The sequence below is a fragment of the Mauremys mutica genome, chromosome 2 (genome assembly GCF_020497125.1).
Source record: "Mauremys mutica isolate MM-2020 ecotype Southern chromosome 2, ASM2049712v1, whole genome shotgun sequence".
Lineage (NCBI taxonomy): Eukaryota > Metazoa > Chordata > Testudines > Geoemydidae > Mauremys > Mauremys mutica.
Window position 1 is genome coordinate 124,083,194 of NC_059073.1, and position 52,658 is coordinate 124,135,851.

Genomic DNA, 52,658 nt, shown 5'->3' on the forward strand with positions numbered 1-52,658 from the left:
AGGAGTTTCCTTAAATCAAAACTAATAGTGCACTAGCTGATAGACATGGGATTCTATGGCAAGAGTCTGGCAATCGTAATTTAAAATTAGTATAGATTCAAATAATTTAAAAATCAGCTGTGAAACCCTTATGTTTTTACTAAGTTCTCATGTGGATGCAAATCCCACTGAATTGAATGAGTTCTGCCTGAGTAAAAGTTTGAGGATTCAACCTCAGGTTCTCAAATAGTATTATACTGACTCAATACTTCATTTTTCACACCCTTCGATACTGACAATTTCTGCCCAAATTCACAGATAGACAAGGTGGATGAGGTAGTATTATTTACTGGACTAGCTTCTGGTTGCATGTAAAGATCAGAGGGCTATAGATGGTGAGACCACTGAGGATGTTTTGTTTCTTGCATTTGCTCAGGAAGTAGATGTCACTGTTAAGTTTTGCTTCTTCTTTCTTCATGTTGCGGCATTTCCATGTTAGATGGTAAGGTTCATTATCTCCAATGTTGTATGCAGTAGTAGTGTAGCCATGTCAGACCAAGGAAACACAGAGATCAGGTGTGTGAGGTAATATATTTTATTGGACCATAAAAGACATTACCTCAGTCACCTTGTCTCTGTAATATGTTGGGAGTGACACGGCTATAACCCTGCATAAAAATTCACATCTGACAGCATACTACAGAAGTACTGTCGCTAAGCCACAATTCCTCTGTCATATACAGAAAAGCTTGTTTCCTTATGGGCTACTGAGACTGGGAGTTCAAAGAGGCAGTGGTCTAGCTTGGTCTCCATAGCCCAGATCCGCAAAGATATTTAGGCACCTGATTTCAATGGGAGTTGGGAACCTAAATACCTGTGGCGATGTGAGCCTCTCTTAGGATTGCCAGCCTTCCATACCTGTCCTGGAGTCGCCAATAATTAAATATTAATCTTTAATTGAAGATTATGTCATGTGATGAAACCTCCAGGAATACTCCATGGAAAATTGGCAACCCGAGCCTCTCTGTTTAGCAGGAACTTGGGAGTGCAGATGGGTCAGTTTTATTTCTGATCCATGAGCCTACACAAAAGCCTGAAGCACTAAGATTTCATAGCACCCACCACTGTGCTTGGCACTGCATGTCCAAACAGAAAACCCTGGGGCCAGCTTGGAAGTGGTTTACAGTCCAATTTTAAACATCGGGTGCCTATGGGGGGGGGGGGTCACAAAAGGTTCGAAAGAGTGGGACGCTCCCATTGCCCCAGCCACGGCTGTGCACGGCGCTGTGCGTGCAGCAGAAGTCACTCCCAAGGGCCCACATCCAGGCTATAGGCGACAAATAGGGAGGGGCGGACACTGGCAGGGCCATTCCTAGGCCCTTACGCGGGGGCCGTGAGGCGGCCGGCGCGCGCCCCTGATTGACAGGCAGGCAGCCGGCCCCGGCTGGGCGCTCCCGCGGCGGACGGGCAGCGGCCCGTGGCACGGGGGGCGGGGCTGCTCCTGCGCACAACGTCCCCCCGGCCCTTCCCACCGCCCCGCCCGCCTCCAGGCCCAGGGAGAGGCTGCGTGACGTCACGCGCAGTCACGCGGGCGCTGGGCGGGGGCGGAAGCGGAAGCGGAGCGGGGTCCCGGCGGCGTTTTGGACACGGAAGTAGCGCGGGGTCCGGGCAGTGGGTTCCGTAGCGGGGAGCAGCTCCAGAGACCGGACACCGCGCGGCAGCGGCGTCCCCCAGCATGGCCGCGACATCCAACCTGCAGGTGGGGACGGGCGGAGCCGGGGCCCCGCCCAGAGCGTCCTGCTGGCGGAGGGGGGGAAGCGAGGGGGTGTCTGGGCGGAGGGGGTGTCTGGGGTGGGGGAAGAGGAAGCGGGGGGCGGGGCATGGGGTGGGGGGAGGCGGGGTGGATGTCGAGCTGAGGGGAGCGGCCGTGGGGGGGGGGTGTCCGGCCCCTGGGTGCTGGAGCTTCCATAGTGTCCTGTGTCTTGAGGTTCGTCTCGAGTCCGATAAAAAACGCGGGGGAGAGGGGGGGACGATCTTCATCCAGCCAACATCTGTTAGAGCAGGGGTTCTCAAACTGGGGGTCGGGACCCCCCAGGGGTCCGCAAGGTTAGTACAGGGGGGGGTCGTGAGCTGTCACCCTCCACCCCAAACCCTGCTTTGCCTCCAGCATTTATAATGGTGTTAAATATATAAAAAGGTGTTTTTAATGTATAAGGTGGGGGGAGTGTTACACTCAGAGGCTTGCTGTGTGAAAGGGTCACCAGTACAAAAGTCTGAGAACCCCTGTGTTAAAGCATCTCTTGTCCTGTCTACATTAAGACTTTAAAATACCTTGGTTTATTTGTTTTAAAAATACACCCTCCATCAGAGTTTAAACAGATTGTCAAAAGCCGAGATAATATGTCTGCTCTGGTTGGGGGGTTTATCCCCTCTGTCCATTTTCCATTAGTGTCCTGGTTCAGTGGCTATGTACACTGATGTTCACTGTCATCTCGTACCATACTCCCATGGGTAGCACATAGATTTATTTACCTACTCACTTTTCAATTAAGTCTTAAGTTGTTTCTGATAACTTCTAGAAGCATATATCCCACATGCTACCATATATTTGAGGTTGGAGTAGGAGAGATCTGTAATTGTTAATATCTTCTCTGCGCTGTTGGCTGCAGTCACTTTTTTATTTGATTTTATTTATTTTTGCACTATGCTTCCTTTCTCCTTGTCTTCTCACAAAAGTAGTACTGGTATTGTTAAAGTGGTAACAAACACTCTTATAACTGCTTTCATGCTAGATCAGTTATAAAGGTGCTTTTGGTTTTAAAAAAAAATCACACCTGTAACTGAAATAGTTACACTGTGACAAAACTGGCTGCAGATCAGGCCCTAGGTTCTCTCCTATCTTCTCCTCTGCGGCGGCCCCCCCCCCCCCCCCCCCCCCCGCCACATACTTTTTTTTTTCTGATTCACTATTATTTGTATTATCATAGCATTTAAGAGAATATTTTGTAGATGCCTTCCTTGCCACAATGAAATTGATGTTGTGTAATCTCTAGCAGTCTAACATGATGTTTCTGTATTATTTTCTTGTGTTTATAAAAGGGGAGGCATAGGCCCCTTGTCAGAGTTTCAGGCTAATTTAAGTGGGTTTCAGAAGTGGCCAATGAAATGTGTAGATTTTTGTTTGTAGGAGCAGGACAGGAATGTAACACAACCTCCTCTCTTGCTGGGAGTCTGCTTTAACATCTTTTCACATACCCCCCAGAATGGAAGATTTTGCTCATGGTTTTAATGAGATAAGGATTCAAAATTTTTCTCACACCTGTTGGCTCACCATTTAAAAGATCTCCCTTTTGAAACAAGCTCCTAATCTTCCTAAAACCAAAAGGTTTGACTCCAGTGCCTTTGAGTCAAAACCAAGCCAAACAATAAGGATACTGTGCTACTTATCTTCTGATCCCTACTGGTGCTGCTGCTGTGTATCCGCTTTGTTTTGTCTGATATGTTAGAGAGAGCCCAAATCCTGACATGGATGTATTCACAAGAGACCAAGGACAAGTGCATACTATATTTGAAACTGCTAGAAACAGCCTTGTTGCTGAGTTTCCATGATCAGTGTGATTGCATTGTTAGTACAGTTAGCAGAGGAAATAACTGTGTATGAGAGGACTGAATATAGTAACATTTACTATATAGGTGTATAGTTACTCTAAGTAAATTGTTAGCGGTTAAGTGGCCACATTTTTATATTGGTGTGAGCCAAATAAAATCAAATTCTAAATACTTAGTTAGAAATGTAAAATCATCCAATAATCTGTTCCCTTTCTCCATGCACAAATATAACTGTAGCTGTTAGGAAATCTGGAAAGGACAAAAAAAATGCCCTTTTATACAACTTTCTAATGTTTGAAGGCCACTTCCTCCTTGTTAGGAATTCAGTCCTTGTTTGCCCTTTTTTCCTGGAAGACACTCTTGAGATACTAAGGATATGAAACTGGATTAATTGAGGAGTAATTACTGTCATTCAGACTGTTTACAACTTTTTGAGGTTTTGTACTGAAAGAGCTTCCAGTCTACAACTGAGTCCTCCAAGATAGATTTCCAGCAAATTTCTTACTGGGGGAGATTTTCAAAAGCAAATCTCCCCCTTTTGTTTCTGAAGTAAAAACACAAATAGGGAAGAAAAGTAAAAAGTGCCTGAAAAGTTTTTCATACATAAAGAATGGCACAAAACCGTACTTCTTTCCCACTTCACTTACCTTTTTATAAGAGGTGAGAACCACATTCAGAATCTTTGAAATACAGAATTGTTGCTACTTAAGAGTTATGTTTACTTGAACTCTAAACTTGTGGTTATAAATATTTGGCACTGCTACCTTACATCTTTTTTCCCCAGAACTAATCTCAAATCATAATGCAGGTTTTATCTGTTATTTGTATTGAAGTGGCTCATGTGGCTCAATCATGTTGGAGCCTCACTAAAAGATTTTTAGTAACGGTTGATTTTGATAACTTAAAAATTTCTCAGGATACACTATGAAGATAAAATAAATTTTAGAATGATGTGGATTCTCCATACATCTTTTCAATTATCATAAGAGATCTCTTATAAAAATTTGGAAGCGCTGGATTAACACTCCAGTAATAACTATAGCTTAGTATAGAGGAACACTTTCTGGTTTATGTACTACAGATATATATTGAAGGTACACTGTTGACTTACTCTATATGAGTACAACACTCAGCACAAAGAGGTTCTGACCTAGTTACCCTCTAGGTCAGACTGCAATATAAATACTAATAAAAATACTTCTAAATTGACTTAGATTTCAAGTTGTAGGCAGTGTTGTTGTAGCCATGTTGGTTTCAAGTTAGCTGTAGAAGTACTGTAGACAGATACTGATTGTTGCCCAATGCAAAAATATTTTTTACTGCTAATATCTGTTCAGATGAAGACATGAATTTGTGGTTTGTTGCTGTATCTACAATTCTCTATTAGATTATTTGTTCAGCTCATTTAAAAGTAAGGTGCTTTTTTATTTTCACAACTTTTGTATTTTAATAGGGAGATCTTGTACTAGGGCACCCTAATAGAATAGATTTTAAACTCATTCTGTATTCTGCCAAACTACATTAAAAGAAAATAAGATCCTGATCCTGAAAAGACTTATGCACATTCTTAGCTTTGCTACTGTGATAAGCACATAAGTCTTTGCAGGAAAAGGGCCTAAAAGTTGCACCAGTAAGCTCTTACAGCCAAATTCTCCAAACGCTTAAATGTGAGTTAATTTTTATTCAAGCAGGTAGTGACATTTATATTAATGGATGACTTGTATGAATAAAGTTTACTCATGCATGTTTGTAGAATCCAGCCCTCCTTAACTTTGATATTTCTTTGGTAAGGTTGTATGTGCAACCTTGATTCTGCTCCTTATGAACATACTATCATATGCACACAGTATTTCTCAAATTATATTTTATAATTTTAAGTATGTATGTATGGCATCTTATATAAATGACTTATGGAGTGCATTTCTGTGAAAGATCTACGAGGAAGTGAGATGGGTGGAGTCCTCCATCATTGACTGCACACCTGGCAAGAGGCATTTTACTTAGCTGTAGACAATACTGTGAATATGTAATAAACTGTCTTGCAACACATGCACAAGGGAAGCAGAGTTATGGTAGTGCATGCAACTTCAGCTTTGGCATTTCATTACTTAAGAGCTTACCTGTGTAACTAACATTAATTTACAATAGACTTTTTAATTGATTTTTGCTCTTTAAACAGGAAAAGATCTAGATGCCACTAGAATGCCCCTAACTCATGCACCTTAAAAAGTTCATAGGAGAGTCCTTCTCCTAGATCCTCAGGAGTTGCACTCTTTCCTTTTTATTGTGTCACTGTTGCATTTAGTGCAAACTCTGCAAAGTGTACATGAAATTGATGAATGGCTTGGTACACCCTTAATAGATTAAGAGAATAGCTTTGTCACAATCTCAGCACGTGCCAGTTTACTATTATTTCTAATGTTGCTTTTAAATGTTTAACTGCAAAACCTTAAATTGTGTTCATGTGAAGCATGACTTTGCAGAACACTGAAAAGTTCTTCTCAGTAAGAACTATGCTTGTCAGATTTCTTGTTTCTACCCCAGCTATGTCAGCATTAGAGCATTTTAAAAGGTTGCATTCATTCTTAATAAAAGGAAATGTTTTTTCATGTTTTGAGACAAGTGAATTGTTTTAGCTCAGACTAAAAAAATAGGAATGTACTCCAATCAGATCTTAATATTAGGTTCTTAGGTCAAACTTCCTCAAGCAACAGGCAGTTGAAAACTGATTTAGAGTAGAAATGCTTCAGTGGCTTTAACTCTGTGTCACTACTGTTCCACCTAGAATATATTGTTTAAATAAATTGACATAACATTTTGTTTCATTTGGCGGTTACATTTTGTGTGTGCGGTTGTTTTTTTTTAATCACATTTGTAATATATCCAGACTTGGGAACTCGGGTCACTTTGGCTCTGTGTCCACACTGATCTCAGGCAGCTCTCTCACAAAGCTTTATGTCCATGATATTTCCCAAGTCCACTCTGAAGTCAGTCCTTCTCCCTGAGATACCCAACAGCAGTTGCTCCAACTTAAGGCCCTGGTTCTACAGTGAGCAAGAAGTGCATGAAGGAGTCCTATGTGGAGCTTATTACATGAGCATGGCCTAAGTTACTACAATTTGTATTTTACATGCAAACATTTGTTTGGCATACAAAAGAAAACAGCACAGAATAAAAAAATAAATCAGCTAAAACTCATTTAGACTTACCATTACAGAAAGCATAATTCTACTTAGTCACATGATATAGTTAAGCAAAATAAAAATCTTGGTAAGACCTGTATCATGCAGCTGTTGCCAGGATCCTTGAGTTTTTTCTCCTTAGTATGTTTTCTTTCATTTGGTAATGGAAGATTACACTCAATTCAATGCACAATAGTTTTATTCAATCTGCAGTAGAACTGTTTTTTGGTATTACATATAAATTTAACATTTCTACGAATAATTGTACCTCTGGTATTGTTTTGGGTTAATTACTCCCTCTGGTATTTACAAGAAGACTGGTTGCATATTACCAGTGAAGATGAGCATGAGTTCCTTTGCATATGTATTCAGTGAGTTTTATTTCAATACTTCTAGAAATAGGTCTCATTACCACAAAATGAAAAGAGATCCCATTTCCTGGCAGATTAGTTACATAATATTCACAATTTAATAATATTTTAGCAATTTTTAATTATCCTATGTTCAGGGCTGTACAAGGACAGTCCCAATGAATTTATAATCAATTACCTTCAACTTGTTCGCATAGTTTTGTAAAGGTGAGGCATCAGCTTTCAGTGCAACAGCTTAAATTATCACTCTGATGTTGTAGTACTCTTGCATAATAGTTGTCATTTTAATCACTTCACTTTTTTTTTTTTTTGCTTTACAGAAAGCAATAGATCTTGCTAGCAAGGCAGCACAAGAAGACAAAGCAGGAAACTACGAGGAAGCACTCCGCTTGTACCAACATGCTGTGCAGTATTTTCTCCATGTTGTTAAATGTAAGACTTGGTATATTAGCTAGCTATTTGCTGCAGTTTTTTAAAAGCTAAATTATATAAAGTTACAGCAGTCTACCTGATAGAACCAAAATGCAAAATATTCACCATGTTAAGCATCAATTAGTATTTTGGCTAAAGATACTAAATCTCTCAAACAGTCAAATGAGAGTTGCCAGCTATACTTTTATTTAAGGGCACATATGTGTGTCTTCCTCTTCTATGCACATGCTCTCCAATTGCTCCAATCTTGTAAATAGTCCACTTCGTTGCTATTTAGAAAGGAATCCTGCTACAAATGCAAGATTTCTTCAGAAAGTTCCAAGGTGACTGCAGTGTAGGGTGGACCAGTAGAGGGTGGGAAGGGTTAAGTATTTCCTTTTTATGTAGGGAAAGTCAGGTGGTATCTGGAAAGCCAGTCTTTGTGTAGTGACCCCACAGAAGTTACTGTCTTTTGCTGGTGAAACAATTTCTCTATCAGATTCAAGCTGCTTATGCTTATCTTAAAGGTTCTGCACAAATGAACATATGTAGTTTAGGCCGATACGTATGCTCTCATTTTTCTTCTGCTAATACCTTGTCTACAGTTCCCTTTACATCCTTCCTTCACTGTTGTCTTCATGCTTCCTTCTCTGTTGCCTCTTATGCCTGAATTCTTGCTCTTGTCTTTGATGTGCAAGGAAATGCCTTTCTTAAGTTAAATTCCACCTTAGAATGTGTTATTTCTGCCAAGCCTACCAATGCAAACTCACTCCATGTTAGATGTACTGTCACATTTTCAGTAATTCCCTTTGATCATTCAGGGCAGTTTGTGTGCGGGTTTTGTCTGTCTTTTGTGTCTATAAATTATGCTCTGTGGGGCGAAAGAATGTATCTTCTGCAATGCTGGGCACACTTTTGGGACTTAATACATAGAGTAAAGTGTGCATGTCTCTTGTTGTGTAGCCTGAAATGCTTTTTAATAGATTAGAGACCAGGAGGACAATAATAACTATTAATGTGCCATCTAAGGTTGACACGGTAGGTGAGGTACAGTAACTCCTCACTTAGTCGTCCTAGTTAATATTGTTTCATTGTTACGTTGCTGATCAATTAGGGAACATGCTCATTTAAAGTTGTGTAATGCTCCCTTCTAACGTAGTTTGGCAGCCGCCTGCTTTGTCTACTGCTTGCAGGAAGAGCAGCCCATTGCAGCTAGCTGTTGGGGGCTTGGAACGAGGAGGGTGGACTGGCAGCCCCCTATCAGCTCCCCTAAGTTCCCTGTGTAGCAGCTGCCTGCAGTTTAGTGGTGTCCCTCCCCCCACTGCTATGTGCTGCTCCTGCCCTCTGCCTTGGAGCTGCTCCCCGAGACTCCTGCTTGCTGTGCAGAGAGGAGAGAAAGAAGAGGGGGGCTAATGTCAGGGTGTCCCCCTCCTCCCTGCTTCTGCACCCCGCTTACCCCATCTTCCATAGAGCAGGGGGGACAGACCAGGACTCAAGACAGAGGGAGCTTGCATCAGCTGCCCTCTCAGCAAGCTGATCTAATTAACAAGGCAGTGTACTTAAGGGAAATGCGCATATCTCCCTCCATTCCTGCTGCCTTGTGTAGAGAGACGGTTAACCCTTGAGGGCTCAGCCAATTGCTAGTTTATCATTTAGCAGTAAGGGAAATATCCCGCCCTCTGACTCCTTCACCTCCACCAAGCTTCACAATCATCATCACTGTGTACCAGTATTAAATTGTTTAAAACTTATACTCTGCATGTGCGTGTGTGTGTATATGTGTGTGTGTGTGTGTGTATTTATATTTTATTATATATAAATAAATAAAAAATACAGTCTTTTGTCTGAAAAAAATTTCCCTGGAACCTAACCCCCTCATTTACATAATTCTTATGGGGAAATTGGATTCGCTTAACATTGTTTCGCTTAAAGTCGCATTTTTCAGGAACATAACTATAACGTTAAGTGAGGAGTTACTGTAATATCTTTTACTGGACCAGCTTCTGTTGGTGAGAGAGACAAGCTTTCGAGCTTACACAGAGCAAAGGTTGGTCAGATTTTATGCCCATCTCCCTTTCAATGTGAATGACAACTTTTTTTAAGAAACTGGAAGATTGCAGAGGGGGTTGAGAACATACATTGTAAATAAACAAAAACCACTGCTCAACACTAGCGATCTCTTAAACTACTGCCCAGTAACATCCATTTTTTAAGCAAGCTAATCAAGAAGCTATCCATCTACCAGTGTCCTTGATCCTTCTCAATCAATCAGGCTTTAGATCACGTAATGATGCAGAGATGTACTCCTGGCTTGCTTACAAGAAGCTTTGAGATGAACAGAACTACCCTGAAATGGCTTGGATCCTTTCATACCTTTCACACCAAATCCATAATCTTGTCATAGTCAACTGATCCTGTACTTCTAAAGCCCCCACCTGTGGAATCCTACAAGGCTCAGTCACTTTCAACTATATTATTCAACATCTGCCTGAAGCTTTTGGGAGATCTGGTAGGTTAACATTAGACAATGCACAGTGCAACATCTCGTGTACTTTTGCTGTTAAGAGTACCATCAACTTCAATACCTGGGTGAAATCAGCGCCTGAAATGAAAGCATCTTGCTACAGTTGAACCCAGGTAAAACTGAGGTGATTTTGGTAGGAAGAAGGAAGGCCTTTGAAGAACTGGCTGCCTCCTAACACTTCTCCATTATCAGATGCATTTTCCCTCAGTTCTGTCTGTAACCCTGTCCTTTAATCTCAGTGCTGTTGGATAATTGTATACTTATGGGATCCAAAACACCCACAACTGGCCCTAAAGTTGCACCCCATCCTATCAGTACAAACCTGGTTATAGTGACCGCCACACTTGTGCTCTGCAGGCTTGATTATTGCAGCTCATAACTAGGAGTGAAGCCACACGCTTTGAAAAAGCTCCACCTGATACAAACCACAGTACCCCATCTGCTTAGCAACACAAATCACAATGAACGTATCACCATGGAGCTCTGCTCTTTGCATTGGCTTCCCATTCAATAGAGAGTCCAGTTCAAAGTGTATCTTAAGCAAAAACCTGTTAGCTTAATCAAGTTTTCTCTCCTACAGGCGAAAGAAAGAGCTCTCTTGAAATAGTTGGCTGTTGCTCAGATAATATGGTGGATATTGGCAATATAAGCATCTAAATGCCTCTTGAAGCATTCACTAAGCACATAATGGATTCTTGCAGGTCGGAGGTTTTCAATTGACTTTTTCTTCATTGAGACCGGAGAAACTACTACATACTAATTTCTTACGTAATCTATTAAATTTAGTATTAAACTTGGGACAGAATTATTACCCTTTTCTGTTTGATTTATATGGTTCTTTGGCTTCCAGTAAAGCATAACCATTTTTTCAATTTTTTTAGATGAAGCACAGGGTGATAAAGCAAAACAAAGTATCAGAACGAAGTGTACAGAATATCTGGACAGAGCGGAAAAACTGAAGGAATATCTGAAAAAGAAAGAGAAAGCTCCAGCAAAGCCAGTGAAAGAGTCTGGTCCATCCGATGAAAAAGGGTATGTTTTTTGGAGACGGTAAAGCAAAATGCAATATTTTTCATGTTCCAAACTCAGCTGAAACTAAAGTTAAATATTTGAAAGAACATTTTAAGTAAGTTTAATGCGTGTGAAATGTATCAGATGAGCAGTACTGAAGTACAATAACTAACCAAACAATATGGACAGCGTGCATACTAATACTACAAGCTTTCCTATGTTTCTTTACCAATAGGCCTTAGCCCTACCATGGAAGATCCACTTGCAGTAACTCTCATGCTAGTAAATTAACTCATGTCTAGCAGGTCATTAGCCTTCCTGCTGGATGACAACTGTGGTGGCCTATGATATGGACACCTACCTACTTAAAATCTAGATCTTCAGAGCATCAGTGACTAGATTTAAACCACTGATAACTTAGGCCAATTTTGAACATGTGCTCAAGAGGTCAAAGCTCTATATCACGTTCCCAATCCATTGCACCATCTAGTCATAGTTCTGTTCACCCAATTCTTGTTATTGGCAACAGTAATTGTTGGACATCTAGATAATTACATTTATACCTAATATTTTATTTCTTCGTTGAAACGTAAAACTGCAGTAAAATTTAAGTGATTCGCAGGGAAAACTCTCCTCGTTTATGGCTCGTAATCGATCTAAGAGAGGGTTTAAAGTTGTACTTGACTCGGATTGGTAACTAAATTCAGTTTGCACATTGCAGTATATCATGTGAAAATCAGTTACTGTCACTTCTCCCTTATCGGAATCCAGGGATCTTTATTTTTTCTGCAGAAGTTGATGGCCTCAGGGGACCCTAATGCAGCAGACAGTGTAGTGCTCTGCTTCAGATGCCTAATGTTTTCAATACTTGCAGGAAAAAAAAGTCTCCTGAACACTGATGGTGGTAATCTTATTTTCAGTGTTATTTTTTAAGTCTTCTAAATGGACTGATACCATGTTCAGTTATTAAACTGTTTGCAAGATAGACAAGGTTGGTGAGGTAATATCTTTTATTGGACCAACTTCTGTTGACGAAAGAGACAAGCCTTCGAGCCACACAGAGCTCTTCTTCAGGTTTGGGCATCACAGCTAAATGCAAGGCGGAACAGATTGTTTAGCATAAGTAATTAGCACATGTTCTAAGGGACCATATTAGGTAGAGTAGCCCATTAATATCTCACAGTCATAAGACAAAAAGAGGGATTAGTGGGTTACAGATTGTTGTAATTAGCCATAAATCCAGTGTTTCTGTTCTGTCCATGATTTTTGGTGTCTAGCAGTGTTATGAATTTAAGCTCCCAGGGTCATCTTTTGAAAATGTGCGGGTTTCCTTTGAGAATGAGGACTGATAAGTTAGACCTAGTGATTGCTTTGTTCACTACAACTATACTGCATACAGTTTATTTGCCAAGCTTTCTAGTTTTTTTTCAGTGAATGTAGCTTGTCCCTGGAACTCTGAATACACACATGCCAGAACCCCTTTCTTGCTATAGTACTGGTCAGTTGAGCAACAGTTGATTTGGGTTTTTTTTGTTTTATAAAAGCTCAGAGCTGCACCATGTTCCACATGCTTATTATGATGGCTGTAAGATTGTGCATATGGCATGCCCTCTATGCTGCATTTTTGCAAACCATGGAAACATAGCACTAGCTGGATCTGACCAGTAACTCAAGTTGCTGCTCCAGACATATAGAGGATTGCTTAGATCTGCCTGCACTGAAAAAAGGACAATTGTACCTGTAATAAATCTAATTTAAAAACAGCAAAAGTGGAATTTAGGCCATAAATATTTTCTAAAAATCATGGAAACATTAAAAATGCCGTAGGAAAACTTATTAAAATGTACTTCATTTCAATTGTCAAAAATATTTTAAAGAAGAAATCACATTTTATATGAAGCTTAGGATGACACTACTTGGCTTTATATTTTTATCATGTGATTTTTAAAAATAAAATGACCTCATTCAACAGGGCTGTTGGGCCCTCAAAGAATCTACAGAATTCTGTTATAAAACGTAAAAAACATGTTTCCCTGAATATCTCTACCAAAATGATGGAAGGTGTGAGGTAGATTATAGTTTCCATTTACAAAATTGTTTAAGACAGGTGGCTTTCTTTGTAGTTGAGCATCTTATTACTTGTGTCTGAATTAGGACTGACAGTGATGGGGAAGGAGAGTCTGATGATCCTGAAAAAAAGAAACTGCAAAATCAACTTCAAGGTAGTTCTGAAACTTCTTTTTTTTAAAGAAATCATTGTATCAAGTGGCTTGTTAACCAACAGATCAAAATTGCCTAATTTTATTTTTTGTCTATAAAAGAGCTGTGGATTGACTTGCCACAGAGCATTTAAATGCAATAGAAATTCCTCTGTACATTCACTATAAACTAATCTTTTGGATAGTCTGGATTTTATTAAATTGTGTATCATAATTCCTGTCTATGTCGATCCCCATTCTAACATGCGACTGAATTACTGCATGCACCTGAAGAGAACACTGATCCAAAGGGGAAAAGCTCCTTGAGGCCAAATGAATATTTATAGTTTTATCATTAGTACCTAGAGACTCAGATCATGGTAGTCATCGCACAAGCACTTAGTGATCAGAAAGATCAAGGATCAGTAAATTAAGTCTTTCAGCTATTCTTTATCTATTTAGATTATAAGCTTGTTGGGGCAGGGACTGTCTCATACTAACAGTTTTCTCCCAGCCACTTAATCCATGCTCCCCACCATAAGGGGAAATGTTTTGATTTTTGTTTGGCCAGAATATAGTCTCTACTTTTCTTCTCCTTCCTGTTCAAGTTTCCCTTGCTTCTCAAACTTTTATGTAAAGGACAGTGTTTTACCTATGTATTTCTTGGTGTTTGTTCAGCTAATAGTCCCGTTGTTGACATTCTTCTCTCCCTTTCTCTTGGCATGCTCTGCCCACTGCCTATCTGGGAGAGGAGGGGATAGTGATTTGGGGTTTCTCCTCTTATCTCAGCACATCATTCTTGGTTGGCTGAGATTAGTCTTCTATATTTTGAAATCAAGCTTCAGGTCAGTGATTCAGTATAGCAGAAAACAGTAGCTTTGTACACAGTGGAAAAAAGATTTGGCTTTTCTGTGTAGCTAATTAAGAGCATTCCAGCTGAATTATGTATTATTGAAGAAATTCATTGGCAGAGAAAAATTAATGTTAAAGAACCAGTGACCTTGACACTGATCTTTCCTAATCCACATATTTTGTCATGTTCTGATCATCACTTTCACTTTAGCATTCAGATTTCCTGTAATCAACATGTTATCGGTTCCTGCAGCTGACTGTAACATTCTTCAGAGTATTTATCGTTGTGTAGTATAGCTGTTGGTCAGATTTAATAATGTAGTCTGCCCCAAAGGATCTTTGTGTATTGATTATAGGTTTTCCATTCATACGTACTACTAAATCTCTGTCTGTGTTTATATAACCACTGGTAGTCTGTTGTGATTCAAGGCACTTTATAATAATCTGAAGTAGAACATTCAGTATGCTGTTTGATATTTCTTTGGCCCCGGATGGTGTGGAGTGCTCCCAGGGCATTTTGAATATGGAAAAAAAAATACATGTGGATAATGAGTGTTTCAGAGTTTGAAATTATATTTTTCCATACTGACGTGAGTCGTGATTCTCTTTGAAGGGTTTAATCCATTTTGGTCATTCAAGACTGTAATCCACTGTGTGGTACTATTATTGTGACCAAATCAGATAAATTTGTTTCTAAATGACTTAGTGAATCTTGTAAAACTATGATCCATGACTACTTATTAATCTTTCCATGTACCCCGGGCCTATTTTACATTTTAGCAGTGTGACTCTTTTAAATGTGCTGAGTAGGTTTAATATCATTTCATGCAGTGCTAGACCCTTCTGATCCCTTCCCCCCCCCCTCCCTTCCCCCCCCCAACACTTTAAGCACTCAGTTCACAATGGAATAGTCTAGCACAGACTTAATTTTAATTCCTGGCAGTTGGCCTCTTGGTCCATTTGCACAGTATTTGTTGTTTCTTCTCCTGTATAGTCCTTACGCTGTGGAAGAATTTATACTCTGAAGCAGGTGAAAGCTAAGAGATTCTGAGGGTCCCAAACATGTAAGAAGGACCCACAGAGTTTCATGGCAGGTCAGTTCTGTGAAATTCCTGAGCTTGGTTAGAAAAACTAAAAGCTCTTCTGAGCAGTCTTTTGTTCTGTGGGAACTCTAGATTTGTCTGCTCTTAAATTGTGATCTGGAGGTGGGAGTACTGCCACCAGGGAGTCTTGCAAGAGCTTCCAGATTGTGCCCTTGTGGAGCACATAGACATGAAGAGCTTGAACTGCCCCCCTTTCCTGTGGAAATGCTTGAACTCTGAGAGGCTGTATGGTGTTTTGGGAGACCATTTTTTTCCTTTTTGAAATAGCTTTATTTGCTTGCACCTCTTTTGCTTATAATAGAATATCCTATTTTCCTGCAAATGGGAAGCTCTGATTCCTAGCTTTATTTCATGTAGGGTTTTCAGCAGCAGTGGACAATTGCTTACCTTGGAAGTTTTCTGCAGCTGTCTTTTTACTGTTTTCTTGTGGCTGTTTGTCCTTAACTGTTTTTGGACAATCTACTTCACAGAGGGCTGGTCCACACTAAGAAGCGGGGTCGAACTAGGGTACGCAAATTCAGCTACGTGAATAGTGTAGCTGAATTCGAAGTACCCTAGTTCGAACTACTCACCCGATCAGACGCCGCGGAATCGAAGTCCGCGGCGCCAAGGTCGACTCCGCCACCGCCTTTTGCAGTGGTGGAGTACCGGAGTTCGAACTATCGCGTCCAGATTAGACGCGATAGTTCGAACTCCGAGAAGTCGAACTCACTGCGTCGACCCGGCTCGTAAGTGTAGACTAGCCCAGAGAGTCTGGATATTCTTCCAGATCAAACTGATCCCCAAAAGTGTCTGCTACAGCAACTGCTCTGAATAGCTTTGTCTTTCATTGATGAGAATTTCATATGTTTGATACTTCCAAATCTCTAACAACTTTTGTGGAAAAGGTGTATCCCTCTGCCATCTGTCACAAGGTGGAATCCTCTATATCCTTTTTGTTCCATAAAGCTACCCTTTCAGCTGCAGTGTTTATTTTTCCTATTGAACCTGCAGATTGGAAAACTGAAGTGTCTGAGACTCTCTTTACAACAGCTATCAGGTCCTTCATACTTCCATTTACTCAGTCGTCTTGGTAAAAACTCTTTTTAGAAGGCTCTCAGGAACCTTTTGAAATATATTCCCCAGGAGTTCTCCTTAGGCAAAATATTTTGCCTATCTTGTGACCCTGCTCTGGATAAGTTGAGCCTCTTTGCCAGAAATGTCAGTTATTAATGAGAAAAAATAGGAAAACTAATATAACTTCCAAATCCAGTGTTGTTAGATTACTCTTCAATGGTGCACAATTATTTGTAGCTGCCCTACATAAAGAGGTTTATGAATCTAAGAAGAATTTCTCTTTTGTGTTTTTTCTGTTTGTTTTTGAGCTTAACAAACATCAGATCCTCTCACCTAAAAGATTTTATATATAGTTTCAAGAACTACTTTACCCAATTTACAACTAAGTATCATGCTCTTTTAATACCCTTTTACATACAGATCCAATCCCATTTATAATCTCATTATGGAACAGAGGTTTTATTTATATTTTAAAATTTTGAGAGAAAATGACTGCAGGATGCTTGAGATTGCTGCCTGGGGTTTATTAGTATTTTATACCCTTGCCCACTGCAGATGGAGTTTCAGTTCCAGCCCACATGAATGTAATTATTTCAAGAAACTGGATATCTCAAACAGACACTTCTGTATTGACTCCCACAAAATAAGAGGTGATTTTGTTGGAGTCAATACAGAAGTCTTGTGTTTTGAGGATTCTTTTCAATTGTTTTGTTGCTCCAAAAATTTGTGGACTTGAGACCTATTTCAGATTTTATGGTTTTCACCAAACTAACAAAAGAACCCAGTTAGTTCACACCATTGGCTAGGCCATTTCTCTAAACTCTTATCTCGACTCTTGGGTATCCTTCAAATTGCTAATCTTCATGTTCACCGACCAGTGTTGCCACAGGTATTGCCTATTAGCTTTGCTCTCTTATCTGTGTTAGTGGGTGTTTACCAGGATCCAAGATGTAATAGCAATATGACTTAGCAAATCTGGGCATTGTCATCAATATACAGACTGGCTGGTAGCAGTGAAGTTCTGTCTTTAGGTCACTTAAGTGGAAAGCCCCACTTAGAGGCCTTTGGGACTCACTGTTTCCTGATCAGTCCATTTCATCCTTCGAGAGAGGCCAGGCCCCAATATACTCTTACATACATAGACCTCAAAGTGCTTTACAAAGAAGGCTTTATATCTTACAGATGAGAACGCTGAGGCCCAGAGAGGTGAAGTGACTTGCCCACAGTCACCCAGTAGGCACAGCCAGGAATAAAGCCCATGTCTGAGTCGTCCCAGTCAAGTGATCTGTCCCCTGGGCCACACTGCTTTACATAAGGGCTATCCATTTTATTTTAAATAGAAGCCTAAATTCTGCAGAAACTACTGGAGCTGATTTAGAGGACTATAGCAGACAATGCCCATTTACACACAACCAAATGATGTTAGAGCAGTGTTCTGCTAGGAAACTCATACTTGCTGGCCAAATCATGGTCTAACTCTAGTTAGCCACAACAGAACTTGAACCCTGCTTAAGTATGGTGGTTAAAAATTGTTGAAATCTGTACATGCTGCAGTTTGTTCATGGAAGCCATGCTGGAATTGACGAGCAGCAGTTCATATGTGAACAGGGTCCAAGATTTTAATTCTTTGACAACAGAGGCTCTTTGGAAAGGAATATACCTTCCTAGTTTATCTGGTCTCTTATTTTATAGGTGCCATTGTTATGGAGCGACCAAATATAAAGTGGAGTGATGTTGCTGGTCTTGAAGGAGCCAAAGAAGCACTTAAAGAGGCAGTGATATTGCCCATTAAATTTCCTCATCTATTTACAGGTGAAATAAATTTAATATACTTTCTTGGTCCTAATGGTTACAGTTTGGGGGAGAGGCGTGGCTGGCGAGGTGGGAGAAGTATTTTACACTGTCATCGTGGTGACCTATGTCTAGGTGTCCTCTAAGAGCTTCTATTCCATAGTCTGGTGGGATGTGTATGCTGAAATGGTGGGAGCAGTTGGGGAATTGTATTGGGAGAAAGGAGAGGTTGGTTCAAGAACAATGGTAACTCTAAATACAGCGATGTTATAAGCTGTATTTCTCTTACACATTTGCTAACTTTGGAAAACTGATGATTGGTATAGTTTATTAATAAAGCGACAAATTATATATGAATCTAAATGATGTAAATACAACAGATACCAACTTCTTTCAACTGCAAAAGTGAATAAATATATAAACAATTTCACAAGCTTGGATGAGGATTCATTTTTCTACTAAGTTCTATACCAAACTGATCCTTGTATCAAAATTCTTCAGGCAAGTCCTTTTCTTTTTTTTTTTAAATATAACTCTCTTAGGAAAGAGAACACCTTGGAGAGGAATTCTTCTGTTTGGGCCACCAGGAACAGGAAAATCTTACTTGGCAAAAGCTGTGGCAACAGAAGCCAACAACTCTACATTCTTCTCAATATCCTCCTCCGACCTTGTCTCAAAATGGTTAGGAGAGAGTGAAAAGTAAGTAGCTCAGTTGATTTTTTTTTTTTATTTTTTTTTTAATATACCAAATGGTTTTATTTGGTTCTGAAACACTGCAATCCACTGTCTTCTGAGGTTCAGGAATGTAATCACTACTATTTTCTTTTTTCAAATATTTGTGCAACTTCATGATGCTTTCAAAAGTAGGTAAAATTTGAGATACTTTGTATACTAGAGCTGGCCCAAAACTCAGAATTTCAGGTTTTAGAAAAATTTCAGTGTTTTGAAATTTCCCATGAATGGGAAATTTTAAAAAAAAAATTTTTTGCTTTGGAAATGTCAAAATGTAGTGTTTTTGTAATGAAATATTTTCCCAGAGATCACTGGCAGCTCCTGAGTGAACACACATTCTTGTCCAGTTCACTCTGGAGCTGCTGGGGATTAAGGGATCGGCAGCTCCTGGGCAGCCTGCCATGTGGGCTGCCTGACTTCACAGCCTGGGGAGCCAGATGCCCCAAGAGTCTTCCAAGCTCTTGGCTCAACGGCCGGGAACCTGGTAGCCCTGAGAGCACTGGCTCGAGCCCTGGCTCTCAGAGCTTCCATGCTACAGGGCTGAGCCCTAATTAGATCCAGGGCTCCCTAGGCGGGGGGGGCAGTCCACAGGATGGGGCTGCAGACTTGAACCCAGGGTCCCCCAGCAGTCTGCCAGTCAGGTTCCTGCCAGTCATTTGATGAAAGTTTTGTAAAAACCCAAACTTTTCCTGAAACATCTCAGCTTCACAAACCAGCATTTTTCTTGGAAAATTTCTGGCAGTCTGTATTATATATGTCTCATTAAAATAAACCAAAAAAGGACAGGAAACTTGGTTTTAGTCCCACATCAGCCTTGACTCTCTCTTCTACAGCTGTGCATGAAGAGAGGGTCTTCACTATATGTGGTCCTTGGTGTGGATCTTTTATTATAAGGATCATTTTTCTCCTTCCTGTCTTGTAACAGAACTTGGGTGATTTATTAAAAGTGACCTTCGGAGGAGAAAAATGGTAAATATTGGCCAACTATTTCTGCTTCTTTAAAGTGTACAAACAAAGCCTGAAGGGCTTACAGGGGAAAAGCTCTTTAAATAATTTTTTTTTTAAAAAGGACAAAGAAATGTAGGTATTCCCCATCTTGTTTTTCCAGGAAGAATTCATAGATGATGGAAGAACTTGCAAGATTATCACACCAGAAATGCCAAGAAAGTTAAATCTGAGAGGAAAAGTGACTTTCATTTACTGTTAAAAATGCACAAATTTTAGACACTTTAAATATTCCTATAATTCATATCAGTTGAGTCAGGGTTACTGGTGGTGATGGAAAAGCAGGAAAGATATAAAAACCCCAGGTTGACTTTTATTTTGCAATTAGAAAACATTTTTTTCCACTCGAAAACAGAACAAATTTGAGAGACAGACCTGGTATCTGACACCATTTTTAGTCACTTTTCAGAGCTTTACCTGAGACTTCTCTGTTTTAAATTATTGGCATCAACTTTTATATTAATCAGTTTTTTTCCTGAACAAATAAATATGAACATGTGTAAGATCTCGGGCATATCAACCCTTCTGGCTACTTCCTTCACCTAAAGAGAACTAATGAGCTACCAGATACAGTATTTACAGAAGTCATTATTCAGTATTACTCCTTACAAAGTCTCATGAGCTGGTTAGATTACATTTAATATGTAACAGAACAATAAGTCTGTTTCTTTGTGTTCTGCTCAGCTTGTAAAGGACCAAAAGCAAACATGAACAGATCTTTCACTAGCTAGAACGTGACTGAAGCACTATACTTTATAGTCCTCATTTCCCTCCAGCATTGCCAGATGACTTGGATTAGAGTGAAGCACCATTTACAGAGCTAAAGAACTTTGCCTCTTGAGGATCCTCAACTGCTTACTTAAAATCATGATTATGAACCTTGATTCCTTATCCTGTGGTAAGCTTGATATGATGCAGTATAATAATATTGACTTGCTGTCTTCTCATCGAAGATAACTTAATTTTTTTTCTAGATTAGTGAAAAACTTATTCCAGCTTGCCAGAGAAAACAAACCTTCCATTATCTTCATTGATGAGATAGATTCTCTGTGTGGATCAAGAAGTGAGAATGAAAGTGAGGCTGCTAGACGAATTAAAACAGAATTCCTAGTTCAGATGCAAGGTAAGATTAATGGCTTTAAGGAACAGTTAATTAAAGCAAATAATATCAGTTTTGGCTTGTTTGGTACTCAGTTTGGATAAGATTACTGAAGAGAATTTGTAGTTTTTCAAGATGAACCTTTCAAGATGTTTTAAAATGCTTTTTTAAAAAGTGTTTACATTATTAAATATTACCTGTTCTGGTGTAGGGGTTGGTGTAGACAATGAAGGAATCTTGGTTTTGGGAGCTACAAACATACCCTGGGTTCTGGATTCTGCTATCAGGAGAAGGTAACTTATAACAAAAACATGTATTGTCCTGTAAAATATGCAACTTCACACTGTACAGCACAAAGTGTTAGGTTTTTTTTTTTCAATTCACTAGTGATTAGGTGGTGGCTTAATCTGTGAATGTTTGAAAATACTATCCTGCTTTTACTACCTTGTATGGGAGACCTGAATATCTGTACACTGGAAAACTCTCCAGTTCTTTTACAGTAGATCCTGAATGTGTGGGCAGGAGGTCCTGTGGTCACTTTAAATAATACCAATCAGGCCAGTGTTTGGTTGCATGCAATATGTGCTGGTGCCATGTAGGTCTCTGCCCCTTTATCTCCCTCTTCTCACATACGCAGAGTTCTGAGTTTACCTCAGTTGAAAACACCTACTCAGTCTAGTCCTGAGGTTTTCTTGAGCAAAGAATGGTAATTATGCTGAAGTGGATTCAATAGAGAAGCTAATTTTCTGGTCTGTGTCAGTATGGTAAAGAGCTGGTGCATGGACTTGTTGCACTACCTACCCCCTAGCTCAGTGGTTTTCAAACTGCGAGTCGTAACCCAGTACTGGGTCGCGGAATGTAAGGCACTGGGTTGCAGTGGCTCTGGTCAGCACCGCTGACCGGGCCATTAAAAGTCCCACTGCCTAGTTAAGGTAGGCTAGTCCCTACGTGTTTTGACCCTGCGCTGCACCACGGAAGCAGCCAGCAGCAGGTCCAGCTCCTAGATGGGGGGGCGGAACAGGCCACGGGGCTCTGCGCATTGCCCCCACCCCAAGCACCGGCTCTGCACTCCCATTGGCCAGGAACCGGCTAATGGGAGCTGGGGGGGGGAGGGGCAAGGGAAGGCCGTGCCTGTGGGCGAGAGCCACGCGGAGGCGCTTGCATGCCTCCGCCTGGGAGCCGGACTTGCTGCTAGCTGCTTCAGGAGTCAGTGCAGTCCACAATGCCAGGACAGGGAGGAAGCCTGCCTTAGCATCCCCGTTGTGCCGCTAACCGGGAGCCGCCCAAGGTAACCGCATGCCCCAGCTCGGAGCCCCCTCCTGCACTCCAAACCCCTCATTCCCAGCCCCACACCAGAGCCTGCATTTCCAGCCCAGAGCCCTGACCCCATCCCACACCTCAACCACTTACCCCAAACTCTGAGCCATTCCAAACCCAGAGTCCCCTCCTTCACCCCAAACACCTCATTCCCAGCTCCGTTGGGTCATGGGCATGAACAATTTTCTTCAGCTGGGTCACCAGAAAAAAAGTTTGAAAACCACTGCCCTAGCTAATATTTTGTATGCATTCATTTTGGGGAAATAATCCTAGCAGTCTAAGAACAATAGTCACTGTGCTTATCAGGGAGAACTGCAATTCTAAAAACCTCCTAGTAATATATCGGGAAGAGGCTTGATCAAGGTACTAAAATTTTTAGCGGAGTCTCACTGAACATGCCCTGATGTTACATTTCAGTTGATTAACTTAAGTTTACAAAGCTATTGTAAATAAAGAGACATTATTAATAGAGGGTGTTCAAGGTGTTCAGCCATACTTTGGTTAATGGAGCAAAAAAACTGTTTTGACACTCCATACCTCAAAAATATCGAAGGGATTTTTGTCCCTCGAGCTCCTTCTAGAAACAAAGTCTGTCAGCTGTGACTAAGGGTTTGTCTACATGGAGATTGTGTTCAACAAACCAGGGTGTAAATCTACAGCTTACTAACTGGCAGTGTAGACCCTACTACCATGCATTATGGGCGCATCTACTCTACAGGCGAGGGGTGTGATTCCCCTGCTTGTGTACACATGCTCTCACCAAGCTGGTGCGAGTATAAACAGCAGCATAGCCATGGTAGCATGGGTAGCAGCAGCAGAGGCACAGCTTAGCTGTGCTGAGGACTTACCCTACAGTTTCAGGTGGAGTACATACACTGCATGGCTAAGCTGTGCCTCCACTGCCACTACCCATGCTATCATGGCTATACTGCTGTTTATAGTCAGGCCAGCTTGATGAGAGCTAGTGCAGATATGCATACATGAGCAGGGGAATCATATCTGTGCCGTGTAGCTGAAGCCTAAAAGTTACATAATATGCTTTAATGTACTGCTGTTTCAAACACAGTGGAACTACTTCTGCATGGTAGCTGGGTCAATGTGACCAGTTAGTGTGTGGCAAGCTAGTGCACTATAGATTGACACCCCTACTTGTCATGCACTAAATCTCCATGTAGACATGCCGCAAGCATGGGATAATTTCAAACCCAAGGGAAGATTTCTCAGTCATGAAAAGGAAGAAATGGGGTTATAATATTCTGAACGTAATTTTAATTAGTGTTTGCCACTATGAATATTACAGTACTTTTTTAGCAGACATATAAAATAAACAGTGCTAATGTTCCACACTCACTTCACGCGCACACACATTCTTAAAGCTATAATGCTCAGATTGCTTCCTTATTCTTTCTAGTTCCATTAGACCATTTTTTGATTTGCATAAACTGCTTTCCATCAAGAACCTGCAAGAATCAGTGTCTGTGGCTTTTTTTAATTAAGGTTTGAGAAGCGTATTTATATTCCTTTGCCTGAGGACCATGGTAGGACTGCTATGTTTAAGCTTCACCTTGGAAGCACCCCAAACAGCCTGACAGAATCAGACTATCGAGAGCTTGGAAAGAGAACTGATGGCTATTCTGGTGCTGACATCAGCATCATTGTTCGCGATGCACTGATGCAGCCTGTTAGGAAAGTGCAATCAGCCACTCACTTTAAGAAAGTAAGTATATAAAAATAATAATAATAATAATAAGTAGCGGAATTTCCAACTCCTAGTTTCTAGCGTTCAAATCTCCTTTTTTTTTTTTTTGAGATTTCTGGAAATTGAGCTTTTAATTTGTGGTTGGTTAATGTTACTTGTATGTGAATTTTCATATGCTTTTAATCTATGAAAAGAAAGTACATGCTAGGACAAAGAGCTTTTCTCTTAGCTCTGTTTCAGAGAACTGGTCTGAGCACGGTACAGGAGTCTGTAACTTGTATTCCTGGCTCTGACAAATTTCTTCTGAATGCTGCTTAAAGGGACACCATCAACTTTGAAATCATCCACTTAAAACCACGTTAAAAGTAGCTAACTTCAGGTGTAAAACTTCCCTGAGCTCTGTGAAAATTGGCAAAGGCTTTTATATTTGCACTTTCCTATTGTATTTCTCTTTCCTGTTGCTAAAGAAAAACCTATACAGATGGCAATTGCTTATACATAAGCACTGAAAAATCTGCAAAGAAAATAAACAGGAAAAAATAAAGGCTTTTCTCCATCTTTAAGCTCTCCCAATCTTAGTGGTGAGTTGGGACAATAATGGGTAAAAATATTTTTGAGTGACTTTTTTTAAGTTGATGGTGTCACCTGAGCTCTCTGAGCAGGGATTGTATGTCACTATTTGGACAACACCTAACATCTTGTGGGTTACTGTCTCAGCACTTAACATGCAGCGGTACAATGAATATTGTATATAGTCTTGCAGGGATTTCTATATCAAATACAGTCCATTTTTAAATGATTTTTCTAACTGGACTTGCAAGCTCAGCTTGAGCTGAAAGTCGGCTGGGTTCTTTCAATCTCACAATGCTACCAAATTCTACAGGCCAAATTAGGTCTGTTACATCTCTGCAACTCCTCTGCCATCAGAGTTTTCCCAAGTGATTGGGACTTGGTAACTAATTCTGTTGATGCACAAAATGGAATAGACTTCAGCTTGCCTGCCTAGCTTGGTTGTGCAGTGCTAAAAGGAATTAAAAAGCCTTAAAAAAATCTTTTTGTCAGTATACTCAGAACTATACTTCTGCATATACACTAGAAGCAGATATATTGAGTAAGCTAGTGCTGTTCTTTCTATAAAATCCCTTTTCAGGGTCGAACCATACTTAAATTATTATTTATGTTTCTGCTACAAGTTTTGTTTTGTGGCTGTTAAGTTTCTGGTAGATGTAATTTATATAAGCTTCTCTGCACAGGTGCATATGTTCGCTTCCTTTAGCAAAAGTAAAATCTCATTTAACATTTGTTTGCTTTTGAAAACAGTGTTTTCTGGGAGAAGCAGGAAAACTATACCTGTTCTCAAGATGGTGAAGGAATGGGGTTTCATTTGACTTATATTTGATAGCAGTTCTGGCACTCTTTAGAGGGTCATAGGGTGACCAGACATCCCTTTTTAAAGAGTCCTGTATTTAAGCCCTCCAGCAGGCGTTCCAACTTTTTCTTAAAAACGGGCCAATTATCCCATATTTTATGTTGTTCCCCCCCCACTCCCTCCCCCGAATCAATACTGGTGGGTCCTGCTGCTGGCCAGATCCCTGCTCGCCAGCCACCTGCCCACCAGAGGTGAGTGGGAGGGTCCAGTGGCCGATAATGGCGGGGGGGTGCAAGGTTGGTGGTGGGACAAAGCCACAGCGTGCAAGGCTAGCTGCTCCCCCTGCTGGTCTGTCAGTGCAGCCCCCGCTGTGTGCCAGCTCTCTGCCAACATGGTCCCGCCTCCCATCCTGTTTCTGTCTGGCACTGGCTGTGCGCTCCGGTGGCTGGTGAGTACAGGCAGACTATGGCCAGTTGTGTCGCCTCTGCTGACCACCCATTGGTCCTTTACGTGCTCCCCCTCTCGCCGTCCTCTCCCTGCTTTGCCCCTTCACCCCCAACCCCGTTGCTCCTCCATATCCACCCCCAACGGGGCATGTCCTCCCAGCGCTGTGCAGAAACCCCCTGGTCGGAGTGCTCAGCTCACTGACAGCCTGGCCGGCAGGCTCCTTCCTCCCCCCCCCCGACTCTGGCTGGGCTGGCACCCTGGGAAAGCCCAAGACCCTCCAGCCCGGGGGGTTGGCCAGGAGGAGCCGAGCCCTGCATGTGCCAAAGCCCCACACAACACTGGCACAGGGAAGCCTTTCCGCTCCTCAACTAACTCTGGAATGGTGGTGGGAAGGTGATTTCCAGCCTGTTTGTGCCCCGATCCTGTAGGCTCCACAGCATCCTTAGCACCCTCTTCACCTGCCCTGGGTCCTGCCCCCAGGGAGCGTGGGGCTGCTCAGTCCCGTAGGCAACCTCCTCTGCTGAGCCACCTCTCTGACTGGGTTCACTGAAGCGCCTGCAGTCAGGTTCCCTGGGCTCTGGTGCACAATGCATCCTTAGGGCTTAACCCCTTGCTGCCCGCACTGTAGCTGGTGGACAGGAGGCAGCTGGGTTATGTCGGTGGCCCACAGCAGCCTGAAAGTGTTTGCTGCCTTTCGACACTGGGCAGGAAGGGACAAGCTGCTTCCAGCCACAGGGGAAGGAGATAGAAGAGATGAGCAAGGACACGGGCCAGGTCATCCCTTCCCCCCGCTCCTTCTCCCCTGCAGCTGGAAGCAGCTCCTGTCCCTTCCTTCCTATGCAGTGCAAAAAGGCTGCTGCTGGCCACATTCTGGGGTGAATCCTGGCAGAAATCTGCTGAGGGGGGCATGTGATCCTGTGTGTCCCCTCCACATGTTGCCTCGAGAAGACACGGCACCAGGTACTGGGAGAGGTAGGTCTGTCCCTGGGGGTCAGCTAGGCATGGAGGTGGAGAGCGCTGGGCAGGGAGGGTTGGCTCGCTCGCGCTCTCACACACACACTCTCTCACCCATGTGAGAGAGGTGTATGGGGGGAGGGGTGTGTTTGCCCTAAGTCTTAAAGATAAGAAGCTAAATAAAAAGAATCCAATTCACATTCAGCCTCACAACACCTATGGCAAGGAGAGAGAGATTCCTGTGTTTACAGATGAAGAAATTGAAGCACTGCTATTAAGGCTCTATATACACACTACAAAAATTGTATTGAAGACAGTTGTGCCTCACCTAATTAGAACACAGTTAAAATTTGTAAGATGCACTGCCATCAGATATGATTTTAGACTGGTTTATCTGACCCATTGCAACATATTAGGTCCAGGCCACACTAAACATTTTAATTGTGCTGTAACTAGGTAACACAGTGGATTGTAAACAGACCCAAAATTATTTTCCCAAAGTCACAAAGGAAGTGGAAGGTAGAGATGGGAATAGAACCCTGTGCTCCACTCCCATTCCTGCTCTAATAAAGACCACACTTCATCCCTGACCTCTTATTTGTTCATGCCTAATAGGAACCATTATAGTAGCCTTAACCCCTGAATAGAACCACATTTAGTTCTTTCAGGAATGGTAGCAGCTAAGTGGTCAATAGTACCAAAGGCTGCTAACAGATCTGATAATGAGCAGGCGAACCTATTTAGATTCCATCACCATGAATAGACTGCTAACCTAAGGGATCAAAAGCTTTTTTTCATGTGATACAGCCTGACTGCTGTACTCCAGATTTAACTGGAAGTGCCTTATCCTGATGGTGGATAAACATTGATATTTTTAAAATAAATAACATAAGTACATTTACCTTTTTCAAATAAAACTATTTTAAATATGAAATTATGATGACCTGTGTTAAGGACTAAACTTTCATTCTAATCTATTTAATCTTTTTTTTTTTAATTAAGCAGTACCAGCTGGAATCTTAAAGTAAAACCGGTGAAAGTTACTCGTTAAGCACCTGGAATCAAAATGTTTGTTTCAAATGCAAAACAAGTTTTAATAATTGTTTTTTCTCATGTATCGAGCACATTTGAGGTAGTTTTATTTAATTAGTAAAAAATTAAATACGGAGTTAATTTTTAATTGAAATCCAACTTCCTTCTAAATATAGCTTGACACAAAATAAAAATTAATCTAATAAATGAGAAATGCATGTCACCATTTTCTAACGTAATAAAGAGGTACAAAATTAAGAATCTGAATAAATGTAAGTAAAGCTATATAGTTCCTTCAGTAACCATATATAGTATATCCTGGTTAGCAAAAAAAGAAAATGTTGTGTAAATACTGTATTTAGTTGTAAATCAACTTGTTGTAATAGTCACTAGCCAATGAGAATCAACTTCTTAGGAAAATAAAAAGTAAAAATCCAAAACAAGACTTCTAACATTGGTTATTTAAATCAAGGTTTTCTGCTTGCTGATTTAAATCATAAATAAAATTGATGATTTAAATCAGTGATTTAAATTACCAATCTACTCTGCTTTATCCCAGTGTTCTCCATAGCCTTCCCTAAAAAGAGTAGAAATGAGGGAATAACTAGTAATATTGTCAGCGTCAGGAAAGGTTTCTTAAGCAGGGACTTATCCACCATCTATTTTAAGACTGACTGGTATCTTGCCTTCCTGAAGGGAAATATTAATAATCTGTCAGCAAGACTAAGGTCTTTCTGCTGGATTTTTACTACTGCTCCTTGTTTGATTGTAACCTCTGGTTTAAAAAGAAACCTATGGGATCCTAATTCACAAAATGCTTTGCTCTAGAGAGAAATCCAGTAGACCAACTATCAGTTACACTGGCATGTCGAGGAAGCTGCACGGGGGAATACTAAGGATAATTTATTCCAAATCTTGAACAGGTTGAGTCAGTATGAGATTTAAAAAAAAAAAAAATTCTACAGCCTGGAAGGGAATTAGGTAATAACTGTCCAGAGTATACTATTTACTCTTCACAGTTCTTATACTGGTAAAGGAAGCGTAGTTGATGGTTTGGTAGTTTCAGCTTAAATCCTTAGATTTAGAAATTTGATGTCAAGCAGCAATAAAAGCAATCCCACAGTTGTGTTTCTTAGAAAACAAGTATTTTATCTGGTTCAGCATAAAATTCCTGTATTATACTTTACATAAAGTCACCTTCCATCTGAGAATCTCCCAAGTGGTTTCTTTGTCTGGTGGGGATGTCTGAAATTATCTGCTGAACACTTTAAATGTACCTTAACTTGTGTTTAAATGACATCTTGGATAAACTTCCAATCCAATCATATAGCAAAAGGCACTAAAACTTGACCCTCTTTAGCATTTTTAATCTTGTTCGCATCAAGCTACAAAGAATAAGATTTCTTGAGGTGGTCACAGAGATCTACAACTTTGTTCTAACTTGGGTACCAGAGAGCCATCGAATAATACAGTACTGTTGCAGTTTATAGAGCAGCAAAAGGGCAGATGGTCAGGACCTATAGTCTTGTTTCTATCCAAATGTTTTACCAGCGTTCTGGAGTGCTGCTTCAGGAAAAGCTTAGCCTATCTGCTCTGTTGTGCCTTCTGGGATACAGTTACCTTAATCATGGGTGTCAAAAGCTTACCCTTATTAATTATTCGTATTATATTAGCTCAGTGTGGCCCTGATTCTGATCAAGGCTTATAGGTTCTAAGTGCTGTACCAGTGCAGAGTAAACCATTCCTTGCTCTGAAAATTGTACAGTCTGTTTAGACATATAGGCAGACTACCAAACAAAATATTCAATATGTCAAAAGTATAAGACTCATTAGTTACATTCCCCCAAAATCCCTGTGCTTTAAAAGCAGTTTGCATGTATTCTGAATTACTGAGGATGTATAATATAACAAATGACAATGTAAAATAGCATTGTCAACCCTAGTTATGCTACTTAAAAACCTAGAAGTTAACTTTGGTCATATATATATTTTGGATATATGACTGTGGAAATAATGTATAAACTAGGGCTGTCAAGCGCTTTAAAATGTTGATCGCGATTAATCACACTGTTAAACAATAATAGAATACCATTTATTTAAATATTTTTGAATGTTTTCTACATTTTCAAATATATTGGTTTCAATTATAACACAATACAAAGTGTACAGTGCTCACTTTATATTTATTTTTATTACAAATATTTGCACTGTAAAAAGCAAAATAAATAATATTTTTCAATTATCCTAATACGAGTACTGTAGTGCAATCTCTTTATCGTGAAAGTTGAACTTACAAATGTTGAATTATGTACCAAAAAAACTGCATTAAAAAATAAAACAGTGTAAAACTTTACAGCCTACAAGTCCACTCAGTCCTATTTCTTGTTCAGACAATCGCTCAGACAAACAAGTTTGTTTACATTTGCAGGAGATAGTGCTGCCCGCTTCTTGTTCACAATGTCACCTGAAAGTGAGACCAGCTGGTCTCACGGCACTGTTGTAGCTGGCATTGCAAAATATTTACATGCCAGATGCACTGAAGATTCATATGTTCCTTCATGCTTCAACCACCATTCCAGAGGACACGTGTCTATGCTGATGACAGGTTCAGACAGACAAATGTTCATGTTCATTATCTGAGTCAGATGCTAGCAGCAGAAGGTAGATTTTCTTTTTTTGGTGGTTCGGGTTCAGTAGTTTCCACAGCAGAGTGTTGCTCTTTTAAGATTTCTGAAAGCATACTCCACAGCCTGTCCCTCTCAGATTTTGGAAGACACTTCAGATTCCTAAACCTTGGGTCAAGTGCTGTAGCTATCTTTAGAAATCTCACATTAGTACCTTCTTTGCATTTTGTCAAATCTGAAAAGCGTTGTTGTTGAAATGAAGATGTGCTGAGTCATCATCCGAGACTCCTATAACATGAAATACATGGCCAAATACAGGTAAAATAGAGCCGGAGACATACAGTTCTCCCCCAGAGTTCAGTCACAAATTTAATTAACACTTTTTTTTTTTAAATGAGCATCATCAGCATGGAAGCATGTCCTCTGGAATTGTGGCCAAACCATGAAGAGCCATACAAATGTTTAGCGTATCTGGCACATAAATACCTTGCAATGCCAGCACAAAAGTGCCATACGAATGCCTGTTCTCACTTTCTGGTGACATTGGAAATAAGAAGTGGGCAGCATTATCTCCCATAAATGTAAACAAACTTGTTTGTCTGAGCGGTTGGCTGAATGAGAAGTAGGACTGAGTGGACTTGTAGGCTCTAAAGGTTTACATTGTTTTTGAGTGCAGTTATGGAACAACAAAAAATCTACATTTGTAAGTTGCACTTTCACAATAGAGATTGCACTATAATACTTGTATGAAGTAAATTGAAAAATACTGTGTTCTGTTTATCATTTTTACAGTGCACATATTTGTAATGAAAAATAATATAAAGTGAGCAGTGCATACTTTGTGTTCTGTGTTGTAATTGAAATCAATATATTTGAAAACGTAGAAAAACATCCAAAATAGTTGTTAAATGTCAATTGGTATTCTATTTAATAGTGCAATTAAAATTGTGATTAATCGCCATTAATTGGAGTTAATCATGAGTTAACTGCGCGTAATCGACAGCTGGGTTCCCTGTAATCCGCATGGCCGCGCAGCAGGCTATTTAGGACCATGCAGGTCCCCCGGCCCCTCCAGAGTTGCCCGAGAGAGGAGCCCCTCCCCAGGCCCAGCGGACCTGCCGCAGTTGGGAAGAGGTGCCCCAGCCCAGGCCTGCCAGTGCTGCCATGGCCAGGGAGAGGAGCCCTTAGCTCAGCCCAGCCCCGCTGGAGCTGCTGCGGTGGGGAGAGGCGCACCTCCCCCCAGCCCAGGTGCTGCTGGGGGGGGGGATTCTCATTCACTCTCTCTCTCTCTCTCTCTCTCTCTCTCTCTCTCTCTCTCTCTGCTGTAGCCCCAGGGCAGGACAGCTTGCACCCCCACCCAGCACTCTAATCCCCTCGCATCCCAACCCTCTGCTCCAGCCCTGAGCCCCTCATCCCCAGCCCCACTCTAGAGCCCACTCCCCCAGCCAGAGCTCTCACACTCCTCTCCCCTGCACACCAGCCTTCTTTCCCAGCCCTGAGCTCCCTCACACACACAGAACCCCTTGGCCCCACCCCGCCACATGAGTTTTGTTATGTGCACCGGTACGGAGGTGATGTTTCACACATCACCTCCACATTGGTGCACATAACAAAATTCATTCCCCACATGGGTGGGAAAAATTATACTAGGGCTGTCGATCAGTGTTCCCTCTAAAGATTACTTTTTTTCCTTCCACTAGATGGCCCCACTTTCCATCTCAAGTTCTGTAATGCAGGAGCTGGAAAGCAGCTCCGAAGAGACTGTGGGTCAGTAGCTGAATGTTTACAAGAGACCTCTGTGCTATGCACTCTAGGATGACTATCCAGATGTTACGGGAAGGCTGATAGTAGGGGCAGATCACCCAGCACTATTACCAGAAAGTGGAAAGGGTGTCCGCTGTAACCCTTGGCACTTTTAACATTTCCCTAATCTAGTTTATAGATTCGTATAGTTGCTTCTCAGAAGCGCTTCAAGCAACTTCTTTGTTACTGATAGTCATCTACAAGAACTTAGACCTTATCCAATTCCCAAAGAAGCAACAGATTTCCATGAAGTGACCTTTATGTTCAGCTGTTGCTGCCACCACCCTCATGGTCAAAAAAGATCTGGCTTCTGTTTCACATGACTTGAGCAAGAAAGTGGAGCCTACTAGTGGGAGGGAAGTCAGACTAAAAAGAGGGCACTCTTTTCAAATAAGGCCAAAATTTATTTCAGTTGTCAAGAATCTCATATGCTGCAACTGTAGTTAGTAAATATTAACATTTTTTTAAAACATAAGACCTAACTGGTGGTTTACCAATAGAGAACCTTTTGGAAGGTGAGAATAAAATAACTTTTCCCCTCTTCCACTCCTTGCATAGAAAATAGTGAAAAGTTCTCTCAACATTAATTACTTTCTGCAGCAAATAATGTATTGACTGGCGTCTGGGTTTTTTTTATCTTCTGTCTGTGGTCTATACTTTTTTTTTTCTATAATGCTTCATTGTATGATTTTTTGATTTTTTTTTATTATTATTATTTTTTCCAGGTAAGAGCACCATCACTGGCTGACCCAAATATTTTGGTAGAAGACATGCTTACTCCGTGCTCCCCAGGTGATCCTAATGCCATTGAAATGACCTGGATGGATGTCCCAGGAGATAAGCTGTTGGAGCCTGTTGTTTCCATGGTCAGAATTTTGTTTTTATTACGAAATGCATTTCTTCATGCTTCGTAGAACTTTATGATAATCTTAAAGCAAAGTTTTCCAACGTGGGTGCTTGAAGTTAGGCACCTAAATTAGTGGCCCGGTTTCAGAAGGGCTGAGCACACCCATCAGCACTCAGTTAATCCCAGCATGCCATTTTAGTCATGAGTCTGGTACAGTTTGTTCAACAACTGTAAGCCCTTTTTGTTATAGAGCCAACTCTCCCCACCCTGACTTACAGCTTCCCTGTATTCATCCTGCCCATCAGCTGACATGCAGCTAGAACCTTTCTCTTATCAGCTGTTAATTGTGTGGTAGCCTGCCAGGTGGCTCCTCCACTGTTCATCCCTGCTTTTCAGTGGTCCCTACCACCCAAACACCTCTGTTTCCTCCCCTCTGTTATCACTGATTTTTCCATCACTGTCATCCCTGAGTCTCAGGGTTGTATTGCTGTATTGAGAGAATATAGTCAATTGTTATACTGCAGGCTGGTGTTTACAGATTGAAAATATTGCTGAAAACTCCAATTATCAAATACAATTTTGTGACAAGTGATTATATATGTATATAATGGTAGTTTCAGTGGATTTTGCATAAAGGTGTGTGAGGGTCCCCTCTCCTCTCCCCCTCTCTTCCTATACTTGTCTCTTTAAAATAATTTTTATTCTGGAGCATAGAATACATTTATCATGTGTAGAGAAACAACAATTCTCTCCGGTTTATAAAACAGATCATAGTCTTTGGCTCACTCAATTTCAGTTCAGTCAATATAGTGAAATCTGTTACATGACACTTGCTGCCATATTTTTCCAAGAATTGCAAGACCAGATCTATACAAAATAGTGGATATTTGGCTGGAGGGAGAGTTGGGGAGAGATTTGAGCTGCCACTGTCCATGTTGTACCTGTTCAAGTAGTGAAAGAAAGATTTTATCAGATCATCAGCGCTCATGAAATTTAAAAGCACTAGCTGGGGTATTTTAGCTACAACTTTTACTCAGAGTACAAGTAATCTGCATTGGCGGGACTTTTCAGTGGTAGTAGGTTTATCTCAGACTAAATAGGATTTAGCCCCAGGGCACTTGTTGCCTACTGGGCAGGACACCACCTCAGGTTCTTACGATTACCCATTTGTCTCAAAAATAGAAAAAAAAATCACGCCTTTATAAGTTGTCAGTTGAATGACAGACACCTTTGACATGGCGTCTCTGGCATGACTAGGGCGTTCTGAAAGCAGTATCCGACGAAGTGGGTATTCACCCACGAAAGCTCATGCTCCAATATGTCTGTTAGTCTATAAGGTGCCACAGGACTCTTTGCTGCTTTTACAGATCCAGACTAACACGGCTACCCCTCTGATACCTGAAAGCAGTAGCCAGTCATAGCAGGAGTCTATTTGCTGCACTTTCAGAGAACTTTATATGGCTCTGGGTGTGTGTGTTTGACCCTGTTCTCTTAGTTTGTTTTTAAATGTTCTATACTATTTTTCACCATGGATGTCTGACTACTTGCATTTTACTGTCTGTATCAGAACTTCTATGTGAAACTGACCAGTCTAATTTTGCCCTCCATTCTGATAAAATTCTTTAATGTTGAAAGCCTCGATAGTTGGAATTTTCTTTTTTTTAGAAACTAGCTCTTTACTTAGGTTTCAGTGCTTCTCCATCTCCTTTCCCAAAAACAAACAAAAAAACTAAAAATTAACATTGACCATATTGTCTTTGTGCACCTTCAGGGTATTTGCATGAGTGAGTCATACACAGATGTGTGTGCACACCCAATTTTGCAAGTCTAGTCCTGCATCTCTATCTGATGGTATAACAGGGGTTTTGTCTACCTTTTGGATACTATGTAGACCTTTTGTTACACTTTAGAGACTACCCAAACCTGTCACCCCTGCCCTGGTACTTGGGGGCCTCTGTACCGTGCAGCTATGGTTCAGATCCCTGATACCAGTAGCCAGTCCACAAGCATATGGTGTCACCCTGGCTCACTAGCCTACTTACTCTTTTGCACGGTGACACCAGCAACCCTTCTAGTCCTGCGTCTCCCCAACGATGTCCTCCCAGGCACTTAAACTTTTCCCCTCTGGTTTCTTGCCCCCAAAGGTGTGAAACGAGCCCCCCAGCTCTCAGCTCACCATGGTGCGCACATGCCTCACAGTTTGCCCAACAGAGACCTGTTTGGGACAAAAATGAACAAAACTATTTAATAGAAAATCCACAGATCAAAGATGAAATAGTAACAGAAAGCAAACATCTGACTCACACGGAAAATAAACATGAAGACATAACCTCAGCCTTTACACTTCTATATCAGATAAATTCCCTTTTCTAATATGTTACCTATTGCCTTAATGCAGTTTCCCAGCATATCCCCTAGCTATAGGAGGTATCCAGCATTCACAGACAGCCTCCTGCCGTGAGACTGTCCCCCAACTTCTGGGTTTAGCTCAGTTCCAAGCCTGCTTTAAAAAGGGTTTTCCTTTTCTGTTTTTTTTTTCTTTTTTTTCCTCTCAGTCCATGATGATTCATGGTTAATCACAGTTGTGAAATTTCCTCCTGATTTGATGTTAGGGAGCCACTGTGTTCTTTTCAACTTCGAGTTATTTCAGAGACTTTCCATTAACTGTAATGGTTCACCGTTGTCCTTTCCTAGGATGGACTATGGATGGTTACTTGAAGCCTGAAGCCGGGTTTGTGTAAACCAGTGGTTCTCAAAGCTGGTCTGCCACTTGTTCAGGGAAAGCCCCTGGAGGGCCGGGCCGGTTTGTTTACCAGCCGCATCCGCAGGTTCGGCCGGTTGCGGCTCCCACTGGCCACGGTTCACCACTCCAGGCTAATTGGGTCTGCGGGAATGGCGGCCAGCACATCCCTCGGCCCGCGCTGCTTCCCGCAGCCCCCATTGGCCTGGAGTGGCGAACCGCGGCCAGTGGGAGCTGTGATCGGCCGGACCTGTGGACTCGGCAGGTAAACAAACCGGCCTGGCCCACCAGGGCTTTCCCTGAACAAGCAGTGGACTGGCTTTGAGAACCACTGGTATAAACAACTGTTTTGGGAGGTGTCCCTCCATGCCTGAGTGCTCACCACCCTCCTGTAAAATGTGGCTGAAGTTGCAGCACAGTGTTCTCTATATACAAATACATGAATATGTGTATGTATCTCATAATGGTTGAGTTTAGAACATTACCAGATTTCATAAAATACCTTACTCGATATATTTTTATTGTACTGTAACATTTGTATGCAATCAGTTGATTTAACTACTTATTTTGAGGATTCAAACCTTTTGTTCTTCAAGAGATTTCTCTGTGGGTGCTCCACTCCAGGTGTTGGTGAGACCCTACGCCTTTGCTCGGAGATTTTTACAGCAGTACTTGTACCAGTCACGCCCATGCAGAGCCTCTCTCCCCCGCCCCACCCCCGAGTGTACCTAAATAGTACGCGTGCATGACCGATCTCCTCAGTTCATTCTCTACCGTCCCTAGCCTGAGATGGAGCTCAGCAGACTCATTAGAGAATTTCTTCTCTCCCTTGTTCAACTTTTTTCCCCCTCTTAGTTTAGCTTACCAGTATTAGTTAGGTCTTCTCTTCTTTTTTTAATTAAAACAAAAAAAAACGTTCCTGTCACCACAGCCACTTCCAACATGCCTGGCTCTCCAGGTTTTAAGCGCTGTTCTAACTGTAATGATGCCACCCTCTCTTTCAGATGGCCACTCTAACTGTATTAAATGTTTGGGGGAGTTCCACATCCCCCCCAAAATGTGCCCACTGCAGCAAGTTGAAAACCAGGGCACGCAAAGACAGGGAGCTGCGGTTAAAACTACTCCTTCTGCAAAAATCCCTCGGACCAGCCTCAGACCCGGGCTCTCACTCTGCTGTACACCGCAGGCCCCCCACACACACTTCAAAGAGACAAAAGAAAACTTCCAAAAAACATCAGTCTCTCTCACCCGCAAAGGGTATTCACAGGGATAAGCCTTCTCCAGGTACTGCTTCCCTCCCTGCGCTCCCCCAGCTGACTACCTATGATGCGCCGGGCTCCTCTGGCTGCGGCGGTCACAGTCACGCTAATCTCCAGTGCCAAGGCTTCAGGCTTTGAGTTGCCTGCCTCTCACTAGACGGCAGTGACAGAACGCTCAGGACACCGGTGCAGAGAAACCCCTCCTCACAACAAATTCCTCTCACGCAGCTCTCCCCTCACAGAGGCGCTGCGGCACTGCAGTTCACACACTCAAGGGACCTGCTGGTGTCACCTATCTTGCAGTCACCCCTGCTTAACACCGACTTCTCTCCGGACACTCAGGCAAGGTCTGCACAGCTTTCCTCCAGTGATGAGGAATCTGGGCTGCAGGGAGAATGTTCATCTTATAAGATCTCCCGTTCACAGACCCCAATCAAGAGAGGTCATAGAAAAGCTGCCTTGTCCTACTCCAAGGGTCCTGCCCCATGGTGCATGAATCCCTGGATGGCACTACCCATGCCCTTCCAGCACAGTGGCAATATTGGGCTCCATGGGCTCCTTATGAGTGTGGTCCCAAGTATTATACCACTGCAGCTAGACATGAGACCGGCTCGGTACCACCAGCTGGCGACCCTGCCACTGACTCCAGACATCAGGCAGCCCTGTCACAACTGCAAGAGCAAGGACGGCCTGCCTCTAACCCTATAGAACTAGTTGTTCCACCTGATGAAGCATTGCTTCCTCCTCCCCTGATGTCTTCGGACGACTTCTCAAAATTTCAAGACCTGTTTAAAAGAGTTGCCAATGAGCTACGAATTAACCTGGAGGAAGTCTCTGAACAGCAGCATGAGCTAACTGACATCCTGCAGCCCTCTTCTTCTTCTAGAATTTCATTATCTATCAACGCAGCCTTTTTAGAACCTGCCAAGGCCATTTGGCAAACCCTGGCTGCAAGCCTTCCTACTTGTAAGAGCAGACGGAAAGTACTTTATTCCTTCCAAGGGCTTGGAATTCCTGTTTACTCACTCAGCGCCAAACTCACTGGTAGTAGACACAGTTAACCAAAAGAACAAACACCAGATTCCCCGCTCCACCCCTTCCAACAAGGACAGTAAGCAATTAGATCTGCTCAGACGTAAGGTATCCATTTCTTCCACATTGCAGTGTCGCATTGCTAATTATACAGCTGTTCTAGCAAAGTATGACCACAAAAATTACAATAAATTCATGGACTTTATTGATCACATTCCAGAAGAAAAGAAACAACAATTTACAGCCATCATTTCCAAGGGACAAATCCTCTCCCGCACTGCTCTTCAAGCTGCCCTTGATGTGGCCAACACCTGTGACACAGTCCACTATCATAGCAGTCGTGGTGCGCCGAGGGTCATGGCTCTCATCCTCTTCCTTTCCCCGGGATGTCCAGAGTACCATTGAGGATCTCCCCTTCAACGGTAACCACTGTCGCCTCCACCACAAATGATGTACTCCACTCCATGAAGGACTCCAGGGCAACTGTCCGGTCTCTAGGAATTTAAACCCCTACGACCAGAAGCGACAATATAGATATCAGCCTTACTAGCGACCATGCTACCCCACATACACCCAGCAATTCCATAGATCTCACGAGCAACAGCAACGCCAGAGATCCAAATACCAATTCCACCGTCCCAACTCCTCGGCACCGTCTCAACCCCCTTCAACTGATAAGCAAATTTGAAGCCTTGGTTAAGGGTATAGAAAACAATATTTCCACTTCAGCGCTTACACTGCCTGCCCCTACTTTTGTTCACTGCCTATGCCCATTCTCCTATCAATGGTGAAATATTACCACCGACAAGTGGGCTTTAGAGGTCTTCACAGTTGGCTATTCCATCCCTTTCTTCTCCCTGCCTCCCTCCCACCCACCCTTCCTGTCCCTCTTCAGGGACTCCTCTCATGAGCAACATCTCCTTCAACTGGGGGCAGTGGAAACCGTGCCCGAACAACACAGAGGGAAACATTTCTATTCCCATTACTTCTTAACAGAAAAGAAAAACGGGGGATGGTGACCGATCCTCGACCTCAGGTGGCTAAACAAATTTATCAAAAAGCAAAAGTTCAAAATGGTTACCCTCGCCACTATAATCCCAGCACTGGAGCAAGGTGATTGGTTTTCAGCCCTCGACCTACAGGCCACCTATTTTCATGTGACTATTCCCACAGATGTTTTCTTCATTTTACTCTCGGTTCGACACATTTTCAATACAGAGTGTTGCCCTTTGGCCTATCTACTGCCCCAGAGTTTTCTTCTAACTGCTAGCCATGATTACTGCCCACCTCAGGAAATGGGGTTATAAGATTTCCTTACCTCAACAATTGTCTCCTCAAAGCCTCAACACTCAACAAAGTTCTTTTGATCCACGCAGCTTACTGTCGCTTGTTCCCTTTTTCTTGGCCTACAAATAAAAACAAATCCACCTTATCTCTTACCCAACAACAGAAGTTCATAGGAGCGCACCTCGATTCCAGAACAGGAATAGCGTCTCTCCTGCTCAATTGTTTCAACACCATAAAGCTCCTACTTACAAAACTTCGCAACAGTCCCCAGGTCACTGAATGAGACCGCCTGCAACTATTAGGCCACACTGTTAGGCATATCTCGTGTACTTTCATGGTAAAAAATGCATGCCTATACATGAGGTGCTTTCCAAGCTTGGTTGGCCACAGTTTACAGACTGAACGTACACGCTCTAAACAAGCCTCTATCAATACCCTTCAGAGTCAAAGGCTCCCTCTGCTGGTGGACAGTTCCCTCCAACCTCTGCTCAAGAGTCCCTTTTCTCCAGGACTCCCTATCACTCATAATGACTACTGATGCATCCCTCACCGGATGGGGAGCACACATGTCCCACCATACAGCCCAGGGCGATGGTCTTCCACCGAAGCCTCCCTACACACAAACCTCCTAGAACTGCGAGCCATACGCAATGCCTGCCGTCACTTCCTCCCAATTCATTCAGAACCAACATGTTCAGATAATGACAGACAACATTGCATGCATGTCAACAGGCAGGGAGTGGGGCTCGATCTCACTCGCTTTGCACAGAATCCACGAAGCTCTGGAATTGGTGCCACGTGAACAACATCTGGATATCAGCCACCTATCTTCCCTGGGGCCCTGAATACCATTGCAGACAAACTAAGCAGACGTTTTCCTTGGGATCACGAATGGGAGATAAATGACATGATCATACATAATATATTCCATGTTTGGGGCTATCCAACCCTGAGCCTCTTCACGACTGAAGAACAAGAAGTGTCCCAAATTTTGCTCTACAGTGGGATTGGGCAACCATTCCCTAAGAGATGCATTCCTGATCTCATGGGCTTAACACTTAATGTATGCTTCCCCCACCCCCAATACCAGTTCTCCACAGAGTTCTGACAAAGATACAGACAGATCGTGCCATGGTAATTCTCATTGCCCCGTCGTGGCCCAGACAACCACATGGTCCGGTCCTTACCTCCTTGAGATGCACTGCTTTTAAGTCACCTGGAGTGGAGCACCCACAGGAACATCTCTCGAAGAGGAGGTTACTCTCTTTGTGCAGTAACTGACATTCTTCGAGATGAGGGTGCTCCACTACCCACCCTCCTCCCCTCTACTTCGGAGTTGGGGTAGCCTCTGTTGTGGAGAAGGAACTGAGGAAACTGGTCACGCACGTGTACTGTTAAGGTACACTCAGAGCGGGGGGGCAGGCTCTGCGCATGCATGACCGGTACGAGTACTGCTGTAAAAATCTCAGAGTGAAGGCACAGGGTCTCACCAACACCTGGAGTGGAGCACTCACAGGGACACTCATCTCGAAGAACATCAGTTACTGCACAGGTGAGTAACCTCTTCTCCCCTTGGGGTGTCTGGACCCAGATTGTTACAGCTGGTATTGCTGGACATATTTAAGGAACCCAAGTTCTTCACTGGCAGAAATCCAATGTTTCTGTCTTTCAGTGTTAGAAATCAGCTCTTGTTCTTAATCAGATCAGGCGTTGATTCCTTTTAAAGAGTAATATCTGTTGTCAGGTCATTTGTGATCATTGTCTAAAAAATAGCCCTGTTAATGTTTCATGTGTTTGGCAGGGTTTTTTTTAATAGTATGGTTTGTAATGTACCTACTCCAGTCAATCAGTACTACGTATGATTGAAACTACAATTTTTTGTCCTGAATATTAGTAAGTACTTTTTATCTCCAGGGCTCTGGCTTCATTGATATAGGCTGCTAAAAACAGGAGCAAAAGTTTAGGAAAATCTAGTGTGTCGTAATGGTGGTTGGCTGAATTGAAATGACACCTTTTGAGATGGTTTGCCTGTCAGTCATGAATAGCTAAACTTTGCTAGATATCAGTTATAAAATATTTGCTTTATATACCAACTCAACTTCTATTGTATTGTACCATGGCATGTACTTGAGAACTCCTGATTTCCCTCCCCCCATCCCCCAAATATTATTGAAGTTACACTTATGATAGTGAGCAACAGTGGACAGACCTATCATATGAAGTTATTCTTCACTTCCACTAAGCAATGATGAACCAAATGGTGTGCTGGTTACTGGAGCAGGTTAAACCTAAAAATTTTACTGGCCAAGGTTTCACTGTTAGAAATGTCACTGATATACCTCTGTCTTTATTCATTGACCACATACCCGTATTGTTCCGAGTATAGGCCACTCCTGATTATAAGCCGCACCCTTAAAGTTTGGTGCTATTTTAAAAAAAATAAATTTTTAACTTTTTTTAACTTAAAATATGTGGCGGGAGCCGGACGGCCAGAGCCAGGTAGCTGGCCGGCCAGAGTAGGGCAGCCGGGAAGGGATGCGGGGCCAGGGCCGGAGCCGGGCGGCGGGGGACGGGCGATGCGGCGCCGGGCGGTGGGGGACGCGCGGGACGGGCGATGCGGCGCCGGGCGGTGGGGGACGCGCGGCCAGGGCCGGCGCCGGGCGGTGGGGGACGCGCGGCCAGGGCCGGCGCCGGGCGGCCCAGAGAATTCTGGGGGCCCGGGGTCTTCGGGGGGGGGGGCCTTCCATTCTGGGACCTGCCGCCGAAGTGTCCTGAAGACCTGCCGCGGGGCGCCCCCGCCGCCGAATTACCGCCGAAGCGGGACCCGCCACTGAAGTGCAGCCCGGTCTTCGGCGGTAATTCAGCGGCGGGAGGCCCCGCCGCGGGTCTTCTGGGCACTTCGGTGGCGGGTCCTGGAACGGAAGGGCCCCCCGCCGCCAAATTACAGCCGAAGACCAGGCTGAACTTCGGCAGCGGGTCCTGCTTGGGCGGTAACTTGCCAGTGGGGGGTCCTTCCGCCCCGGAGCGGAAGGACACCCCCCCCCCCCGCAGGCGAAGACCAGGAGCAGAAGAAGCTCCTGCGCCCGGCCCCGCAAGAAGGACACCGCTCCGGGGGCCCCAAAAAACTCTCGTGGGGGCCCCTGCTGGGCCCCGGGGGCAAATTGCCCCCTTTGCCGCCGCCCCCGCGGCCCTGAGGCCGGGGCCCGCGGAGGCGGGTACACGGGGCTGGAGCCGGGTGGCGGGGGAGGCGGGGACGCAGCCGGGGTGGAGCCGGGCGGCAGGGGAGGCGGGGACGTGGCCGGCGGAGGCAGGTACGTGGGCCTGGGGCCGGAGCGGGGCGGGGACGCACCCGGGGCTGGAGCCGGGCGGCGCGAGGCCAGGGCCGGTGGAGGCGGGTACGCGGGGCCGGGGCCGGGCGGCGGGGGAGGCGGGGACACTGCTGGGGCAGCCCAGAGCGCTCTGATTCCCGGCCGCGGCTGGGATTGAAAGCGCTCTGGGCTCCCCGCCGCGGCGGGCAGCCCAGAGCGCTCTGATTCCCGGCCGCGGCTGGGATTTGAAGTATTTTTATTGTTTGTTTTTTTTCAAGTTCCTGATTATAGGCCGCACCCCTAATTTAAAGACTTAAATTAGGGGAAAAAAGTGCGGCCTATACTCAGGACAATACGGTATTTTATATTATGGAAAGTATGCACATAAATGTTTTGGTCATTTATACTTTTGTTGTTACTTCCATGTTTCATGGCTGTCCCAGTTGATGATTTTTTTCCAGTGTGCATATTAGCAGCAAGATTATTGGATGTGATATTGTTGCTAATGTTGAGTTTATGAAAATATTTCTGTTAATATATTCATCTGTACTGTTTTCTTTCTCTGACAGGCTGATATGCTACGGTCACTGGCTAGCACAAAACCAACAGTAAATGAACAGGATCTGGAAAAATTAACGAAGTTTACAAAAGACTTTGGTCAGGAAGGCTAAACCAAAGACAGTCGTGGAAGACTCGACCTTATGTTTTCTCTTTCATAGGTATTTTTGCCTCCTTATTGATGGCATTTCAAATAATTGCCAATGAAAAAAATCACTTCCTTCTTACTTTGCACATGGAATAGAAGATATCTTTGCAAAGACCCTTTGAGCTTTTGTATTGTATTGTTTTCCTCAAATGTCTATTAAATGTCTTCTTCTACTGAGAGGTAATACTAAGAGTATAATTTTAGGATCATATGGCAAAGCAAAAGTGATGTGGTAAATTGTATTTAAATATTAGAAATCTCTTAAAAGATTAGTTAAGTTTTACTAAATGTTAAATTTTAGGCTATATCTGGTAGGCCTGACTATAAATTATTTATGAAGTCCCATTGGGCCCAACGATAAATGACCTTTTTGGGGGTGGGAGAGGATGTAACTGTCAAGTGTTCTGAAAGTCAGTCAATTAGCCTGCACATTAATTGCTTTCTTTTCAGTTAGATAAATACATAAAAATTTGCTAATAAATCAGATATTGCAGATGTACATGTCCTGTAAAATAGGTAAGCAAAGAACACTGTGATGGGGGCTAATATTTTGAACTACAGATATTGAACTGGTACTTGGCTCTTTTTCTGGTATGCTGTGTTTAATTATTGCCTTAAAAAACAGCAAACTTTTGTTTTTTAATTCTACTAGCTGATAGACATCTGTCACTGTGCAATCTAGCAAAGACTTATTAAATTTAAGAATCTTGGAAGAAAGTTCTTCACTGATTTTTTTTTTTTTTTTAAATCCAGATTTACTTTCAGTAGGAGTTTCGACCAAACATATAGAATGTTTTAGAGTACTTGCATAAGATTACATAATTGAAGGCCTGCAAGGTATAACCAATCTTTGAATATTGTAAGTGAGGTGCTTCTGGAACTAACTTGTGATCTTATTTTCAGAACCTGGGAAACTTAGGGAGGAAGTAGTAAAAGGCTACAACTTTGAGATGATGGGCTAAATTGTCCTAAGTACCTCCTTTAGTACAGTGCATAGCATGTATAAATTTAATGCTTAAAGATTTTGAAAATACCCCTCTAAACAAAATACAATAGTAGTATCATGTTACTTCCTGTGATTTTTTTCTAAAGGATTCTAAGATGTGCCTGAATGTAACTTACAACACTATACTGTCAGCATTGAGTTTGTGCCTTGTAAGTTTGCACTGTAGATATGAAAGATTATTGAGGTATTTAGAATACAGTACATTCCATTATTACTGTAAAGTTCTATCCCTGCATATCTTTGTTTAAACTAACTTGCATTAAAAAAGAAATTTGCACATTTCGTAGATATATTATATGGTCACCTTTTGATGGGTTTGGTTTTCTTTTTATGTACATATTTTGTGTACTGTATAAATCATAGGACTGGTGAAATTTGCTGTACTTAAATTAAGTAAAATATCATAGTACAACAACTATACTCAGCTTATTCCTTCAGTATTTTCAAGGGGGTCCTGGACAAACTTTCTACTGCAGTTCATGGGTACAGTTTGCACTATTACACAGAAGCAATCTTCAGATATTTCTTAATCCACATAGTACTGAAATGTCATTTCCTTTCCAGTAAACTTTCACTGTATTTTATATACCCAAATTCCTTTTTACATCATTCACATCAAAGAAATAGTTGTGCCTTTGTCTCACATTGCAGTCTGTGTGCATAATTCCAAATATTGACAAACCTGACAAAATTCAAACCAGAGACTTTAGTGCAATCTTGTGATTCTCAGAGCTGTATCTTGGAAGTGCAGAGACCTGTGTTAAGCATACTGTGGGTTACCATCAATTCACCTTTCTGTAATCTCTTCATTAAATGTGTTCTGCTGGACATATTTGAAATGTGAATCAATAACTCTTTGTTTAGTTGTGGGAAGTGTTCTGTGTTCAATACTTTTGCTATAGTGTTATCAACTTACATTTCTTATTTGTAATGAAGTCCACAGATCCATGACATTGGGTATCGTGCTGTATGCAGCCTTGGAGGCAGACCAAACTTGTCAGTCAGAGGCAGGGAAAGTGTGGCTCCATCTCTGAGAAATTGCCAAATATCATCTGTTTCTCCAGCTGCAGGCAGGCAGACAGACCAGTTCCCCTGCACCCACTTTAAAGCAAATTTTAAAGAAAAAGAAGGGAGAAAATGGCTTCATTACCAGGTCTGTTGTAAGAAAAATCCCCTGTGCCTGGCACAGACAACTGCAACCCTCCTGGAACCAGCAAGCAATTGATCCCTCCTTTCCCTCTTCCCTGCCCTTTGTTGGGGGGGGGGGGGGGGGGGGGGGAGGGTAGGTTGAAGCACAGTAGCAAAGGGTCAGAGAAGCTTTCTGCCCAGCCCCTGGAGCTGTTGCCCATAGTCATGTCTGTTGACCACAGAGCCGTTGCCCAGTGCCTCCCCCCACATGGCTTCAGGGGCAGGGATCTACTACTGGGGATCTAAAGAAAGAGCAAGGAGAGCAGGCCACCCTCTTCCTCCATTGCACAGCAGGCCCCTTGCTCAGCCCTGCAGTGGCTCAGCTTGGTGTCCCTGAGGTGGCATCAGTCTAACTCCAGGCCACGTCCAGGGATCTCCTTTACACAAAGCATGGGACCCTGGGAAGCCCCCAGCTGGAACATTGCCCTGAGAAAAAGGGGTTTTATGCTAGAAAGAGTGCTACTTGAAAGAGGAACCACAAGGGACCTATCCCCCTCCCTCCAGGGAACCGTCTGTCTGAAATGTTGCTCCAGAGGAGGAGGAGGAACCAAGATGAGGCATAAAAAGAGGTTTCACAGATGTTCAGACCGCATTAGTCACCCGAACATAGCACCATTCATCTTCTGAAGAGTCTGATTCAGGGGACTCCTCTTACACTCCAGGAAGGTAACAGGGCAGATAATCCTCAGTGTACCCTGTGAGTGTGTAATAGTGGGGTTGGGACATTGTGCCACACCTAAAGATTGGGAAAGCAGTGGGCCGTTGTCCTCAGATGCTGCAGCAGGTTGACACGTGGTAATGGGCTGTCAATGCCAGCTCTCACTGTGGGTCACTTGGCCCTAATGTTGTGGTTATTGCTCTCAGCTTCTGTTGCAGGTTGCCATGCTTCATTACCACCTCCTTCCCACAGCAGATAGCTATGGAGCACTAAGAGGGACATCAGTCCAGTTGTGGAAGAACTGGCAGGCACTGATGGACCTCTTGGCCTGCCACTTTTCTTCTATCCTGTTCTATAAGACCAGAAGGTTCCTCAGTGTGCACCAATCAAAATTCATCCAGCTGGCTCCACTGAAGATAAACAGGCCTTTTTCCCTACTGGTCAAGGACTTATTTCTAACAGAAATTTTTTTACCTGAAAATGGCCTCTTCTCTATAAAGGCCATTCAGAGGCAGCCAGTTCCAGGCAGGCATAAGCGCAGCCCCCTCCTTTGGACATGAAAACTGTTGAAGGCATGAAGCCAACAAGAATAAGTAAATGAGAGAATTGTCATTTGACAGCCTAAGTGCCCCCACATGCTTTCACAAGCAGTGCTAAGGTGGATGGACAGTATTGCAAGTATGGTCTTGCTCAACCTATTTTAAAAAAAATAAAAACCGTACAGCTTAAGAGCTTCTGCCTGAGAAGCAATTAGGGCATGCAGACAGCCATCCTAAATCTCCTATAAATGGGAGCAACTGAACCTGTCCCACCTCTTCAAAAGAAAAACAGGCCTTGCTGTATATTATTCCTCCTCCCACCCCCCAACATCCCCCCCGCCGCCAAAAAAGTCCAAGCTACAGAGCACTTCTTGACATCAAGAAATGAACAGATCTGTTGAAAAGAAAAATCAAAATTCACAATGGAAACACTAAAATCCATACTAGCTGCCATCAATAAAAAGGACTGCAGAACAGCAATAGGTTTGAATGATGCCAATCTCCATACACCAATTCACCAGTCTCCCAAATACTTCCTAAACTTTGATTTTGCAGCAAAACATTTCCAATACAGGTCCTTGCTCTTTGGTTTAGCAACAGCAGGGCGGCCAGAGAGTAGCAGCTGTTGGCTGGGACCCCAGCTCTGAAGGCAGAGCCGCTGCCAGCAGCACTGCAGAAGTAAGGATGGCATGGTGTGGTATTGCCACCCTTCTGTTGCCTGCCAAGCTGGGCCCTTCGCAGCCACCACTCTCCAGCCACCCAGCTCTGAAGGCAGCAGTACAGAAGTAAAGGTGGCATGGTATGTGTGACAGGCTGGGTCACAGAAACCGCTTGGGACTGCCACCTGATCTGCTGAAATTACCTCTAAGCCCGTTTTCCCTGCCAACTTGGGACTTCAGTACCCTGTCTTGTTGAGACAGACACTCTAGCCTGCTGCAAACACAGACCCAGGTCTGAACCACATCCCCCAAAAGCTGCAGACTTAACTGAAAACAGCTTAAGAAGTGCTCCTGTCTCTAGCACCCAGCTCCCAATAGGATCCAAGCCCCAAATAAATCAGTTTTACTCTGTATAAAGCTTATACAAGGTAAACGCATAAATTGTCTGCCCTGTCTAACACTGATAGAGATGCACAGCTATTTGCTCCCTCAGGAATTAATTACTTTGGGTTAATTTATAAGCAAAAATGATTTTATTAAATATAAAAATTAGGATTTAAGTGGTTCCAAGTAATAACAGAGAGAACATAGTAAATTACCAAGCAAAATAAAACAAAAACATGCACATCTAAGCCTAATACAGTAAGACACTGATTACAGATGAAACATCACCCTCAGAAATGTTCCAATAAGCTTCTTTCACAGACAAGACTCCTTTCTAGTCGGGGCTCAAACCTTTCCCTGGTACAGTCCTTGTTCCAGCTCCGGTAGTAGCTAAGGGATTTCTCATGACTGCAGCCCCTTTGTTCTGTTCCACCTCCTTATATACCTTTGGCACAAAGCGGGAATCTTTTGTCTCTTTAGGTCCCCACCCCTCCTTCTAAATGGAAAAGCACCAGGTTTAAGATGGATTCCAGTAGCAGGTGACATGGTCACATGTCCTGTGAGACCCCAAGCCTTCATTTTTCCTGTCCTGGCTCACAGGAAGGCTTGCAAGTAAACAGAACCATCTACAGTCAGTTGTCCTACTTGATGGGAGCCATCAAGATTCCAAACCACCATTAATGGCCCACACTTTGAATAACTACAGTAGGATCTCAGTTATATTTTATATTCCTAGTTTCAGATACAAGAATGATACATTCATACAAATAGGATCAACACACTCAGTAGATTATAAGCTTCGTAATGATACCTTACAAGAGACCTTTTGCATGAAGCATATTCCAGTTACATTATATTCACACTCATTAGCATATTGTCATAAAATCATATGGAGTGCAATGTCACAGTATGGTATTGCTACCCTTACTTCTGTGCTGCTGCTGGCAGGGTGCCTTGCTCACAGCCATTGCTCTCCCGCTGCCCAGATCGGAAGGCAGCGGAGAACTAAGGGTGGCTATAGTGTGACACCCCCCCCCCCCCGGCAACTCCCTTTTGGGTCAGGCCCCTCAATTTGAGAAACGCTGGTCTTCCCCATGAAATCTGTATAGGATAGGGTAAAAGCACACAAAAGACAAGATTTCACAGGGGGAGACCAGATTTCATGGTCCGTGATGCGTTTTTCATGGCCATGAATTTGGTCAAGCCCTATTGATGATACAAGAGCCAGTCATGCATCAAAATCCAGACAGTCTGAGCCTAGCTGCCTGGTTCTTGAACCAAAGAGGTTATTCAGGGAGTTGGTATCCACAATTTTATCTTCCCAAAAATAAATCTCCTAAGCATAGTCAAGGGCCTGATCAAGTTTAACCATTAGTACCAGGACAAGGGTTTCACCTTCCTCCTCCACTTCCCATGTGCATTGGTACCACTGATTCTCAAATTTCTTCAAAATGGACTTATGTTAGACCTGGCAGTTCAGACTCTCAAAGATCAAGTTGCTGCTTTGTATAGCATCTTTTGTGCAGTAAACAAGCAGTGAATTTAGTCTCACCCAGCTGTCCAGTGTTTTTCTTACAAGAGAAGCATTGCTTCTGCATTATCCTGACATGCATAAAGTTCCTTTATGGGCCTTAGTTTTTAGTGCCAATGTGCCATTACAGGCCCTCCAGTTGAACCATTAATGAAAATCTTTCTCTACTTGCTTAACATTATGATTTTTTTTAAATGACTATCATGTCTGTTCACAGGGTGTTTCACTTAGGAGCACTTTTCCTGGAACTTCAGTACTGTATGTTCCTTAAGGCTAATGAAGTACTCAGAACCAATCCTCTATTCATACTAAAAAATAACTCCAGGCTCCAGAGAGCACAGGAAATTTGTTTTCCATCCTTCCGTCCAGCTCCATCAAACTCCAGAGAGAAATTGTGGCATGTTTTGGATGGCTGCAATGAACTCAAAGTATATAATTAACACAGATCACAAGAACAAATGCTTTGTTTGTGCTTTACTAACCAGCATCAATGAGAAACAAGGTTTTGAAATCCTCCATTTCCAGGTACCTGAGATATTGTATCTCAAAAGTATACAAATAAAAAAGCGTAACTCCATCTTCCAATATCAGAGCTTGCTCCCTCAGAGTCACGACAGCTTCATAGAATCATAGCAGTGTAAGAATGGAAGGGACCTCAAGTGGTCATCTAGTCCAGCCCCCTGCACTGAGGCAGGATAATGTAAAAGGAGACCATCCCTGACAGGTGTCCAACCTATTCTTAAAAGCCTCCAATGGTGGGGATTCCTCAACCTCCATTAACAGATTATTCCAGTACTATTCAATATTTTCATTACTGACTTAGGTAATGGAGTGGAGAGTATGCTTATAAAATTTACAGATGACACCAAGCTGGGACAGGGTTGCAAGCACCCTTCTTAAAGCTTAAATACCCTTATAACTAGGAAGCTTTTCCTAATATCTAACCTAAATCACCCTTGCTGCAGATTAAGCCCATTACTTCTTGTCCTACCTTGAGTGGACAATGGAGAACAATTGATCATTGTCTTCATAACAACCCTTAACATATTTGAAGACTATTATCAGGTCTGTCTTCCCCTTAGTTTTCTTTTCTCAAGATTAAACATGACCAGTTTTTTAACCTTTCTTCATAGGTGAGGTTTTCTAAACTTATTGTTTTGGTTGCTCTTCTCTGGACTCCCTCCAATTTGTCCACATCCTTAATGGTGGTGCCCAGAATTCGCCAAGGTACTCCAGCTGAGGCCTCAACAGTGCTGAGTAGAGTGGGACTGTTACCTCCCCTGTCTTTTATACAACACTCCTGTGAATTAACCCCACAATATTAGCCTTTTTCGCAACTGCATCACATTGTTGTCTTATATTCAGTTTGTGATCCACTATAACTCCCAGATGCTTTTCAGCAGTACTAGTTCCTAGCAAGTTATTTGTAGTTGTGCATCTATTTTTTTCCTTCCTATGTGTAGTACTTTGCATTGTTTCTATTGAATTTCATCTTGTTGATTTCAGACCTATTCTCTAGTTTGTCAAGGTCATTTTGAATTCTAATCCTGTCCTCCAAAGTGCTTGCAACCCTGTCCCAGCTTGGTGTCATCTGTAAATTTTATAAGCATACTCTCCACTCCATTACCTAAGTCATTAATGAAAATATTGAATAGTACTGGACCCAGGACTGATCCCTGCAGGATCCCACTAGATATGCCCTCCCAGTTTGACAGTGAGCCATTGATACCTACTCTTTGAGTGTGGTCTTTCAATCAGTTGTGCATCCACCTTATAATAATTTATTCTAGACCACATTTCCCTAGTTTGAAGGATCACATGCCTCATACAAGAAAAAAATTCTGTAAAGCACTCAACTCTGGTCACCTGTTCATGGCACCTTCAAAATTCTACAAGCTGGACATCCAGTCATAGTCTGATGCTGCTTTCATTAGACAGGTGCCCCTCGCTGTAGGGTCCCAGTAACTATTAGGAAAGGGTTATCCCCTTTCACATATACATAACAGCATATAGTTCCCCTCTAAGTGGACACAGCTATAAAAATCCCAGTGTCATGGATCTGTAGACTTTACTTTGAAGAAAAATAAAATGTATCTGTGTATTATCTGAAAATTTTCAATCTTGGAGTAATGAGGTTCACAGACCCAACACACCCTGAATGAGCTGTTAACTGGGAAAAGATATTGAATTACTAATTGTCACTCAAATTTTTAATTGAATTCCTTGCTCTGCAGAAGTGTTGTTCTAGGTAGTCTTAATGCTTAAATTTCCTTACTGATATAGCGCGCTTAATTTTTCATAAACTATGGAAGTGTCTCAACTGGCAGTTTCTCAGTGGTGAAGCCACACCTCCCGGCCTCTGATTGACAGGTTTGATCTGCCTCCAGGGCTGCATGGAGCAGAGTGCACAATGTCATAGATCTGTGGACCTCATTACTCCAAGAAAGGAAATTTTCAAATACGTATTCCTATTTTCTGTTGTAAGAGAAATTCTGGACACTCGATCTCAGGTGAAAAAAAACAAACAAAAAAACCAACCCCCACATTGTTTATTGGCATTTTAAGCTATTTCTAGAACGGATTTTTAAAAAATATATTGCTGATAAACATCAATGTTTTAAAAAAATCAGAGATCCACCTACAAAGATGTTTTTGGTTATGCAGCCTTTTCTTGAAAAACGTAGAGAAAACAAACATAAAATCCCCCTAAAACTTCATAATTAAACTGATCCTAAAATATGCCTGCTGTTGAGTACGCATGAGTGGGGAACAGAAATAAAACAAAACCCACCATCGTATGATATAATTTTACACAGTACTCCTAAATATTCTTGAATTGCTAGATAAAAACTTGTATTTTTTGGACATATGGACAGAGTAACATTTGAATTCATAGATTTCAAGGCTAGAAGGGATTATTGTGATCATCTAGTCTGACCTTCTGTATAACACAGCCCATACAAGGAACTTCCCCAAAATAATTCCTAGAGCAGATCTTTTAGGAAAACATCCAATCTTGATTTTAAAATTCTCAGGGATGGAGAATCCACCATGACCCTTGGTAAATTGTTCTATTAGACCATTAGAAGTTGGAGGTGCTTCTATGGAGGCTGGGAAAGATACTCAGCCCTATATTTGCAATAAAGTCTGAAATGTGAATTGACTTTACCTGCATAATATTTACTTACAAGAGATTTTTTTTTTCTGGACTTGGTAGAATCTATACTACATTGGCAAAGCTAAATGGAATACTATAATTAATTTACTTCTGAATGTCTTTCCCTCAAATGGGAAGATGCACTCAGTGAAATACGGTTATTTTGTTCTCTTGTAATCCATATTAAGC

At 42.4% G+C, this 52,658-nt stretch overlaps 1 protein-coding gene across 1 annotated transcript; it reads left to right on the forward strand.

Annotated features, from left to right (window-relative positions):
* The first annotated feature begins 1,553 nt into the window (after positions 1-1,553).
* VPS4B (vacuolar protein sorting 4 homolog B) lies at positions 1,554-44,635 on the forward strand. Its single transcript, XM_045006854.1, has 11 exons — positions 1,554-1,738; positions 7,462-7,573; positions 10,958-11,108; positions 13,242-13,309; positions 17,989-18,108; positions 18,630-18,786; positions 20,799-20,947; positions 21,135-21,216; positions 23,738-23,957; positions 32,894-33,034; positions 43,211-44,635. The coding sequence occupies exons 1-11, from the start codon at positions 1,715-1,717 to the stop codon at positions 43,310-43,312; spliced, it is 1,326 nt and encodes a 441-aa protein (XP_044862789.1). The 5' UTR covers positions 1,554-1,714; the 3' UTR covers positions 43,313-44,635.
* Positions 44,636-52,658: the final 8,023 nt, after the last annotated feature.

Coding starts and splice junctions, on each gene's coding strand:
- VPS4B (XM_045006854.1), top strand. CDS start 1,715: ATGGCCGCGACATCCAACCTGCAG. Junction 11,109..13,241: donor GGTCCATCCGATGAAAAAGG/GTATGTTTTTTG, acceptor TGTCTGAATTAG/GACTGACAGTGATGGGGAAG. Junction 23,958..32,893: donor CAGCCACTCACTTTAAGAAA/GTAAGTATATAA, acceptor TATTTTTTCCAG/GTAAGAGCACCATCACTGGC.